This window comes from Calonectris borealis, chromosome 2 (genome assembly GCF_964195595.1).
Source record: "Calonectris borealis chromosome 2, bCalBor7.hap1.2, whole genome shotgun sequence".
In the NCBI taxonomy this organism is placed as follows: Eukaryota; Metazoa; Chordata; class Aves; order Procellariiformes; family Procellariidae; genus Calonectris; species Calonectris borealis.
Window position 1 is genome coordinate 20928009 of NC_134313.1, and position 60948 is coordinate 20988956.

Sequence of the window (60948 nt, forward strand, 5' to 3'; positions counted from 1 at the left end):
CCTTATATTGAAGGATTCATGCATAAATGTCAAATATTCTTGCTTTGTCTGTTACATTTCAAATATGCTGCCCTGTGCTAATGAGAGTGAAAAAGGGGACAAGCTTTCTCCTTTCCCCAGTTGATCTGAGCTGGGTGCAAAAATGAGGCTCTGAAAAGTCTATCTGGTTCCAGCTGGATCCTACGGAGCCTGTGAAGGACTAGTTCCTCTTAGGCAGATTAGAGGAATGTAAATTATTCTTGTCATGACAGTGACAAGCACTCAAAGCCCCTACCATTGGCAGAAGTTGTGGAGGGCAACACAAGAGCATGTAACAGAGAATAGAGGGATTCTCTTCGGGGGGAAAAAATAATCCACACAAGAGACTGTAATAACTAGATGTACACAAGAGTGGACTTCACCGGGAAAGTATAAAGAATCACGTCCCATGAGTTATTAAAAAGTGGACTGGGCAAAGTAATGCAAAATATGCTGTATTGGACAATCTTTTATTAGGAGCAGGAAGGACACAGTGAACTATCAAGTCATTTTTCTTATTATGCATGTCTTTTATTGCTTTTGAAAATAACCTGGCTTGCCAGACAGATCTTTGCTGTGGGACAGAAGAGCCTCACATTTATAATAATAGTCCACAAAGAATGAGTCAATGGGGAATCCTTTGTAAAATGCATCTTTGACAACACTTTGCAGGTTGAAACGTGTTGCTTTTTATTTTATCTTTCATAAGCAAGTACAAATCCAAACTGCAACTTTTAATGGCAGGCAGGTTGTGCATAACTGAAGCAGTTTCTTGTAAATACGTGAACATATTTAAACAAATGATCTAAGGCAGACTTACCACAGTGAATGACAAAAATGAAAATCAATATAATCCTGCGTTAAACTGGTGTGTGCTCTTGCAATATACGCCTACTGGACTTAGTTTAAAAGTGTTTTGAAATATTTCTTTCTCTAATATTTATTTAAATGGAAACTTTCCCAACTGTTGATGGCAGATATCATATGCTTGTGGTGATAACAAAAATGGCAAATTTTCTGTTCCTGTGGAATGTCTCGTTTTAGCTGTTTCAAAGAAACACCATATTGTAAAGCTGAACTGGAAGCCTGTCAGTGACACAAAAATATGGAAGAAATTTAATTGTTTCCATAATTCCTTATTTGAGTTAAATAAATCTACTCAGACATGTAACGCCTAAAAACCTGAAAAAGCTGCAGATGTTATAAAGTTAAAGAGTTTGTGGTGCTCTTCATAGCAAATGTTATTAAATGTGAACTGATAGGGTTTATGCAAACATACAAGATACAAAATAGTAGGATCGTTTAATTTAACTCTGATAACAGCTTCCAAATATCACCTGTAAATATTTAAGCAGGGACAAAAGGTACTGTCTTTTACAGATCTATATACAGCATTTCATTAAAAACAAAACCAATAACCTGGACATTCAATTATAATATAATGCTGGCAATGACTGCTGCTCCATCCAATATTTTCTTACAATGTCTGTTACTTTCTCCCATTTTGTGATTGCCCTGAATTTCTCCTCTTATCAAAACCAGGCCTGAATCAGTTTGGTTTATTTCCTTCTTCAGACCAAGGAAGAAAAGGTAGTATAATTCCCACTAAATCTTGGAATACACTTTCTTTTGTACTAGCAAGTATTTTCTTTTTCTAAAAATACAACACTTATCCATTGTTAAAGCTTGTTGTAAAATAGAAACTGAACTGGCGACACTGAGTAAAACCACATATCCAAACCAATTCCTTTACATCTGCTTTTATTTCTTGAACTTCTTCAACCTTGCTCAGATTTCAGCTCCATGTACCAAGCGAGCAAGAATTTTGCAAGGGATAAAACTATCAGCCTGCAGGAATAGGAAGAGTTCATCGGGAAGGCTCCAAAGGTACTGCTGAGAGGTCAACACGGACATGATGAGGTTCTTCCCAAGTGTGCTGTCATGCAAGGCATCCTAGCACAATGTGTACATGAAGCCACAGTGTTAAGACAGTTACAGTGTACTAATGACAGATAGTTTACTTTCACAGTTACTATTTGACTAGTATTGCTAACTAGTAACTAGTCTATTAGTAATAGTGTCACAGTATCACAGCGAGATGGAGAATGTTACAGACTTAATGTCTGGATGAACTTTTCTGATGTGTCTGAGGAAAGAGGTATCTTTAGAAAGGAGGTAAAATTGAACAAAAGTGTGATGCAATAACCTGAACCCATCAGAAAGATGGGTACCAACTTCAGAGCTGACCGTGACTGGCCTTCATACACAAGGCTGGCTGGAGAAAGGCAGCTGAACGATAGCTCCGAGTTTGTCACAAGCACAGCAGTCCCATGACATTGAACAAGAGAAGAGGGGTGACCATGCCTGGCACAAAGTGCAGATTAGACCATGAAGCAGTGGGAAGATTTAGACCCGAGACAGAATTCCTCCTTAAACCAGCAATGCATGTTCTCATCACACTTGATGTATCTGGACATAAAACCTTTATCCATCTCATAGAAAACCAGAAAATTATTTTTCAGAGCAACTGCATTTCAGATATTAACTTTAGAGTCTCACTTTTCTGCTTTGTTCTCCTCTAGTAAATTAAACAGAGATGTAGAAGAACCAAGGAGAGAAATATGAGCAGTTGAAAAAGAAAAGTGCTGTCATGATTGTACAATAGGTTGCTGGCATTTACAAAATTCAATATTTTCCATATGAAGATCATCACTTAATATTAATGCTGAAGCCGCATGGAGGATAGGGCCCCTCTTCCAATAAATAATTTACAGATACAAGGACAAGTACAATCCCTGCCCTGAGGAGCTTGGAAATAATATCCTGCTTGTGTAAGTTGAAATAGAAAGGTGTTTATTTTTACTACAGTAAGTGCTTAACAAGCAATAACTAAACCAAAACTATTATTTCACAAGGATTTAGAATAATATTTTAATTATCCTAATGTTTATAGAATTGAAAAAGCAGGAACTTTTAGCTACTAATAACGACAGTCTCAAATACTTTTATTTTTTCTTTGGAAAATCCATAGACTAGTATGACGATATGCACTTGTAAAAAAGAAAGCAGTTGGACAGACAAGCTCTTCCATTACAGGATTTGGCCTAGAGGAGTGTAAACAAACTAGCATTCTCTTCAGGGCAATTTACACCTATCGGCCTCAGAAATTTATATTGTTGAGAAACTTTGGGAGTTTTACTACGCCAAGACAGAAAACACTGCAAGTTATTTACGAGACCAGCAAAGAAACAGTAACCACATAAAAGAGTATATAATACTTTGCTCAGGTTATGTAGGAATACAGAATATAAAAAGTAACAAGGAAAAAGAGTAAGACCCGGGAAATAAAAGTGTTGTGGGAACTCACATACTCTTTTCAGCTAATTCTTATCAACATGAATGCTGAGAAGCATCCATCCTTCATTGTCAGTCCACTTAGGCTACATTTGGCTCTTGAGAAATGTTACCGCATTGTCTGCTTATCTCATTCACAGGGTATCTGTGATATTCACAGAATATCCGTGAACGAGGACCTACGGGTTGTGAAGTTACTACCCGCTCTATAACACAGACCAAGATGAATAGAGTGCATCAAGGAAGATATTCATGATAAGTGCACATACGTGAAAAAAAAAAGGAGTGCTATTTGGATAATGCTGCAATATGGACAGCACAAAATAGCTCATGTCAGACAAGTATGAAGCGGAGACAGGACCGGCCCCACACGTGCCACGCAGGGAGCTGCTGGGCTCCCCAGAAGCGGTCCCCGGGCTCTTTTCCTTGCTACACTCCTCTGCCGCCGCGAGCAGTACCAGAGTCTCACGTGCATGGGATCTGCTCCAGTGCCTGTCAACCAGGGCCTTTACAGGATCACCCATCCCATGGAGAGGCTCCAGCACAGACAGTATAAAAGAGCTAAAAGAAAAAGAGGAAAAGACCCAGAAGAGAAAGGAGTACAGAAAGGAGAGGAAATCACTGCTTTAATCTACACCACATGTACAACACGGCTGAGCTACAAGCTCTAGGGAGCCGTAACTCTGAATGTCCTGACTTTTGTGTGTTTAAAATCTCAACTGTAGCATTACAACATGGGTTTTTTTGCATTTAATTTAATTTTTTTCTTTGGGGAAAAAGAAAGTATGCTTTACCCTACAGTCAAAGAGACCACATGACAGACAGTCAAATAAATATCATCCACACATTTATTTGCATGATTAAGCCATCAGACAGTCAAGTAACTGGAATGAAGTGCATTTATTTGAATAACCTCCAAGGTATTTTGGGGCACATAAATAAAATGGGGACAGCAAGCCATAGCCCTTAATTTTCTCATTGTTTAAAATAGTGCAACTCTAGAGTAACTCCTCTGAAACAAATGTAAAATCAATGTAAGAACAAATTGATACACATCTGAAAACCTCTCCGCTTTCCCCATCCTCACCGTACACAAAAAAGCTGCTGATTTTAATTCTTTGTGAAGTACAAGATACATTACAAATATGTGTCTAGACAAAGTTCAGTGCCTCAGTGGTCAACCAGATATCTAACACAAGATGGTATAGTGCCCATACATTCTTGCTCTGTAAGGAGATCAGGAAGCTAAAACAATTTCCAAAGAGATAAAAAAGAAACGTGGACAAGTTTCTCAGAACTCCAAGATATTCTTCTTCAAAAGCATGTAACATCTGCATTGTGAGCTGTGGTTTCTACATCAACAGAAGACCAAGAGGACAGAATTGGTAGAGCAGAACACTCAGTGTAGAAGATCTGACATCCACAGTACACACATTTTAAGGGTTTTTTTGCTTTTATCTTGTTTTTCTTTAGAAAATTCTGGCCTGACTCTAGACTGGTCCCATAGACTAAATGCCCTATTGTGGCTGGAGTGCATTAGGTACGCACCGGGAGTCTATACTCCAATTTAGTTTCTTCCAAAGGAACCTAGCCCATATGCTCCAAAACTACCCCACATTGAGAAGCAAAGCACAGTCAGTAGGCACAATCAGGAGTTTTGTTTCAAAAGTGCACTCCTAATTTGCACTAAAATGTTAACATAGGCACGCACTGTGAAGGAGAGGAAAGATGACTTAAGCTGATGAACTACGCCTTCTACATTTTTCTCAAAGTAAAAGAATAAACCTTAGAAAAAGCACCCAGTTCTCACTTCTCCCATGGTGTGGACAGATTAATGCACCTACAGCTGGGAAAGCTTCAAGACATAATTGTGGAAATGCTTCCAAGGAAGCGCATATGAATTCAGACATTACTTATAGTCCTTTATGACTCAGACGCTGGTATGATGCTTAGTCATGAGTCCTGTGCTTAGGGAGTGATGACAGAAAACGTTTTAGTATCCAGAAGCATCCAAATACCAAATGGATCTTATTTTTACCATCTGAAACAATAGTTTCATTCAACAATGGTGAGAAAATTGAACTGAGTTTTGTTTTAAATCAATAGTGAAGGCAATTCAGTACAATATTACAAATCACAAAAGTGGAAAAAGTGTGAAAATGACCCAAAGTCAGGATTATAAGCAAAGAGATGTTATAAAAAAGTTATATCAAGCTAAGGAAATTGTTCTTTAACTTTCTTGTGCTGCCTTAAGCCATGCAGTATTTTCCTTATGGGCAGGCTCACAATCAAGGCCATGAAAACAGCAAAGGTCATAACTTCCAGACCTGGTGAAATCTGGTTATTTATAGTGGAAGCACCAACCACTCCAGAAATCTGCCCCAGAGCTGGGTATTCTGCTTGTATCATGCAATACCCCAGTACGACATCGTATCTTCCAGCAAATGAACTACATCACATGGGGACATGTCTATACTGTGCTTGACAAACTCCCAGGTAGTAGTCACCTGGCTACCTTACTCTCCAGCTTTCCTTTGGAGAAAATCAGCTAGCTCCCTTCAAATCAAAACACAAGGGCAGCTCTGTGGATAGTTCACTAGCAACCGTTCCCAAAAGACAGCACGGGCTAGCCTGCACCGTGTTTGGGTCCTGCTTAATGTAGTCCTCCAACACTATTGCAAATAACCCCACATTCCTCTCTGTCATATCCCAGAGCCATATGCAGCATATACCTTAAGATTCATATAATGAAATCACCACTCTAGCAGACTGAAGTACAACCCACGCATTACACTTTGATTGGAAAAACACATAAAAAATAGCGACTTGCAGGGCCACCATGTGACGGTCAGAAAGGTCAAACACTATGGACGTGACCAGTCTGTTTCAGAGTGCAGTAGCCCTGAAAAACATGGACGTGACCATCCCACACCAGACAGTCTATGGGCCAGGCATCGCGGACCACGGCAGACACATCTAACAGCACAAATGTACTAAGAGCATGCTAGCTTCTTTACAGGAAACTCCTGGATACCTGAGAAGTTATCTGAGGAGAGCTAGACGGATTAAGGCCCTTCTTGGATCTGTAATCTCAGTGGAGGAAAGTGAAAGCTGTTTGATGATTATGTCACCAGGCGCAGCAGTGCGAAGGACAGACAGCTGAGCCACTTCCAGAAAAGTTAGCACAGCTTCCTAGAGAAGCAATAGATGACTGTCAGTGGACCACTTACGTAGCCCCTTGAACCTGAGCTACTATAGAGAGGAACTCCTGTAGAGGTCTCCTATAGAGAAGTCTCCTATGGAGAGGAACATCAGCCATACGGTGATGCGCCGAAGTCTAGCAAGCTAAGCTACATGGCAGGGCAGTGATTCTGGTGCCAGATAGCTATAAATTGTTGCTTCTGGCACCAGGGTACCAGCCGGGCAGCCTGTGAACACAGGGTGAGGAATACCGCTTTCCCACTGCAGGCGGGAAGCGTGCGTCCACCAGGTTCACTGGCACTTTTGGGTGACAACATGTTAGATGTTTCAACTCTGACAGAACAAATGGTTTAATAAAGAGATTTATTCAAATATTTATGTCTGTATTGCCACTGAGGACTGAGATTATAATTAAAAATAAAAGTTAAATCCTGAAATGAGTGGGACTTTTGCCTGAGTAAGGATGACTCCAAGCTACACTACCATGCACTTTTACAGATGAAAACAGCAGCTGCTGTGAAAATAAGAGTGTTCTTTGGCAAGAAATGAAATTAAGCCATGTTGGAAATATTTAAAGCAATACATATTACCGTAATAACAAACCTTAATTACTCTATCACATTACCAGGAGGGATTTCGTTAACTCCCTCTGAAACAAATCATATCAGTCATCCAATAAAAGTTTTAATGATCCATCTAAAATGAAAGTGAACCAAGCCATAACTTCTCCAGATTCCTCGTAACTACTCACAGAATATGATCTGGTAGTTACCCCTGAACTGTAAGCTTAACATATAGGTTGCTACTTCGAAAGTGTCTGAAATTCAGTAGACATCTATTCCAGTGCAGTTTTAAAAACCCCTTTGCAGCTTCTTGCTGAAGAAGCAAAAATTCAGTTGCCAAGAAGAAAAGTCAAGGGAGGGCCAAATGCAAAGAGAACAAGAAAAACCTTTTTGGCAAAAACTTTAAAAATCAACATTGTTGTTCACGACACAATTAAGGCTTTACCTAGCCAGTACTTACATTTGCTTAACTTCACTAGTGTGAACTTGCAATCAGTTAAGCAGATTCCCTGTGGCAAGCTTTACTCAGCGGGGCACTGACTTGAGTCTCTCTCCTTTAGTATCAATTTTCATGAAATGTGTAAGACCTTAATAGTTCTGAGACCTCCAATCCTCAGTCAAATTTGGTTGAAATTGGCTACCAGGTTCAGAAATTACTAGAGGACTGTTAGACAAGCAGCTGGATAGATGGAGGAACAGAAGAGCAGTATAATCAAGTAATTTGTCTGTCCTTATAAAAACAGTTTAAAAGGGGCACATTGAAAGTAGGCCGTGAATCAAGGAAAAAGTTCCTACTGATGTTCCTATTTGATTTTCAAGTCTTCCAAAGCAGGTGGTCAATGTCATCCCTTGAAACCCTTCAAACATCACTTGACAAAGCATCTGTGAATATATGATAATAAACTACCCTGTAGTCAACCATTTCTATAGTGAATAATTATTTTCAGTAGAATTGGTAGACTATGTACAGAGATGGTTCCTTGTAATCTCTCTCTTCATGTGAACAAATATACACAGAAGCTTATAAAGACATGAAACAGTTTCTAAATGAAAATCTCCTTCAGTAAATCTTCTTAAGATATGAAAAAAACATCACTATATCAGAATGGAAACCCATAAGGCTTAAAAAGGACACTAGAGGTGTTAGACCAAAAATTTGTCCCTGTTGGGCTGTTTACTAAACCACCATTTCAAAGAAGTACAATGAAAATAATTGGTTTTACTTAACATTTGTATCTGAATGACTCATCCTCAAAGTCAACCTGAGTGTCTGGTTCTGTGTCCTTTGTCATTAATCATTCTGAGCAAAAACAATCTTAACTATCTCCTCAAAGCACATATGGATAGCTTTATTGAAAAGAATACACCCTGGCAGTTAATAAAAATCTCTTTACTTGTACAGCTATCTGCCAGTGTTCACTGTGTGTACATTTACAAAAAAAGAATACCCTTTACTCAGTCTCTCTGTCAATATAAAGCAAACTAATTTCCTTATGAAGAACCCAGTTCAAATCAGTATCTCCTCCGCATCTTTATTGTTAAACATAATCTTTACTGAAATTCCTCATCTAACATTTGGAGTTGTGTTTCATTTTATTTCACAGACCTAACTACAGCAGTCTTCAACTCCTCCGAGCCCCACAGCGTGCACGGACATATGGTGATGAGATTTGGTAATGTGAATGCAACATTCATTACAGGGTCACTGGCTGGGAGGTGGTGTTAAGATTCTGGGATCACAAAAGCAAAAAGTATGATCATGTAGTTTATTGCAAAAAGACTCAAAAACATTCACTAGTATGTACACCCACAGAGCCATAATACATGCGGGTTATATTAAACAAATATTCCCTCGCTTTAAAAAAAAAGGCAAAAACCTCTTGAATGCCATATTCATACATCAGTTCTTATTTTCACTAAATTTTATTTTTATATTCAGCTTTTTATTAACAGCAAGGGCAAAGACAGAAAGCAGGGAATAATATGGCACACACAAAAGGAAATCCCAGCTGACTGCTCGCTGGTAAGCAAGAGGGAACATTTGCACTTTAAGAAAATTTTTAGATGACTATACAATGCTGTGGAGTTTCTATGTACTCACCTTAGTAGTAGCTACAGGTAATACTGCTTTCCTTAAATTAATGGAGTAGCTGAAAGATCACGTTTAAAAGTCTAAAATTGCTCTTAAATTCTTATCTAAGTTAGCAGATAAAAAAGTTTATCTTTTGAAATGTGAACATCCAATCGAGGTCCTACAGAAGTCAATGGGCACTGCACATTTTCAGCATCTTTAAAAAGAATTGGAAACTTTTAATTATAAGCCAAGCATAGGCCCGCAAAGCGAAAGTCTAATCCTTCTCAAGTCAGCGGTAACCCCCTGCCTTCAAACCTTCCCATCGATTGCAACATGGTCAAGATTTCACTGGTAGATTTTAAAAGAGGCTTCACAAGTTACTGGAGCCATATCCTTCTGGGTTGAGCGAGCTCTCGACTCTGAAAGTCGGTTCGATTTCAAAGCTTGACAGAAAGCTGTGTGAAAACACAGAACTGTCACTGAGAAGAGGACGGAGGAGCTCTACCCAAGCAACTCCATCCCCCCGTACCAGCATGCTTCTCCCATGGCTGCCTGCGTGGGCCAGGCGCCAGGGCCAACGTGCTTTTGTACAGACTGCAAGTAATTTCCTTCTCTCCTGGCAGCACCTCGTAAGAGCTAGCAACTGATGAGTGGACGACAGAAGGAATCCTGCTCGTGAACCATGCCAGACTTCTGACAACAATGTTTAACCACCCCTGTAAAGAAAAGTTTAGGGGATATGGAGACTTAGTTACAGTACATTGCAATGAATCTTCCCATCCAGGTTGCCTGCAGGACCATTAAAAAGAATTTTTTTTTCAGTGCAGCTGATGAAAATTCACCAAAGTTTCCAGTTTTGCTGTGTACGTTTGGTAAACTGTTTTATGGGACTTGCAGCCTAAGACCCCATTGAACTGCTTACTTTTGCCAACTTTTCTCTTAGGGACAACTCATAACATCATCACAGATTTTTCTCTTTCCGATCACAGTCCTGCACAGATGTACCGACACCAGAAACTTTCAAAATAATTAAGATCTGCAGCCCCAAGCCACAGGGGACACAGGGATGACAGCAAAATAACTGGAAAGATTAATGATGCCTCCTTGGAACAATACAATGTAAAATGAAATGTAGATTGAAACAAAGGGGAAAATGAGGTAATTTTACTTGCAAAGTGAATTGAAAGCTGCCATTTCAGCCAGCTATCCTGCATGCTGCCTTTGTCTTTAGTTACCCAGTAATGGTTAAAACAATTTTTACTGCATTCTCTGCACTGCAGTGAATTAAATTACTCAACCTATTTATTTACAGAAGTTTTACCATTGTGTCATGAACAATTCTAAGCGTAAGCTGCTAAGAACTAGCTCCTTCAGTTTAAAGGCGAAATTCTTACTGATGTCCAGAAAGATCTGAAGGACTAACGAATGGGGGCAACTGATCAGTCATTTGACTTTTTGTCCTACTGAAACAATTACCAAAGCTACAGTGAAAGCCGCTTTAACACAAATAAGCCTGCAGTGGAATTTTTCTCCTCCTGGCTCAATGGTAACATCAGAAAAAGCATGTCTAAAAATCTCTCTCTTTTGAGAGAAGTTAGACTTAAGCTGTCAAACTCAGAATGCTGTGGCACATTAACCTGGGTTTCAGAGCGGGCCACTACTTCTCAAGTCCAGGTCCCGAGGCCTTGTTGGAATTCAGTCATTTTGTGTTCTTTCACTGCTAAAAACCACCATGGTGATAGTGCCAACAACCTTGATAATGGCCAAGGTGATTAGAGCACTTAAAACTCAGAGAGGATGGGCAAGATGAAACCTGATCCGGGATTACTCGCCTTACATTTCTGCATGTAAGCTGCATCTAAGTTGTACTTGAAGCACATAAGAGCTATTTTGCAATTTGCCCTAAGTTCAAAATCACATTCCCACAATCACTGAGGAGAGGGCAGGTATTAATGCTGCTTTGGAAAAGGTTAACCTATGCCAGGATATACACTAGCCTGAAAATAAGAAATATGCCACCTCTAAACAGCTCTAAACAAGCAAAGAGCTTCCAAAATTGGAGAGAAAATGAATCTTCAAGATGCTCCTTTCTACTTTTCCATTTTGGGTAGACTCTGTAGATGCCTGCTCTAAGCCCTGGGCTAAAGGGCTAGTCTCCTCTAGGAGATGAGATGTTCATAAGATGCAATGTTTTACAGGGTGTTAGATATACTGCATTATTTCTGAGCTCTGAAAGGCTTTGTGAAATACTGGCAAATGCTTCCTATGCAAAAATTTCTGCTTTTCTACAAGGAGAACTTTGGATTTCTAAATCAACAGTTTGGATTGTTGAAAGAAATCTGTATTCGTCATACTACATTTCTATGTAGTATGTTTGCTTTCAAATGCAAAATCATATATAAGGAACATAAAAGCAAAAGATGATCAATCAGTCACATATAAGATGAAAAATTCTTGCAAAAGTTTGGTCATAGAGTTATACCTTCTGTCACAATCAGAGTTGTTTACACATATATGCAGTTGGCACAAAAAATATAAAATAATAGTGAGTAAAAAAGTACTTGGAGGAATAATTTTTTGTGTGCTCTCTTCTCTCAACCTGTGAGACAATTCCCAATTTTAATCTTAAATTAACATACCCTGAAGTTAGTTATTCCTCTTTTGCAACACTGTTATAAAGATCTGCAGAAACACAAGGATTCTCCTTGGTATAATTTTTTCGTCAATGAAAACTATCACACTTGAGCTCATGGATTTAAGTGCACATTAATCAGTCTTGTTCACACTTGTTCGGCGAGTAGTTCCATTACAATGAATGAACCAGCTACTGCATCAGCCATGTCTTGATCCAGAACCTAAAAATGTCTCCCTCTTAATCTCAGTATAACTAATGTAAATAGAAAAATATACTGTGCTATGAGCAGTGAAATCTGAAATACAAACACATTGAACAGTATTCCAAGCTAATTTGAACTCTGTATGATTAAAAACTGGAAAAGTGAATTTCATTTTAGTGAACTGAGGTGGCATGTTGTGTTTATAAGGCAGCATGTTGAATCAGCCCTTACTTCCAAACCTTCAGTTTTAGGAATGGCCCAGGCAGTATTTAATTACAGTTCTGTTAGCAGATCTTAAAAGTATACTAAATTATAACGGGATGGAATAGCTAGTAATATGCATGCAAATATGAAGACACCTTGTAAGACAGCCTATTGGTGTTTTGCAGTTTGCAAACTAAGGTGTATTGTAAATTCTGGAACCCTGCTATCTGCAAAATGTTCTGCTTTGGGCCGTTTCATATGAGCTTCTGGTATCAAGACAGCCAGCCAGTCATCTTAGTGGCTCATTTATGAAAAACAGCTATTCCCTCTATTTATGTCAACATTGTGTAAATCAGCTTGAACATTTTCATTAAGGGATATCATTAAATTTTGTACCTACATACACAGTTGAATGTTTGAAAATCTACATCCTGTTATCCTCAGGCAGGGCAGAGCAACACATAGATGAAAAGAACTTTTAACATCTATGACAGCAATAGCTAGAGCCAGTCAGTTTTTATTTGAGCTCAGAGTATACAGCTATTGAAGATGTTTTCAGTATTTGCAGTAACAGCTGTGATTCCTACAGATATTTTGCCAATGGGAGGACAAGCATTTTCCTCTGAGTAACTAATCATGCCTCCAAGGGGCTCCGTTAGCAACATAGGCATGCTTTTAAGGGAATAGAGAACGCCATTTTTGCTACAATCTTGACCTAAGCCCAAAAGAGCAAGGCCCTTAGGGTCGTCATTTCAAGCAGCACTACCCACACCTTTCCCCTCAGTCATGTGTTAGATCTTTACTTCACCACTATGGGAAAAGAAGTATGAACAAGTTCATTTCTGCTTTTACATTTCTCATTATTTCAGCAGTTCCTAAAGTCTGGTACACATAAAGGTCTTGTTAGAGACTGATTATAGGCTGGTTGCCAGAAAGATCCAAGCAAGATATTTTAAGCTTCATCAACCATATGGATGTGCCTTGTCTTTTTAGAGGATGTATTTTTCCCTGAGGATTTCCAGCATTTTAAAGTTCTACTATATTAAGTAGAATTTATAATAATTTCAGACAAATTTAGGATGACTGTGGGACTCACCACAGAAGTTCACAAAACTGACAGTAATTGTCCAAAAGTGCTAAGTTCTTTGATGTTAAATTTCTTTAACTTGTGTGATTATATTTTCAACTGTAGATACATTAGATAGCAATTATTAATAACACAGAGTTTAAGGCTTGTTGCACACTTGATTAGCTGCAATCAAATTTTCTTGAAAAAGCTGGTTTTGTCTTTGTGTCTCATGGCTGAACGATAACACCAACAGCCCCTTCCCACCCCGCAACACACACACTCATGTTTTGCAACCGCATCTTCAAGTTCTCCGTATCTACTTGTATTTGTTTTCCGTTGGACAAGAGACATAATGCTCTACATCTTGCAGCTTGATACCTGACGGGCTGGCTAACATGTCAATGTTGATCTACTTGGCTGCCAGGAAATCCAGCTGAAAATCAAGCCTCTCATCCTTTGGCAGATGAACAAATAGGTTCAGGGTCTGTCTTCAGTCCCTGAACTACTGCGGAAGATTTTCCCTTCTGGGATCTCTACCCTACTTTTAAACTTGACTGAATTGGCCTGCAGGTTAAACAACTGTTACAAAGGGACTAACAGAGGTACCTGTGGCATGACTGCAGAAGCCTTACTCCCTTAGTGAACTGGGTTAAAAACTAACTTGCACCTGATCTCAGAAATTACTACACATGAAGTCATGGCTGTTGAATGCAAGAATAACTATTCATCTGAGCAGCAAAACTAAGGTTTTACCAGATCACGCTCACAGGCGGCAAAAGGAGGTGGCTCTAAGTTTTAACAATCCACCTATCTCACAATTTCAACTATTTCAAATCCTCTAAAGCCAGTGAAGCCCACCGCAAAGGGCTCCACAATGGGATGTCAGTTCAAAGCTCCAGCAAGGAATAATCTTACACATTTGAAAATCCTCCTTCAAGTCCTTCCTATCCATACCTGAAGAAGAAAGGGATGAATACAGTAAGATGTTTAGCCCTTGCACAGTGTTACTGAAATGTGTAAATTTGGAATATCTCCTAAAACAGAACATTGTCCTGAAAATGTTCTAAATTTTAGGTAGAAAAATGGAAAGTTAAAAAACGATAATAATGCATACCACATAATGATAAGCAGCCCTTAAAACAAAGCCCCCAAAGCCTCTAGAGAAAAATATATATTAAGTTTATGATGACACTCACCAAGCCTAACTCTTCAAAATGTGTGAGCTTAGGAATGTCAAAAAGTGGAAGATACCAGTGCTACAGAATCTATAACATTATCTCCCAATAATCTGCAATAGAAACAGCAGTTTCTTGTAATGCCAATGCTGTGCTCATTTGTGTGCCTGTAAGGTATGTGCACAGTAACCATGAGTGCCACAAAAACGTTAGGAAAAACCCACAGTTTCTATTATTTCACAGCAACTTCAGAGCACACAAACAGCACAGGATCAGTCCCACTGTCTTTACGTTCTTTAGCAATGTCATCATTAACAGTATCTTCAAAGGAGATGCTGGCCTACCCAATGCCATTTTAGTCCCTGAAAAGTCTCCCTATGACTTCCAAGAGAGCTGGGCAGATTTTTATATGAATTGTATTTCCCTTGTAGACTGATTTGGATTTTATGCCCAAGTTAAATATTACCAAAATCCCTAAGAGACACAAAATTTCCTAGAATCTACATTCTGCCCTGCCTTTATTCCCCCAAAGCAATCCTGAATAGAGGCGTACAAATGTAACGAACTAGTTTTTGGCAAGTTTTGCCCACCAGTTAGATGTTTATTATCTTTTTTTTTAAAGTAAACCAAGTATGCTCAATCAAAACTGAAGCTTGGAAACATTGCTAGGAAGCTAGCTACTAAAAGATCTACTACAGAAACACCACCAAAAAAAGGAATACATATCAAGTGGGAGAGAGCAAATGTCCCGTTAATTTCCACAATTAATATGGACAGGTCAAAACCAACACTGTAGCATGTAAGTAATAACTGCTGATTTATTGCACATCGCAAGCTTTTCTTGGAGGAACACAGAGGCCAAAATTTGCAGGCCAGTTATATTTTTATTGAACTATCGGCAAGACATAGGGATAACTCACTAGGGCCTCAGCGTAGTCTCACCCGATGAGCAATACGTGATGCAGCACATGCCCTTCAGGAATGGCCGTACATGTGCACAGCCTCCCCCATTCCGCCCACCGCTGCATTTGGCATCAAGACAAAACAGAGGGTGTTGGCAAAGGCAGAAGTAGTTCAAGAGGAAACCACAGCCTCCTGAAAGAGCAGAGATAGCAGCCCCTAGAACCAAGTGCATAGGCACAGGCCATCCACAGCAGTAAATATATGGTATAGAGCACACATGCATTCAGCAGATGCAAACCTCCTCCCACGCATGAATGTGAAAACCTTCCAAATCCTTTCCCCACTTGTTCCGTTTTGTTCAGGGAGCTCATCCTTCTCTTAGGAGACAAAACTTCAACCTAAAGCTCTACCTATGTATGATCACAAAGAAGTTACTGTTAATATCCGAATGCATAAAAAACCCCCTAGTTTAATTACAGGAAGAAAACTGTGAGCATCATTTGCTCTCTCTTATGTAACTGCACATGCATAAAGTATCTTTAATCTACACGATGACAGCTATGACCATTACATTTTATTTGAAGTGTATGCCACTGCTCTTAGATTTAGATGTGCTCACAGTATTTGAAATGTAATGTAAATATATTATTGCTGTAGTCGTGCTGTGCTTCCTGACCAAATTGCCTTAAAATGTGATGCATACATTGAGAAGACTTCCCCCCCTCCTCCAAGGATATATTAAATATCTTGGGAACACACTGCCCCAAGCAATGGTTATTTTCGATATCTATATAAAAGAGTATGTCCCAGAGTTTTCACTATCCTCTGGATTTGTTCCCAGAATAATTTCAGGAAATTTCTAGGCCTTTCTGTATAAGTAAGCTTTTCTAAAATACTCTTTGGGAATAGACTCTAGAAGCAGATGGATCACAAACATTGGAGCCCAGCAGGAAACAGGTTATTAGCAAAGTCAGCATTTACACACTTGCACTTCTTTAGGACTTTTCTTTTTTTAAAAAAGTGATGAGTTATTGGTCTTCTGAACAGTTTCTTAGTTATATCTGTGGCATCCAACTATATTTGTCCGATATCTTCATCCTGCTTACCTTCATGATGTTTCCTGAATTTGTGCTAGTGAAATAATGCACTGCCTCGTTGGATTAAATAAAGAATTAAATTTCACATCACTTTCTTGTCCATGTGAGAACACCAAAATGATTCTTGAACAAAAATGTGTCTCTTGTCCCTTTTTGAAGGAACAGCCCTTAGAGATGTAGTGAGTGGGCTATTCCAGAAAATAAAGTGGCAAAAGAGAAAGAAGTCAGTGATGAATCTCAAGGCCTATTAATTCCAGTTCCCTTAGGAATTGTACCAACTGTGTTTTGCTTGACATTACAAAAGATAGATAGGTGTGAATTATGCTCTACTGGAGGTGAATATGGAAGCACATTAAAAAGCAGTACCATTTCAAATAGATTTCCCAGTTCCTGCCCTTTGAATCAGGTTTTCTTCTATCCCACATATAATATTTATCAAAACTTTTCAACACTGGAAGGGATGAAATATATTCACAGGAAAATTGACTGGCCAATTTTTCGGGAATAAGTCTTTTGAGTCTTAAATATTTCTAAAAGGCTGTAACAAGAAGTGATTTTTAAAGTATTTCGTATTAACATAAAGTACTTATTTACTGCATTGGACTTCAACATATTAACTACAGTAATTTCATATTTACATTTGACATGACTATGGATCAAAATTTACATGAAAACACTTGCTTAAACATAATTGCACTTGCAAGCATTCTCTCCCACTAATATTTAAACTTTTATCTCGAAGTATTCCGAGACAAACCATTGATGTACAGCTAAACGACTTGGCAGTCAGGAAAAGCAGTATTTCAGCAATTCTTCAACTTATTGTTGTCTCAGCACAAAAAAGCCCATACTCACTTTATGAAAAATATTACATCATCTCTAGGGTGTATGAAACAAATTGCTTTTAATGCAGCAGTTTGGGCTTATATTAAAGGCATGCAGAGATTAATTTCTCTCTTTTTGAAGGTAAAATGAGTTAACTCTGCCAACACTTAGAGGAAAAGTTCTGATGCTCTTAAGTACTCCACAAAAACACCCCAAAGTTATCTTTTAGTGACAATGTAGGTATCACGTGAAACACTACACACTTAATATTTAAAAATTATTTAATAGATTATTTTTGCAAGCTTTCAGGTATAAGCAAGACATTTCATTTCTAATTTCATTCTAAATAGGTCCTTTTAATAAACTAACATTATTTTCAGGCTACAATCAACCAGTTTGATCTGATATTAGAAGCAAAGTGTCAATAAATACATGCATTTTTATACTGTTTTGCAAATGAATATTGAATAGAATACTGCCACCTTTTGGCTATGATCTGGATTTAAAAATAAGACTTCTCCGTAAAACTTCTAAAAACATTTGACACATAATGATTACTCTAAAGAATTCAACAGGCTGTCAACAGGCTAATGTTATGCTTATCATTAACATATTGTTGACGTAAGAATAAAATTTTTCACACTTAACTGCATAGTATTATCCTATTATTTCGAGCAAGCACTTTCACAAGGGCTTTTGTCTTTAGCAGAAAAGAAGCAGGCATAGCTTTGACATCAAGCAATGGAATTACTACTTTACAGTCATGGCAATTCCTCTACTGCTTAGAGTAAAATAATAATACTTTTGTGTAACTCATACACTCAACTTCATAAATATTGATTCACTAACTGATTCTCAGAAAATTCTTACTGGAGAATTGTTGAGTCTAATATTAACATATAAGCATTTTAAAACACAGGTGAAAGGCATATAAGTCTTTCAGCAACCTCCAAAAGAAGGGCTCTAAAGTCTCTTACTGTGAACAAATGATGCCACTAGAAAAGGCAGTGCAGAAGAATACAGGGCCTGGGATTTGGGGTTAATCCCTAGCAAGTGTTCCAAGTCATTGCAGAGAGATCCTCCCAACTGTGAGCTAATCAGGTTTCAATTTAATTCATTTATGCTGAATAAATTAAAAAAGAGGATTTGATCCATCTTTGGGGAAGAGTTTGCTGATTAAAAAGTTCAGGAAAACAAGCACTGCCTTTTTTATTTCAGTATTTGTTTTATGAATTGGGGTGACTGGCTATCAAGCTATGTGGAAGGACTATCACTTATCTAAGGACTACTTTAAATCAGACCCTATAAGTCCAAAACAAGTTTACTGTGAATTCAGCTATCTAAAGTCTCCGGTTTTGCATTGTCAGAAAATAACTAGTAACTTCATGAAAAATATAAAGAAAACCCTAAATTCCCCTAATTTAAAAGAAGAAAGGTTCTCACCCAACTCCCTGTAAAATGCTAATGCCATAGTTAAGTCGAATATGATTTTCAATTGTAAGCATTTTCATACAATCATGCTTTAAAGAACATGTAAAAAGCAATAACCACAACTCATTTTGCTACTGTAAAGGCAGGGTTCTTCTATCAGCCTTTTTCCTAGTACTGCAAACACTTTATATGGAAACTTTATTAAACCATATCAGAGTTAAGTAGGGGGAATTCACTAGACTGGATGCTTAATTTCCATCTACAAGTATAACTATTCGATATATATACTGACAAGGACATTTTCAAATTGCAAGACATCATTCACATTTAGAGAAGAACAAATATCAGGATTCATACACTTTTAGCCACCAATACACTAGTTTCCTCTCTTAAACCAATCCTATTTAAAATGTCTGCATTTTTCTGAGTATTGGCTATTGGCACAGGGAGTTTTTACACACAGACCATCCTAATTTTCTGACTAAAACTGTGCAGGCTCAGCTTGAAACTATTTATACAGAAAAATAGTTCTTCATAATTAAGCAAGTGTATAAACAATTTCATTTTAGATCCTTTTTTCCCCGTCTGTCCCATTCAAAACTATTTTTACCAAAATAATCTGAAAAGGACTAGTACTATTTACAAACTACTTGTATCTTGGAAACAAAATTTTAAGCAGCATTTAACTTTGACAAATAGCCTTCACTAACCTTTACAAATTTGCCTGTAGGGACAAAATGACAAATGACTCTCACAATGGGGCTTATTAGACTCCTAACATGGCCCTTCAGGAAATACTATTTCAGATTATATCAGGAATTCCATTTTTCAGGGCCTAATAACTCAGCTTGAAAAAAAAAACCAACCAAAAAAAGGAAAACAAAAAACTCACACATTTTCCCTGTGGGATGAAACTTAACATCATGAACGAACGTTGCTTCAACAACTGAAAACGTACGATAGTTTCATAACATTCTGTACCTGTATGTAGCTCGTGATGCCTGTATTTCTGAAACACAATATTGTAAAAGATTAGCACAGGCAACTGAAAAGTTTTCAGTGTTTTGGGAGGGAAAAGGAAAATTGGACCTCTAATATTTCTTGTGATTTAGCATGGTGGGGAAAATGCTGTACTGCTGCAGGCAGTAATGTTATCTATTTTGCTAATGCTCTGGTCCAAATCCTGTATCTGTTTCTGATCCTCTAAAATCCACTGAAATCAACTGATCCTCCCCACTGCCTTCAACAGGTTTGGATCAAACTCCCTAAGATTGTATCAGGCCACAGGAGACTAGTCTACAAGGATATGATACCTGACATTTAGAAATACCAGCCTTGTTAGGCAAGGAGAGGATAATTATTGAGATCCAAGACATCACATTCTATTGACTGAAAACGCTAATATAAATTGTGCAGATCAATATTGTATTATGCATACAACAGTAAGAAAGGAAAGACAGCTTTCCCTTCATTTTCCTTGCTGAGGCTGCATTTAGAATGGGGATTCTAAGCCAGTTCGTACTGGGAGAGGCAATTACAGCATCTTAGTCAGTAGCTAATCTCCCTTTATTGTTAGAGGAGAGAGAAGCCCACAGCCACAGGGTGAATTTGATAACTTGACAGGAGTGCCTGTACCATTCCTCCTTCCACTGCTTGTTCCTAAAGCAGCCAGCTGGGTCTTCGTTTATTACAGTATCTGCTACAAAGCCTGAGTTAAGTGGTGGACTCAGTAGATGGATGTTAATAACAAGTTAGTATCTTCACTTCCAATACTCCTTTAGTAATAATTTCTCCTCGCTACAGGCTGCATCTTCCCTTTTTCCAATCCACTTCTTTAACTTCCTTGTTATAAAATCTTTCAAGGTGCTCTTAAAACTAAATTCACTGAGAGTCCAAACTGTCCAGGCCATACAGTACAATCGATTAACAGCGAGAATAGAAGAGTTGGAAAATGTGAGAATACCTGGCTCTCAAAAACCTTAGCACAGAACTGGTTACACATTTATAAGGGGTGTCTCGAAAACAAAAAAAAATCAAACCCAAAACAAACTTTGCCTGCTCACTGCTGTCTATATCCTACACCCTTCAGGAGTGCAAAAGTACCTCCTAACCACATGTGCTCTGTTTCAACTGCATTCAGTTCATTTCACACTTTGTAAGGCAGCAATCTCTCTACTGTTGCATCTTCCTGCCTCTTTGGATGTGTCTAGACTGCTCTGCAAGCTCTATGGTGTCTCTCAGTCCCAGTCTCCCAAATATCCAGACCCTGCCTGTACACTTGGATTTCCTACCCAAGGAAAAAGGTGCATTTACACCTCCTTCTGATATGGAAAAAAGATGTTGGGATGCACAGGGAGCACAAAGCTCTTCATGAGCATAGAGAATTTGTTTCCTTTTCTATCCAAGAGCTACTTACTGTATTTTTTCTGCCTTACCTATCTGTAATACTTCAACTCATGTCTTGTTATGTGACTTGTTCCAGCAAATGTTTTAGTTGCTGTTTCTCTTACCCATTTTTATCCCTATTTGGATCTGCTGTACCATCTCCCACATTGTACCCCACAAAAATTGTCCTCAGCTTATTTCTTTGAGCTGCCTTTGCATAATTTATTATCTCCATATGATCTTCTAGTAATATTCTTACACAACTTTATCTCATGTATCAATCATCCATTCTACATATTGTCCCACAATTATCACAATGAATGTAGGCTACTGCAGCTGTGGAAGAACAATGCCTTCAAAGACAGCTCTCGAACAAAAGAAGAGAAATGAACATCTTCACCACAACCCCCGCCCCCGTGAGAAATTCTGCTTTCCACTATGTTAGACTCATTACTGACTGGAGGCCCCGACAACAATTAAGTACTGCAAGAGACCAGACTGAGGTCAGATCTTTTCCTCTTTCCTTGGTTCTGCCACCAATCTATTGTGCTAGCTCTGAGTAAGTCTTTATCATCTCCCTGCTTCAATTTTCCTCCTCAACAAATGCGCCTAAAATGTTATCCCTCCTGGCGAAGTTAATTTGAGATGAGTACAGGGAGCACTGTAAGACTGGAATGTTTTTCTTGTAGTTAGCATGGTGACTCAGTCCACTTCCCATGGACAAAGCCCGAGAGCAGCGATGGTTTCTTTTTGTATTTGCAGGCATTTTTGGTGCACTACTGTTGTAGGAAAAAAAAAGAAAAAAGTTTAAACACTAGCAGGCAGCTGATAACTGGGTCTATACCTGTGTGAATGTCCGAAACTGAACTTTTGAACTCTCAGGAAGACTGCTGCTTCCTACCAGCAACCAGTACAGTCTGCCTATAAATTTTGATAAAACCGGGACGAAAGAATTGCACATCCCAACTCCTCCAATTAATACAGAGACAGAACCCCAGGTAGGAGGCTGATCATGCATTGTGTTTCTCCACACAGACTACTTGAGAAAACAAGAGGCTGGGGGCCTCAAAGAAGGGTTCTCTGAAAAGAAGACATGGCTTTGGAGAAGGTGGTGAAAATCCCAGCTGGAGGAAAGATCTTGGAGCTGAGGGGGTATGTGTGGAAACAACTGCCAGGGGGTGCTCAGGGACCTTGGTCTGTAACTCCTGAGGCCAGTAACTGCGAGCAGCGGCACACCACAGTCCCAACACGACTTTGTCCCCAGCGTTCCCAGACCAGCAGTGACCTCCCTGCTGGGAAGGGAAGCCAAGACCTACTGAACATAATGCTGGGGGAGGGAGCAAGTGCATGTGAGATAATCTTGTATAGGGTAAAAGCTCTAATCTTGTTGATTCTTGAATAAATCCAAGTACCCAGATCCACTATGGGCTGTTGGTTACTCTTGCCCTTGCCCTACTTACCCAAGCTAGTATCCTGTAGCAGAGTCCCATCTTTTCTGAACAAATGCTGTCTGTTTGACACTGATGCACAAGGCTATGGAATTAACAGACCAATTTGAATACAGCTTTCTTGTAGGATTTGCCATGGTGACTGTGACCATTATCACTCTGCAGCTGTACCTACATTACTTCTGAAGATAGGTACAATAAAGGCATCCAAAGGTGAAATATCCTGCTTGTATTTACACAGCATGCTCATATGATGTCTCCAGATTGTCTTTAAATCCACACTACGTACCCCAGAGGGCTCCCACAGCAAAGGCATCTAGCACTACCTGCAAGTATTCACCACTACCTTTTCCCAAGCTACTCACTTCTGCGAAGCTACTGCAAGCAGGCAGGACTAGGCTTGCCAGCCCCAGTCCTGTCCCATAACAGAACGGGGCAAGAGAATGGGTATGGAGCTGCATCTTCCATGTTACTGGGGCCAGACTAGACCCCAATTAACAGGGCAGGCTGACAGCAGAGTGCTTAACGAATGATCCTGAGAAATAACAAATTATTTCTTCAGTAAATGCAGGTAAACATGCAGCTGCCAGGGAACCATCTATTTAAAGAGCATCCCTGTTTTTAATTGTAAGCTTTTCCTAAGATACCTGAAACCAATGTCCAGACCATTTTCTCACAGCAACATTTATGGTTTGGATAGAGGAACATTCTCAACTTATTTGCCACACCTGCCTTGTCCACTTGCTCAGACGACAAGCCCAAGCCTCTCTTCTCTATAATTTTTGTCTTGCTGCAAAAGAATAATACCCCATCCTTCTGGGAAGTGAAATGAGATATTTAGCAACCCAGGCCAGGGTGCACAGTGGGCTGGTTTATGAATAAAAATTGTAGGTAGGAAAATAATGAGAAGTGGAGGAGATACAGATCCCTTCTGCTTGGTTCTGATTCTGAACTCTTTTCTGATGTGTTTAAGTTTTTGGCCAGGCCCACCACCTGATTACAAAGCTATGGATTTTGAACCTAAAAAAGATGGAACATGTATCAAACATTATACATCTCTTTTCCCTGTTTTTCCCCTTAAACTTTTGGGGCAGCTTACTTGAGCATTAATTTATTGTGGGATTGATCTGTCTGTCTATTTCTGCTCCAGGTAGTTGGGCTTTTAAGGTTGTGCAATGTTTATGTTAAGAGCTGTAGACCTCTGGATCAGAGCTGACTGGTTCCTAATGAACCTAGAGAGCAAGCAGGGCATGCACAGTGTTTAAATTTGGGTACTACTTTTGCTCAGGTATTTTAAAATCCTGTATTTAGAAGTTGAATTTAGGGTTGTGAATGTTACACATCTGCAGCACTTATTAGAGCAATATGGTATCCATAATGTGCTGAAAGGAAGATGACCAGTTTCATCAAAGTTGGATTTAAATAATGCAGTAACTAAATAAACTAATATACTACTAAATAAAGAAGTAACAAAACATTTACAATATAATAAAAGAAGAAAAAACAACAAAAATGAATTCATCGCAAGCTGGTAAACTTCTGCAGGCACTACCTAACGTACATGAACGTGACAAAAAATGATTTTACCCTCCCTTACTTGGAAAATGCTCAAAAAAAATCTTCCGTTTCAAGAAAGGCACCCACTTGCTATGTAATGCTTGCAGTTTGCAATCCTTACACTAAAGTCCTCATGAAACAAATATCCTCTCCATTTTCTATGTATTAAAAAGATTTTAAAAACATTTTAAAATATTAAAACTTAGAGGTAAACATCTTAAGCTAAAATAGTTTCAAGCCCTGTTTCCTGAACAACGAAGAGAGGAGCAAATTTTTAAAGCCACAGTCAGAAAATACATCTGAGACAAAAAAAAGACCATAAGGCAGGAACAGAGGTCCTCATGGCTACAACCAGGTTTATATCAAATTCAGATGGTTTTCAAATATTTTAAAAAGCTTGGCGATATAAATATCTGTATCACCTTCAACTGACATTTTCATGTACTACCATTCCACAAATGTTTAATTTTTCATAACTGAACCTAAACTGACCTAACGGTCAAGGAGAGAGAAAGAAGATACAGTAAGAGCTGTTTAGCTGTTCATCAGCATGTAGAGTTCTTTCCATGTATAAACTTACAAAATAACATTCACTACAAGGTGTTGTACACTGATTATATTGGAACGTTTTCATAATAAATTATTATGTTTCCCCAAATACTTCCTGGAGATATAACATTTTAAAATATTTCCCACTGGAAAAATTTCCTTTCTTTTCCCTCCCTTTTATTTCTTTCTTTTTTTTTTTTTTTTTTTTTACTAAATCAAAGGAGCAACAGTCTTCCTAATGAATTTCAAGTTACTTAACATATGATTTATTGTACCCCTTAACGTATAATGCTATTTTGAAAAATAACTTTGGAACATGCATACTTTGAAAAACCTCATTTGTTTCTCTGATCTCCAGTTCAAGTATACTTGAACTCCAATGTTTTTTCTGCAAATCTCTCTCCTGCGAACAACTTGGGATTGGAAAGCAAAGCTGGTTTCTTACATGCTCATCCATCATCACCACTAATAAAGATCTGAGATTAAATTATGCACTTCCTCACTGATTCCAATACTCTGGGATAAAAAGCTTTACTTACAATTTCCTTTGCCTTGTTTTGTATATTCAAAGTACACTATGTCATACTTACAGAGCCAAATTCATTTATTCCTAAGCAATCCAATTAAGCTCACTGAAGTCTTCTGTAATTCCCAGATCTAGTTCTGCCTTCTAACAGGCCTTTCAAATCTCTCTTGAAAGCATAGAATTGGACACGCTGGTAACACTGAAGATGCATTTGTTATTGTCAAATCAAATTATACTTTCTCCTACCTTTTCTTGTTACGTTGTCGAAAAAAATCAAAATTGTACCAGAGGGGTGGAAAGATAAGGACTATTTCTGTGTAAAAGGTTCCCCGCTCCATTCCTTTGATATACTGCATTCTCTAAATAAAGCAAAGCAATAGGCTAAAAACAGGCTCAAAGCCACAAGTCATATGGGTTTCCTTGCAATTATAATTTTTACCCTATCATGTGCCAGTATATTATGATACATGATGTATCCTTTAAGAGGATGTCAGTCAGCAGAGACATCTACGTGTATAAGAGATTAAACTCTTAAGCTTTTATTCTGACAGGTATCCTATATTTGTAAGCTATGAGAAAGGGAGTATTTTTCCTCACAAGTGGAATGTCCACATAAAAACCCTTTCTTTATGAAATAATTATCTCCTTCCTTCCTCTGTTCTTCATCACCTTTTTGGAAGGGGGGAAAAAAAAGTATTCCACTTACCTGTTCTGTTTTACAAAAACCTAAGCTTGGTTGAAACCTTGAAAGAGAATGTATTAGAACTGGCTGACTTCTATTCAAATGTTCACTTGATTCAAATTATCAGTGAACCTTGCAACACAATAGAGTTCCATAAATTATTTGGGTTTTTTATAAGAGAAATATTTCCAAAAAGACAGAAAATGTCACACTGAAAGTTGAGCATAGAGCCTAACACCACTCATTGGTAACGTACAATCAGGTAAGCATTGCTGCCCTCAACTTTTTAATATGGCCATCCTTTCCAGTGAGGAAAACCTGCTTATACAACATAGTCATCTTCTATTTTATGATGATTCAGCTGAATTATGAGATACACTTTATGTAAATTTGACTGCTATCCAGAAATAGTTGACAGCAGTGAATTCTTCTAGATGTCACATTCTTGATTTTAGGAATACTTTTATTTTAACAAGTGCAAAAATATTTATGGAATGCAGGAATTAAAATCTTTTTTCAGATACAAACAAAGCTAAAAGAAAAAAGACAGAAATACCATTTCTGAATTACAAATACCAAAATGAAAAAAATAAACAAGTTAGATAAGATTTGAATCATATAGTCTATCTTCTATGTCAAAGGATATGGAAGAAGTTAATAAGTTCAATTTCCCTTTGATAATGTGAGACAGAAAAATATTTTACTATGATTTCCTAGTGATTATTTAATTCTAACAATTCAAAGACTGTTGGATCCCACTCTTGCGTTAACAATAAGATAAATGACAACCAAATATGTAAATGAAATCCTTTGGACAAAAGTTCCTCACTATTCAAGAACTATGAAATCAAAAGAGCCAGTCCGAGCAAGATACATTCCTGTTGATTTTCTTAAGATATTTTTCTAGATAATTGCTGCCAAATGTCTTTTATTTCATGAACCAAAGTAGCAATCTTAAGCACATCGGTACTTAAGAATCTTAAGTACAGTGGACTGAATTTCCAGAAGGGAAGCGCTCCACTAGGTTAAAGTACTTCAGCTTCAAGTCTGGTCTATGTCAAAAATGAAATTTGGCCTAGAGGTTACTATGCCTCGTATAATTCCTCAGTCAGGTGTTTGTGTAAGAGTTCAAAATAAACTCAAATTTCCAGTTATTCAGTTAAGATTGGCTAAGACTGTTTTGCCATGAAAGCTTAAATGTATTCTAGAACAATTTTCACCAAGAGGGATATAACTATTTCACTAAATGATATGGCTAAAGCGGTTAGACATGCTTTTCTTTTCTCAGAACAGTAGTTGCCAGCGCAGAGTAAATTCCACTTTGGGAATTCACAACAAACAGTTGTCCTGACAGCTCCTCTTGGCACTGTATTGTTGCAACGGTCTTTCTGCTAAAAGGCTTTCCCCAGCTAGTTCTTTACACCTTTTCACTCATTACTGTACTTCTTTCTTGCAGATAGTCACCTATCAAACAGAATCGAGCACTGCACAATGCCTTGGATGCTTCAGCCTTTAGTACTGCTGAGGGCCTCCCACTGGCAACTCCGCAGCCTGTTTTCCACTGGCAGCTCTGTAACCTAACTGCCGTAAGGAGGAACAACCAACGGCGAGTTTGAAGAGGCCCTGGTGAAACCCATATGGTTACTACGGGAAAAGCATCATAGCGGGATAGCTTTCACCAATAGAGATGAGGTATCCCATCAGCAATACGTAGATATCTTTTAAAGCAAATGATATCTACAATTACTATGAAAAATATAAGGTTGTCTTGCAGATAAAAAGAGATTCTTTTCCACAGCTGATGTTCAGAGAAGAGCGTTACTATACACAAAACTACACATACCACAGATTTATATAAAAGTGTTAATAAATCAGGGTCACGTGAAGAACTGACTTCATTCATCCTGCATAAATACTTTTTTTTCATTACAGGACACCTTCTACCATTGTAATCACTGAGCTGCTCTGAAGACTTACCTCTAAAAACCAGCCTGTCACATCCTGAATTCTGTAGCCTTTACATCTTTCTGTTAAGGTAGGAAGAACATCACTAGCAGCCTGAAGAATCGCTTAATAAATGTACTACCTCCTTACTTCTCATTTCCATTTCCATTTAAAATAAACTAACCAACTGTAAAACTAATCTGTACTACTATATTAACTAACTATATTAACTCACTATTCAGCACAAACAGCAACTGTAGCTGCCATAGACATAGTCTGTACTTACATGATTCACTAAGCAAATGATTTATGCCTCTGCTCAGGGAAAGCTTCCTTGGGACAAAGGCTTGAGTCACGCTTTATATGAAGAGATGAGGCTTGACTCACTAGAATCAACTGTATGTCCTGACAAATATCAGCAGAAAACTTACAAACTATAAAAGCAAAAAGTACCTTTTATATCTTTCAATGTTCTAGTGAGTTAACATCATGGTGAACTTGCTATTTTCCTTACTTTGGCTACTAGAAATATCCAAGTTATCATCAACATTAGTCATTCCCCTGTTTCTGTTGCTAAACTCAACAATACATTTCCACACTTGCTTGGATTTCACTGTGTAAGCCATTGTCCACCAGCTCGCCGGCCTCCTTATTGCATCTCATCTGTCACGCCCTCACCACTAATGCTCAGAACCACGGCCAACACGGACCAACACTTAATAACTATTTCACTGGGTGCCAAAGACAGTTTAGGCCACCCTCCAGTTCCTCTTTACCAGATTAAATCAAGTCAAGCTCCCACACCGAGCACAGACTGGTGGGGCTGGACTCACACCTAAAAGCTGCTCTATAATGCTTTTAGAAGAAATTCACCACTTCAGAAATGAAGTTCTATTAAGCTGACTCCACCACAAGAGACAAACTCTCTCTGAGCACTTAGTAACGCACTATGCTGGCGCCTTCACCCAGCCCAAAGCACAGCTGGGGGCGCAAGCCGGGCCCTGCCTCATCCCCACAGGGCCCCGGCCCCGGCCCCGGCCCCGGCCGCACCACACCGCGCACCCGGCCAGGCCCTACAGCCGCCTCAAGCAAAGAAGCGGAAACCAGTCCAGGATTCAGCTCAGCCACTCCCTCCACACCGAGACAGCGAAAGCGTTAAGCTCCTTGCCGAAGCCCCGTTCGCGTCCCTCTGCCAGGCGGCCCACCGGACCACCCGCTCCCGCCGCTGCACACGGCTCCGCCCAACCCACTGCGCAGGCGCCCGCCGCCTACGCCCCCTCCGCCCGGGGCGGCGGGGGCCGCGCAGGCGCAGGCGCCGCGCAGGCGCACAGCCCATAAGAGCCGCGGCCGTCCGCTGCCTCCCCGCGCGGCGCGGGGCCCCGCCTCTCTTTTCTTTTCCGTCGCCAAGATGGCGGAGTACGACCTGACCACCAGGATCGCGCACTTCTTGGACCGGCACTTGGTCTTCCCGCTGCTGGAGTTCCTCTCCGTCAAGGAGGTACGTGGCTAGCCCGGAGGTGGGAGAGCTGGCCCTGCGGCTGGGGGTGCGGAAAAACGGCAGACGGTACTGCCAGTGCCTCTCGTGGGCCTGGGCGTGCCGTGGCCGTCGCCGTCTCCTTCCTCAGGCCCGGCCCGTGAGGCGACTCGGAGTTCGCTTTCTAAGGGAGGAGCTCGGGGCGGCTGCGCCGCATGGGGAGAGGGCGAGGCGTGTGGACCTTCCCCGGGAAAGAGAGTAGGGCCGAGAGGAGGCCTGGGGGAGCCGCTCCTCCCGCAGCGCAGCTCCCCGGGCTGCTCGCTTGCGAGGCAGAGGGGAACTCCTCTTCCCCCTTCCTCGGATTTGGCGTGGTTTCTTTCCCTTCCCCACATTCGGCGCACATTCGGGGGAGGGAGAAGCAAAAGCTCTCCCTCACAGCCGCGGTTCGTTTCCTGCCTACTTTCCGACGGCGTGAGACAGCGCTCGTTAGCCCTGCGCCTCGCCGGCGGCCGCTGCCGCTCCTGTCCTCAGCCGCGGAGCTGCAGGGCGATGTGTGGGCTTGCATCAGCGTAGGTAGTGTTGCTAATCAACTTTAATTTTAAACTGTTGTCATCAAGAATTTATATTTAAACCAAGTGTAAGTCACTTTTAGTGCTGTCCCTTGTTGGTCTTTTTATATCTATTTTTAATTTTATTACTACAGAGAACCTAGTAATGCTGGAGATCAGATTGATGAGAGTTTAGTCTAAAGTATCATCTAATCCATTTTAAAATGGAAACAAAATGTGTAAAATTACATAAGCTTTGACTTTAAAATAGATCCTGTTTTAGACTTCAGAAATGAACCAATTAAGCATGCATACATTGAGACCACTTGACCAAACCAGTTTTCATGTCTAGTGTATGGACTTTGCTTGATGTCTGTCATCTTGGGGGTATTTTTAGTATTTTGGCATTTGTACATCAGCTCAAGTTAATTAAACAGAGTTATTATTGTAGTGTTAATCTTGAACAACATGATGTTCAGAGCCGAATTAAACTTTTGCAGGTTCTGTATGTGAGATGTCCATAAATGTGGTGTGGTGAATTGTAATACAGCCTTCATGCAAATGTATGGCTAGTTTAGGCCCCCACCTACGTCTGGAAAAACTAACAGCACTTTACAACTCATAGCTAAATTATGGGATAGGAACTTTAAAAACCAATTTGACAAGTTTAAAAGAACACCATCCAATTACGCAAGGTAAACTAAATTTGCTCTTATACTATAGACCTAACAACATATTTTAGATTAATCTGTGCTACAATTAAATTATAAGTTTGATCTTGAGTATATCTTTTGAGGTCCTCTTTAAATTATTTGACTAGTCTGCACTGTTCAGCATGTTATTTTGTGGAAGAATATTCACTACTTTGAAAGAAAAATCTGACCAAGGTTGTTGTTGGGGTTTTTGTTTGTTTTATATATATACATGGTTTTTTATATATATATATTAAAAAAAAAAAAATTCTGAGATTTTTCACGTTGGATTTTTTTTCCCATGAATTGTTATAGGAATTACTATTCCTGCTAAAGGAATAGTAATCAAAAGTGGTATTTGTCTTCTAACTAGTTTTTGAAGTTCCTGCATTCATAAATAGCCTCTCTATATTTCCAGTCTGCAATTTCTGGCTATGTAGTAAGCACACTAAATAACAGAGCTGTGAGATATTGCAAAGCTATGAGATTTGATGTTTAAAACTATTTAATAGGACAAAAATCCATTATATAATATGAATTGGAAACTATTTAACGGTATTCAAGAAAATCTGTTAATAATTCCTATTTCAGATATACAATGAAAAAGAGCTACTCCAAGGAAAACTGGATCTCCTTAGTGATACCAACATGGTGGATTTTGCAATGGATGTGTACAAAAATCTTTATTCTGATGAAATTCCACATGGTAAGCTGCTCATTTAGAAGTAAAATTTGTTTTACAACCTTTGTATCTAAAGTAATAAATAGCTAGCGGTAATTTGCTTGTTGCGCTCAAAAACTAGAATATTTTTTAACTTTGGCCTTAGTGAAAGGATGTGCCATACTGAAACAAATGGAATCCTCTAATCCTGGGAAGTCTGGGTTTGTTGGTCTATCAGGAACTTAGTCTTTGAGTGACGTCTGAAGTATTTCAATGCTGATTTCGTCATTTCTAGCACTTTAAATGTATAGCCTAATAGAGTTGCACTTATTTTCATCTGTCAAATTAAACACTATTGCACAATGATTTGGGGTCAGTAAACTTTTTCTTCAAAGCATCCAGTATATTAAGGCTAGATTTCCATTGTAAGTAATCCATCTGTCCATGGTTGATTTTTAGACTTTGAGGAGATACAGGTGTTTTTGAAAATGCATGTTTTCCTCACTTCTGTCAACGTATAAATTGCTGTTTCTTTAGAAGAATTATCAATGGTAATTATTATCATAACGAATATGAAATTTAATCTCTTACTGCCTTCTCCACGATATTGGAAACTTCCCTGTTTATTTCTTAAATGTCTATCTTCTGAGGAGTGTTTGGGGCAGGGGAGAAAATTAGAATATCTTGCTTTCTGTAATTTCTATTCTTCATGGATTTTTTGGTGTTTTGTTTTGGTTTTTTCCCCCCTATTGTTGTTTCTTTTTTCTTTTTTTTTTTATTTTGGTGGCTTGTTTTTGTGGGTTTTTTTTCCTTCCTGATCCTAGTCTTTGAATATACACTTGCTTCCTATTTCTCCATCTTTTTTCATTTTGTGGAATTCCTCACCTTTTTCTAAACTAGTGGGACTGCAGTCTGTCTTGCCTGCAGCTTAGGAGGAAGAGACTTAGGTGCTTTTGCGTAGTCTGGTACATGATGCAACTGTTCTTCTGCCTCTGGGTCTTACTCTTTTCAGGCTCTTCAAACTGCAGAGTTGGCAGTTAGCCTCTTCGGAAATACATGAAGAGAACTGATAGACTTATGGATGTTGGATTCAACATTTTGACCAAATCTTTGATATGCTAGCATTAGATGTTGTTGTTTATGGGTGTATATGCAATGATGCATGGGACTGATAACAAATAATGAGAACCAGAGGTTTTCACGTTTGTAATCTAAGAAACAATTATAATGATAGCTTCACCTTTAAGTTACTTATCAGTTCTACTGATTAAAAAAGTCAGACCATCTCAGGGCTATAAAAATCTCAAAGCTGAATAGGTTTTCCTTTTTTTTTTTTTTTCCCTTGCTCCAGCCTTTCTAAACTGTTCAAGAAGAATATTGCTCTTATCAGTAGTAAATAAGTAGTAAAATGCTAAAGTAGTAAACAGCACAAGAAATAGCAATTCTAGCACACTTTCACAAAGTAACTAGTCTAATGTCTTTAATGTTCTGATTACAGTCACTTATTTAAGCAGGTTGCTAAGTGTATCATTTCATAAGGCCATAGCTGCAAGTAAGTTGAATGAATTTGGTCACTGGGAGAGCTTTGACTTGATATAGTCCAACAATTTCCACACTTGGAATGTTTTTCTTACACTCTTCAAACATCTCTAAGATTTTACGTCATCAGTTTGGCAGGATTTTTTTTTTATATGACGACTTACTGTTGTTTCATCTGTGGCTTTTATTCAACAGTATAACATAAGCAGAGGTAATACTTTCACATGGAGTCAGTTGTTCAGGGTGCTTGCTTGTACAGCTTTCTATGAAAAGGTCTTAACTTACTCTGAGATCTTTCTGGTATGTGTCATCTTCATGCATCAATGCTTATCAGAATGTATGTACAGACAGGCTCTTCTTATTTGTGGAATCGCTGGCTTCATTAGAATTTTATGCTGATTTTTTTTTTTTAAGACCTCACTGTTTTAAGTACTCAAAGCTAAGTTCACTTACACTATTATACTTAGAAATGTCCCTGCACAATTTATAGTTGCTTTTGTCTTGTCTTCCATGAGATCAACTTACAATTACACAGCCAGGAGATGTCACAGGAAAACATTTTCGTATTCTTAGTAAGTCAACTGAATGGTTTTTCTTTCATCTCTTTCCTCTTCCTCTTTTATAATGTCAAGATTCATCTGAAGTTGGAGATAATTTCTCCTTATTGGAACAATTTGTATCAGGCAAGTCATTTTTAGATTTAGGTTGGGTCACCCTTATGGTGTTAGCCACTTTGGACCTCCTTTACAAATACATATGTAGTCAAATCACAAAAGAATGTTTAATAGGTTCACCGTGGAATTGAATGTCCTGGTGTGTGGCTTACTCTCATGGTTTCCTGCATACTATTCTTTCTGGGATTTGGTCCTGGCTTTTCTGATCCCATGTGTTTCTTGGCTCATATAGCCAGTCTCAGGGTGCTACTGTTTTTTCTTTAGTGTTTTTTTTTAAGCATATAGGTTTTTCTGAATTTTATTTAAGTGTTCATTTTATTGCACTGGTAGCACTCGGTGAGGAAGTTTGGGTCTGTGTAAAAATAATCACCCTAAAGCTCTTAGTTCTATTTTGTAACAATTTTTCATAAAAGGTTTAATGTTCTAATTAAGCATGCATAGTGTTCCAAATCATAGTTTTGCAGATTGAGCTGCTTTAAATTCTTCCTGTCAATTTTCAGTTAAGTATTCTAAAAATGTGCTTTCAGAACCTGGTCAGTTAGGCAAAAATCAGTCTTACTGGTATCATAGTGCTGTTTACTTCTTTCCAAGTTTATTTGGAATAAGTGAACGTAGTTAAAAGGTTGTTTCTCCCTTAGTGGAAGCCTGAAGATAACCTTGTCTAATACAGACACTGTGCCAGCTATATCTGCTCTTTAGTGGCTTGATTAGTACTCCACACAGGAGGAAAGGAACCAAATGTTAGAAGCTTTTTATTGAGTTAATGAATTGTTAGATACCTCTAGTTTTGTGACTTGACTGAGAGGACAAGCAAGGTAGGAATTAGGAAGACATGTTCAAATGTGCTGTCAGCACTGTGTAATTACAGGTTAGTTTCTGTAAAAACTGAAGGCCTTACATTAAAATCTTTTTTGTTTGTGTGTTTAGCTTTGCGTGAGAAGAGAACAACTGTTGTTGCACAGCTGAAGCAGCTTCAAGCTGAAACTGAACCTATTGTCAAGATGTTCGAGGATCCAGAGACTACAAGGCAAATGCAGTCCACTAGGTAATTTCTAACATAATTTCTCAGGGTGGTTTGTTGGTACCTCTTAGGTGTTGATGATGGGAATGCCCTCCGTGTAGTGACTGCAAAGACACTTTTATTTCTAGCCAATATTTAAGTAGTGCTTGCAATCAGGTAGTTGAAATTGCTAGACAATTTACTCTTTTCAGTGCTTTTACCTGCTGTGCATAAGGCATCTCTGTTGTTCTTAATGTTCATGAATCAATGCGGGACAAATGACAGTCATCATGTAGTGCAGCCAAATCACAGCCAAGATTGGTTTTGGGGAGGTTGGGGGGCTTTTTTGGGGTCTCTTTTTTTTTGAGGAGGGTTGTTTGGGGTTTTTTTGAGGGGAAATACAGGCTGAAACAATTCAGTGTCTCTTTTCTAGGAGACTATCTGCCCTCTCTCCCTGTTCTACCTTCCACAGAGGATTATGGAGTGCCATCTTTCTTATTCGGAGAGGCCTGGTGGATAAGCATCCTTTCAGCCTCCTAGCACCTATCTCTTTCAGGAGTCCTGTCCTTCCCCCCCTTACCCACCCCCTGAACTGGCCAACTTGTTGGTGTTAGATAGTGCTCATAATAATCTTTTTAAGACCTATCCAATTTCTTCTCACTTTGCTTGTGGGAGTAATTGAAGTGGAATGAGTTTGTCTGCACATTATATCTAAGGACTATGAGATTTTTCTTATGGTTAAGCTTGAGTTGGGCTCTGTAGGGAAGAGTTCAACTGTAGTCATTGAGGAAGTAACTGTGCAACTTCAACAGAGGGGTGGGTAGGTATTTGTTTAGTGTAAATTACTGCTTGTTGCCTTTGCTTAGGAAGCATTGTTATTACTGTCGTAAATGTGTCTAAGCAACTCTGGAAAATTAATTAGATCCCTTCTTCAGCCTTACCTGCTCTAAGATTTCAAATAGAGCGTACCACATCAGATAGAGCACCTATGGCTCAACTTGAATTTGAAGGTGAAGCCTATACTTGGATTTATTGTTGGCAAGCTTTATGCATCTACTGATATGGAAGACTGTAATGTTGCTTCTGGAATTTTCTTAGGAAAACACTGAATGCACAAAATCTCTTTTTCTAGTCTGCAGAAATCTTCTTGATGAGGTGTACCTTTGTTTAGGAACAACCCCCCTGAAGAAAATGGGTCCCTGAAGGGGGGGAACTTGATTAGAATTTGCTCCTTGTTTCAAGTGCAGATTATTATCCTTTTTTCCTTTCCCTTCTTTGCCCAACTTGCTGAGAAACCTAATCAACCCTTTTGGCCTATGTTTTCTCCACTCTGCGCATTGTTTTCAGAATTTGCTATGGTCTAATTTAGAACTTGGGCAGTGCAGAAATGGTGAGGTGCAATATATTGGGTCTCAATGCGCACATGAAACAAGATGTCAGTAGAAATCATTAAATCTGTTAGCTTTCCAGCACTTCAGAAAAAGCTTCTATTTTCTATTCTGGTATCACCAGAATGTACTTAAGCTTCTGCTGTAAAAAGCATTCTTAGGATAAGTAAGCCGCCTTTGTATCTGATTTTAGCATGGATATTTATGTCAGATAATTATATTAAGAAAAGGAATTACATTTGCTTATGACTTGGGTGGTTACACAAAGCCAGGAGCCACTCGACAGCTTTTGGAAGTATGACTTTGGAAGTGAAAGGCCCAATTGCCATTAGTTAACTACCTTGAAGTTATTAACTGGGACTATCTTAATTTTAAAGAAAAGACTTCCTGATACTATCACAACTCTATTCAAATCTAATTGAACTTCTGCTCCATAGAGATCTTGTTCAATTCTTGCTTTGCCTTTAGCCAGTTTTAATAATATTTGGCCCAGGAAAAAAGTTACCGTGTTGCAATTCTAAGTACTAGCATTTCTTTGGAAATGTATTCTGTTACTTGACCTTTGATTCACAGAAGTTGGTCAGTAGTACTTATTCCAAATAGGAAACACCCTGTTCGGAAGCAAAAGATATGATAAAAAAATGCATGGAATATAACTTGCCTAATGCTATAAAATATTAGCCCTATTACTCATATGCAGCAGATCTTGTTTCAGAACTGGTACATAATTTTTGGTTTTAAAATGTCTGAAAACTTTGCAGCTCAGAAATACTGGTTTTGGTTATTGGCTTAACAGAAGTTCTAATCCAGATTGTTGGGGTTTTACAGTAATGGGGAGAATCAGGCTGAAAGGTGTCAATCTGATTAGATCTGAGTAGCGTGCTTTAGATAGTAGAGAGCAACTTTTGATTCTTTGACTCTTGTGAATTTCTGCTGGTGATTTGGAATCTGTACCGAATTTAGAGCTGCATGTTATCAGGGCTCTAGATGACGGCTTTTGATCCATGACAGTGCTGTTAGGAACATCAAAGTCTGAGAAATAGCAGAAGATGATGTGTAAAGGAGACTCTGCAAGTGGAAGTTCTTTCAAGAATAAGCCAAAACATTTCACTTTCTTTTTTCTATGCAGCTGTTGGAGGACATTGACTTTAAAATTATAGAGGAGTAGTCAGTATTCTTCATCCTTGAAGTATGTTCCACTGGAAGAAACCCCTGAGATTATTCCTGGGGATTGTCATTCTTGGCTACATTGGCAATATGCCATTTCCCTGTAGAATCTTATCGCATAAGTTCTAATTGAACAAACTCACGGCTTTGCAGTCAGTTGATTTCAGAGTAAAGGGGGAAATTTTCTCCTGCGTACACTTTTATTTTATCTTTGTCCCAAGAAGAATTTATAGCTTGATGCTCTCCTCTTCAGTTAAATCTTGGGTACATGTTCTATCAAATATGATAGTTCCATGAATTGTCCAAGTCGTCTTTACCACATGATTGATTGAAGTGTGAATGTACAGAAAAGGTGAAGTGGAGGGTAGCTACAGGTATAGAAGCATGCCCAGGGGTGTGGGGTGGTTGGAGAATAGAAAAGATGTCATTAATTCTTTCTCTGTTGTAGAAGGGCAGTCCATACAATCAAAGTGCCAAATTGAAAATGCATTTCTTTCATTTATGAATTCAACTATGTGTATGAATTGAACTGTGGTTCTCATTGCCAGATGATTGTAGCAGAGTTTGAATGGAATTCTTACTGCATTGAAAAGCTGATGTGTTAAAATTTCACTCTAAGAGCTGATCAAGATCCATTGCAGAGACTGGATAAAAAATTATTCACTAAGTTAACTATTGTTTTGAAATTAATGACCACAGGACTTTAGATACCTACATGAGACTTATTGGTGGTAGAAAATTTCATGCTTGCCTACTGGAGGCTTGCCTACTGGAGGCTTGATCTAGATAATACTGCTTGTCCTTTTATTATCCATGTTGAATAAAAAAAAAAAGCTTCAGAAATACTATCATGTGTGAATTAGATGTTTAGAACTTACTAAGTATGACTTTTTTTTATAGTTTTGCATTCTACAGGCATTTGCTGTGGTAGAGGTATTCTTGCTAAGCACTATGTCCCAGTGCTAACAGTGGGATAAGTTTCCTTTCTAATTCTATTTTACTTTATTGTTTGCCATTTTTTTCCTGTCTCCTGTTAAATTCAAACTGCTTGGCTAGAGTAATTGCTGTGGAATTAGAACATGAGAGTGGGAAGAGCTCTAAGTCAGAATTTAACTTCCATACTGAAAGCTAAGGATGACATCAAATTTAAAACAACGTCCCACCCTTTCTTAACTCTAGTTATTGTTGCAGGTGGCATTCTTTATTTAAAATTACAATAATTTTAAGATTTTGAAACTTCTTCATGGCACTTTAGGAATAGTTGGCTCACTATTTCTATAGTTGCTTTTGAACAACAAGCGGAGGAGTATTACTTCAAACTTATACTCGGTATTTTACTTTTAACAGCTAAAGATTGTGTTGCATGGTGACAATCTGTTTGTTTTCTAAAACAGCAGTTTTTATCTTTTTATTATAGGGACGGTCGGATGCTGTTTGACTATTTAGCTGAGAAGCATGGTGTAAGTGTTTTTAATTCTTGTATCTGTTTGAATTCAGTTGTAAATATCTCCACCCAGCCTCCCTCCCAGCCAATAGCTTTGAGCAATTACGGACTAGCATTTTGGCCTGTCTTATGTCAGTGTAGCTAACAGGCAGAATTCCTAATGCTAACGTATTTTATTTGAATGCCTTTGAACTTTTAATTTTTATGCAGACAAAAATAAAGCTAGAACTTAATGTTAGCTGCATCCTTGTAACTAAGATGTGCTTTACTTTGTAATACAGAATTTCACCTTTTTTCCAGTATTGGTATAATCTTTAATTCAGTGGCATGGATTAAGGGTATAATAGTTTTCTATTGTCTGCCCTGTGTACAATGTCTTTCAAAGAACCTAAATACTTCAAAGGTTACTTTACTTTTAAAATTGGCTTGTAACAGCATGTTTCTTTTTTCCTAGTGAAGAAAAGCTTTTTTTGTATTCCTTTTCAGTTTAGGCAGGAGTACCTAGATACACTCTACAGGTATGCAAAATTCCAGTACGAATGTGGTAATTATTCAGGAGCTGCAGAATATCTCTACTTCTTTAGAGTTCTGGTAAGTTTTGAGTGTGTATTGGGTTTGGGTTTTGTTTTGTGGTTTGTTTGTTTTTTTTTTCAATGAAATACTTAGACCAGTAAGTTGTCTGTATTAATTCTTAAAATATAATACTTTTGAGCTTTTTTGAGACAATTACTGTGCACCAAAGAAAAGTTGAAAATAATTGTAATAATCATCACTGACTTTTGTCCAGCAATTATGTTATTTTCGTGACGAATTCAGAACTGTCCTTTAAGTTTGTAGGTCTTGTGGTAACATTTAATTATGGAATACTTCTTCTTTCCTCACTGTAAATGTATCCTGGAAAAAATATAAAAAAAAACCAAAAAAAAATCCCAGCAAAATGAATACTTGTTTTTGTGTACAGATGTAATCAACAGTAGTGAAAAGCTTGCAGGTGGATTGAATGGAATTGGTGGTAACGGTGAACTGCCAGCTTCTTATCTGAACTCTCAGTTGTCTTCCCTTGAATTTTGTGATGGATTTAAGAGTATAAGTCATCTGCCTAGGAAGTGTAAACAGCTTAAATGAGAATTGTAGAACCAGATCCATTGTTTCTGAAGCAACTTTCTTCATGTTGTAATTCCTATCATTTGTTAATGGTGGGAGTGAATTTTCAGAATGAAGGTTCAGTGTCTTGTAAGAATCTCAACACAGTAAATTTATTGTTGGTGGTCAGTGAATGTGACACTTAACTAACAAATGGAAATTTAAGGTAACTGCTTGAACATTCAGATACTGTAGCTAGAACAGCTGCAGTATCTAAAGGCAGTTATTGTGAATAGCTAACTGTAATTACATGATTTGGAACCAGCACAGTGCACGTGAACCTCCTCATCTAAAAGTGTCTGCTAAATTGGCACCTTGGTTGGCTGGAAGTTAATGACTTCTAAACTGTGTATCTCTCATGGATATGTGGAGTGATTGCTGAAAATATTTAGTGGCCCATATGTGGAGGTTTATTTCTTGCTGTCTAATTTCTAGTCCCACCTAAAAATATCCTTAACTTTCTGAAATACTGCTAGAGTAAATAACAATAATTCCTGTAATTGACTGTAATTGAAGAAGCAAAATTGGGAAATGTATCTTTAATCACAATAGGGTTTAAAGTAGGAATGGGTTGAATTCTTAGTCTAAAAGTTGATGATAAAGTAATACTGATTTCAGTATTATAGGTACATTGCTTGTGCTGAGAGGGGAAATAGAAGTTATGTATGTAGGTTTGTGGGTAGCTGTCCTTAATTCTTCGTGCTTTAATTCTGGGCTTAGCATTACATTCTTATATGTCAAATAACTAATTTCAAAAAGTGAAGTACTGTTCTTGTGCTGGTAATGGCTTGGTATAGGACTTTTGTTACTAATTCTGATGGGAGAAGATTTGTTTAAAGTTCTGTGTGATGAAACATAACCTATGAAAGAACTATTGTAATGGATCTGAGAACAGAATTTGACACTGTGAGTGACCTAGTGTAATTCATTCCTGTATAAAACTAACACAGCTTGACCTTAGGACTACCCTTCCAGGAAATAGATTCAGTACTGCAAAGTTGCAGTTTTACTGGGCATTTCTGTAAGAAGTATGCTTTTTGGCACAGGATTAGCAGAGAGAACCTTGAGTACTAGCTTTTTTAAGGTAGTTACCTAGTCATGAGTTCTTTAGGAACCTGCTTTGTAATAACCTTGTTTTAGTAGTTTAGAAGCATTTTTATGTGGTGTTTTTAAAAGAAAAAAAAAAAAACAAACCTGGAACCAGTGTGTCATCTGGTGCTCAGCCATTTCTTTTTTTTTTTTAACTTAAACTGCAGCAGCATGGAGCTTTGTCTTACTTTGAGGATTTTCTAGTTTCTACTTCAGAAGCTTTACTGCTGTGTTTTTCTTCTGTCCCTAAATTGCTTTTTTTAAAAAAATACTTCATTTGGAAAGATAGGACCATGCAAATTTGGTATCTTGTAACTTAAAAATACTGCCAGAAAATATTTTTCTTATTTTTTAAAATAAATAATAATTAAGAAAAATACTAAGAGTATGACTTTGCTGTTGTTGAAAATAGGTTCCAGCAACAGACAGAAATGCTTTGAGTTCTCTGTGGGGAAAACTGGCATCTGAAATTCTGATGCAGAATTGGGATGCAGCCATGGAAGATCTCACAAGACTAAAGGAGACAATAGATAATAATGTAAGTAAAATCTTGGTCATGTTAGTAAGGTGAGAGGTTAGAAGTGTAGTATTCAAGTTTTTATCATGAATCACTTGCAGTTTTGTTTAGGAGTAGTTTACCACCTTTTCACTAGGTACTTTCTTAATAGTGGGAGAGTTGAAGGGTGCTTGTGAAGAAATAATGAAGCTTCCTTTTTCAAATTACTTGCTTACCTCTTATCACATTTGAAAATGTAGCTGGGAACTTCTAAGGTATTTCCAATAAACAAAATAACTAGTCTCAAGGATGAGTTTGAGGACAAGGTATCGTGTGAAATTGTTTGCTGCTTAAATTTCAGATAGTTGCACTATTCATTTTCTGTAAAGAATAAAATGCATGTAACTAACCTATACTCTTCACATGAAGATAACACCTTTGACACAAAATGCAAGACAGCTTGTTTTTGGAAATAGTTTTCAGCCAGTTCAGCTTCCTCATCAGCTCCTGAGTTCAGATGAGCACCAAGAACATGAAGGGAAAGAGTGGGCCTGCAGTACTAATTCAGAGCAACTGAAGTGATTGAGGACCTCTGTCTTTCTCTCTGCTCATGGGGCTTCAATGGCCATATCTGAAATGAGTTTTACTCTCCTGAACCAGAATCTTGAAAAGGTGTTTGGTGTTTTGGTTGGTTTTGGTTTTTGTTTGTTTGGGTTTTCCCCCCCCCAGAATTGTTCTTTATCTATGTGGCAGGTAACTAATGTTAACAAATTTTCTTCGCTAATTTTCTCACCTTTATGAACCTATATAGTTATAATAGACTATTAAATTTGACTTACTCATTAGACTCCAAGATTTTTTTAGGATAGTTAGTTGTCACACTCTTTGGAGTGATTATTACTTGCTATGTCAGTTCATTCTCAACACATTGCTTTGCAATCTGTTTGAAGTGCTGCTGAAATTTGGAGCTAATACAGATACTTTGAGCTGAATCCTTCTCTGTGCCTTATCAGCTGGTTTAAATGAAGATAATTATATTCTTATTTCTTGGCTGAAAGTGATTATGGTGTTTCATCATTGTCTGAGAGTGTATGGCAAAAAAGCTCTTGTGAGGCTTTAGAAAGGAAGAAAAACTGAAAAGCTAGAGAAGCCAAGTCATTCCTCAGTCACATCTGAAGAGGGAATACAAGAAAGAAAATTCTCAATTAAAAGGGGAAGTAATAACTTATGTTAGTATGGTGGTCTTTGGAGAACTAAAATCTATGCTCTTGCCATAACAGAATACAAATTTTGGCAAACAATTTGGAATATAATATTGGAAAATTTATCTTGGTTATAACTTTCAGCAGATTCATTTTTTTAACAGATGACAGATTAAAAAGCTGGAGGTCAAACTCAACTTGAGAGTGATAACAGCTAAAAAGAGCCAGTGGAAAATCACAAATTTTTTAACCATTACAGGTTTCCATGCATTAGTATTCATGCAAAGTTTCTATGTTTTATTTGTCTTTAACCAATGTTATATTTTATTTTAGTCTGTCAGCTCTCCACTGCAATCTCTTCAGCAAAGAACATGGCTCATCCACTGGTCTTTGTTCGTGTTTTTTAATCATCCTAAAGGGAGAGACAATATCATTGACCTTTTTCTCTATCAACCACAGTAAGTTGTGTTGTGCTATGTTGGAGTCTTTAAGTCAAAATGAAGGCAGATGATGAATATGCAAGCTTGTCGAACATTCTTCAGCCCAAAGCCTGAGGCTGTTTCAGAAGTTCTAATGATATTAACACTTTGAATATTTTTTGTTTTCAAGCCTTTTTTTGAATTTTTGTGTATAATCTGCTTTTCTTCATGGTTATACTTCCCCATAATTCACCATAGGAGAAGGGGTGGTGAAGTAGGAAGAACTGGCTCTCTTTTCTGGTGCTTGGGGGGGACGGAATAACTGGGTTTGCTAGATTACCAACTCCTTTTAGGGCTGTAGGGGAAGGTATTGTTCTATTTTGATTTTTCAAAACCTATTTAAGAAGGGTTCTTGAGGGAAACCTGAGAATAAAAATGAAAATTGAAACACGGTAGCCATTTGTGAGAGGACTGACTTCATATGTAGATCTAGAGTGTAAAACAGCTTAACACTGAGAAATTAATTGTAAGTTTTGCTCTCCTTGTGGTACTTGGTTGGAGGTAATGTATTACAATAGGAGAATAGTATTAAAGAAAAGCAGTTGAATGTTTTGCGTGATGATTCCAGTAGACTGGTAATTTGTATGGGCTTTTTTGCCTCCTTTTTGTTTCATAGTATATGTGTTGGTTTGTTTTTTAATTTTTTTAATTTTAATTATACTTCTCACTTGTAAATACGGGCTAATTTATTGGACAGTTGAACAAGAAAGTTGCAGGCACAGATGACAGTATGAAAAAGGACTTCCTGTGGTTCTGTGTGCCTGTGCAAACCCCCCTTGTGAAATAAGTGTAGCTGACAGCTGAGGCCAGTTTGACCTGAACTTAGCATATGGACTCTTCTTCTGCAGCGCTAGCCACTTTTCTTCTCTCCCTAGTACACTGCTGCCTTCTCTTCCCCATGCTTCCCTCCCTCCTTCTCCTGTCGCAAAAAAGATGATGACAAAGTTAACAAAAAGAAATCATCCTTTATATTTGAATAAATGGTCAGCCATAAGCCCTGGTATTGTATTGCATAAAAGGTACATAAGCTATTTATCGTGAATAGTGTTTTGATGCAAAATTGCATCATCTGAGCTTTATCTGTATTTTTCCTTTCTAGGTATCTCAATGCAATTCAGACAATGTGCCCACATATCCTTAGATATCTGACTACTGCAGTGATAACAAATAAGGATGTCCGAAAACGTAGGCAAGTACTGAAAGATCTAGTCAAAGTTATTCAGCAGGTAAGGACTGAAATACCTGATATTTTCTGTCCTTTTTTACTGAGACTTCATAATAACTTTCTTCTAATAATATGTCTGGTTTAGGACTTCTACTTATATTTTGGTGCTCACTCTCTCTCATTGAATTTTTCACTGTAGGTTAACAAGTACAATTTTGATGTAAAAAACCCAACCAAACAAACAAAAAAAACCAAACCCCTTTACCTATAAAGCTGAATTTTAAACCTAAATGATGAGACTGTAAATTAAGTTCTTTGGGGAAGGAAAAATAACTTTGATCCAGAAAAAAAAACTCTCTTAATAATTCCCTTAATCTGCTGATCTTACTGTATGCTAGAGCAGATATTGGCAGATACTGAGTTAGGTGTCTTAAAATGCGCATTAGAGGCATATCAAAGGATGTTTAATTATGTCTTAATTTACACAGATGTATATAGATCTAGTATTGTTCCTGTCTTTAGTTGAGAAAGTTCAGTAATTCCTGTAATGCCGAAATAAATTCAAGTATTTTGTATGTAGAAAGTAGCATTATTTGTGTTAGCTATGTTGTCTGTGTAAATCAAATGATCATTCAATTTGAAATATGAAGGATTTGGTGTTGGACTAGTCTTTGAAGTCAGAATTTAGGAAGACTATCTGTTCTACCATATTTTAAGAAATTTGGATGTTTGATACAGAACCAGCTCTAGTCTCTGACGTTTTCCTAACCCAAAGATTGCAGCACTAAATGCTGAAGGTGAAACTACACTTCTGGTTGTTTAAGCAGACTATCGGGGGGGGGGGGGCAGGGAAAGTACATTTATGCAGCTTTTATAAGAGGAATTTGAAAGTTTAACTTAATATTTTTTTTAAGGTGATATATGGACTTGTTTCCAGTATTAAATTTTCTTTGAAGAATACAAGAAATATTCAAGTGACCTTGTGGCCTTGGTTTCTAATATTGTTCCTAATTTTTTTGACAGGAGTCCTACACATACAGGGACCCTATCACAGAGTTTGTGGAATGCTTGTATGTTAATTTCGATTTCGATGGTGCACAGAAGAAGCTGAGAGAGTGTGAAACAGTAAGGTTTATAACAGAAGACTTTTCTTCCTCTAAGTGTAAAGATCTCTAAAATTCACAGTGGCCAACTAATTTGTTTGAAGTGGTGTTTGATTCCATTGGCAATGTTTTTTGATGAGCTTTTAATTCACGGGGGGGGGTGGGTTGGGGGGGGTGGTGTTTGGTGTTTTTGGTTTTTTTCACAACTCATTTTGTAACACCTAAACAAGACTTACCAGTAAGGATATAGCTTTAAAATTATATTTAAGCAGTTCTAGAACAAGAAGTGAATAGGTGATCATGCATTTGGCTGAGCTTCAGCTTTTCCATTAGTGTTGGAGAAGTGCTTGAGGAAAAGCTTGGATTTGCCTTTTGTTTTGAAAGATACTGCGTCCTGGAATTTTAGTGGTGAAAAGTAATGTGAAATAACATTAGGGTAGTTAAATACATATTCTTGGAAAATTCTTAGTTAATCTACTATGAACAGTCGAAGATACCTAACACTTGGGTTGACTACTGTAAAAGTTAGTATTTCTAATAGCTGAACATTAGTACCAATTCTTACAACCTCTGGCTTGACTCTTCTTTCATTAGTATTAGTTGCCTAATTGGGTAAATCAGAAGGCTTATAATCATGTTCACTGCATAGGGCTCGTGGTCCTATAATCTGAACTTTATAGGCACACTTGCACTACTAAGCAAGCTGGTTTGCAGGGTAAGGAGAATGCTGATCAAATTGCAGAGAGAGAAGCATCCTACATTATGAGGGGGGAGTTAAATTTTGTGTTGGAGGGATCATCAGTAGAATTATGATAGCAGTGGACCCTGTTCTCTTATTGAGACAGACATCAATGAACATGTTAGCATGCAATTTTAATTTAGCAGACTGCAGAACAATGAAAACTTCTGCTAAATCTGTAGCTTTTCTCCACATCTTGGAACATACCAAGAACTTTTTTAGATTAACTGTTCACTGATCTTGCTTATTGATGGTGCCTACCAGTAAATTACTACTTCCGTGTTTGTCCTCAGTGTTCCCTTTCTCCTTACACTTGCAGGTGCTTGTGAATGATTTCTTCTTAGTGGCATGCCTGGAGGACTTCATTGAGAATGCCCGTCTCTTTATATTTGAGACTTTCTGTCGCATCCATCAATGTATCAGCATTGGGTACGTTAACTTCTTAATATGGCAGTTCAGAAAAATCAGTCATGGATGACAGTTTGACAAACAGTGTAAACTTTAGTAGAAAAATACTCAGTCATCAGATAAAAATCACTAACTAAAATCTAATTGGATAGTTGTCTTTGTAGTTTTATAGCTCTAATGTGATATACTTAAATTGCAACAGTCATATTTTGAAGTTGAATTCTTATGGTTAGCTTTAAAACAACTCCTCTCTACCACCCTCAGCCCTCTCAAACGGTGCTTTCAAGCTAAAACTTTCTCATGATGTCAAGTTAGATTTCTACTGGATTTAATGGGAACTTTCATACCCAGTGCCACCGAAGTTCAGGTGTCTTAATTTGGAGTTCAACTCCACACATACTGATGAAGTGGTAAAATTAAGTAAATACAAATTGCAAATACAGCAGTTGCTTAAACTTATTTATATTTTGTAGATACAGATACCCCTGTCTGTTTTATAGGTGTGTTCTTTGAAAATTATTAGAATTGTATTGGTTTTTTTCATTAATTAAATGGAAAACAATAGATCTTATTCCCTGTGGCACAAAGTGAGTGATCTGGCTGTAAGAAAATGATGTTCTTATTAGTAAGGATGTCTGTCATTTACTCAGTTTGGTAAAAACAGACTTTTCAAATGGATCAGCTCTGATGCCTCTATTGTAAAAGCTAAGCAGGAAGATGTTGTTATGCATGCTTGAGATCCCTTTCCACTTGGCCTTTGCCCCTGTTCCCCGTATTTCCACATCCCTTAAATTAAAAAGGGAAAAAAGTGAAGTAAAAACTCTGAATGCTATAAAAATTTCAATGGTAGAGAACAGTGCAGAGATCCTTGAGACAGCAGAAACCAAGGCTGTTAAATCGATCAAGTTTGATGGAGTCTTGTTAGCAGCTTCTATCCAGAGCAAACGTGTACATCTGGTCCTCTGAGGAAACGATTTAACGCTGCTTGATTTCAAAAGAAAAAGACTTGAGAGAAAATTGTCTTAGTTTTGTAAGCTTATTGAAAGGATTGCTTTTTTTCATGGATAGGTATAGTTAGAGACAGGACAAAGATTCTTATTACTTTTAATCTCTGTTCACTGGGTAACACATCTGTCTTCAATGCATTTGGAAGTTTTTTTTATCCTTTCTATCAGCTTAAAATAATCAATGACTTCAATGTAAAAGGCAGGCAGTGAATTTGAGCATTTTAATCAGCTGTGGTGTATTGTGTGTTAAGCATAGTCATAATAGTAAATGGAACTAGATGCTGTGAACAAAACTTTCCATACTTAGTGTTCACTTTCATAAGGGGGTTAATACTTTATCTAAAATCACTTTAAGCAGAGTACTGCACACTTAGGGATAAAGGGGTTTTGAGTAAGTATTTGGAAGAAAAAACGTAAATATAGTTCTCTTAGGGATGAGTTTCTAGGGAATATAAAAGTGTCTTGCTATTTTCTATAAACTCTTTTTAGTACTGTGAATATTGCACATATTCAAGCACAAGTTTTCAATGAAACTAGATGTTTAAGCTTTTTTTTAAACTAAAGACTAAATGTCTAAGAAGTCTGCTTCTCTGATCTGGCTCCAATCAATGAGCAAAGAGTCTGGAGGGTGTATCTTAAGTATGCTTCAAGTCTCTCTGTCAAAAGATACTGATAAACTGTGGGTAACATATCAGTGATTCATTACAGCAAAAATAGCAAGCTTTATTTAACAAATCAAGGTTTATGGTAGGTGGTTGTCATTTATTTAATGCTTATTACTTATTTTACAGTTCATAATTTTTTTGTGCCATATGTGGTATTTCAACTTCAGGTGTAATAGAAGATACTGTAGTTGACTCTCCTTGTTATGTGCAAGTGATTCATAAATGTAGGTAGCAGTGTCTTTATTTTATATATGTTATAGTGTGTTCTGAGGCAAGAGTCAAGACATGTATTTCAAGACATGGATATTCGTACCATGTATCACTTCAGATAATTGCATGTGGAATCAATTGTCAGTTAAGAGTTTCTTTTCAGTAGGACATTGTGTTTTAAATGATGGACATAAGCCTTAAATTTCTGCACAAGCTGTAACAATCATTAGATTTGGGCTTATTAAGTGGGGTGTATAAGTATTTCTTAGTGCATTTCAGGCTTGCTTTTGAAGAAATTAGCCAGTTGAAATGCTTGTAATTAAACATTTGACTGAGGCATAGTTCTTGCATTTCTTTGTCCACAAGTGATTTTCACTGCTATTCCTGGAGTTGAAAACTAGTTGGTTGTACCACAGTGCTTGATAAGTACTGTTTAACTATTCAGAACAAATTTGAAAACAATTAGTGGGAAATCTGCTATTCCTGATGTTAAATGGAAAATGGATGGCTCATTTCAATTTTTTTTTAACTACTTACATCTGTTAGGCAGCTGACATTTTTCCAAAGGACGTAGTTGCTTTATCAGTTGTAACTTAAAATCATCCTGCAATTAGTTTACTGTTTGAAATATCATGTTTAATAGGGAGTAATAGATGAAATGAATTTAGAATGTGTTTTGGTTAGTTTGATATGCCTGTATTTAATTGAAGAGCTGAATATGCTTCATTCTTCTTTTCTATATATTTTTCTTCTGTGTGCAGTACAAGATAGTTTATGTATAAAGATGCGTGGAATTTGGTAGACTTGCCTTTTAAGCAAAGGAGAATTTAAATAACACTTGCCTTAGCATGACCCAAATAAGTGAATCTCCTAATAAAACAGAGGGACAGAAATAATCTAAAGAACTGTTTTTGAAACTACTGTTGGGTAACTACCCTTTGAAATCACCTGTAACTCGAAATGGTAGACAGTATTCTTTAAATATTAATAAAATTATTTCATTATAATTCACTAATTTTTACTGGGTTATAGTGGGGATCCTTATAAACAATGGTAATCTAGAATACAATTTTTCTTGCTTCCATCCCTTAGTATTAATGTGTTTAATATGTATTTGTAAATCTGAATGTATTACTATTACTTGAACAGGTAAACATGTATGGGGCTAAGCTGTAGTTTGTATTTCTTCAGAGTATTAGATACCTATTTTAACAATGCAATAGGAGAATAGTATTGTTTGTTACACAATTGTAATCAGGATAGATCTTCAGTGCATTTGCTCCGGAAGGATGGAGAAGGCTTTTTTGGCTGTGTGTTGCTTTACCAGGCAAGTATCTCCTCCATGTTACACATCCAGGCACTTTGGGTGGTGCTGGCTGCTTCAGTGTAGCTTGCAAGGAGACCCTAAAATGGAATCCAGTTGCCACAAGTGCTGGAATAAGGTCATCTTTTGCATCAAAGGTGTGATAAAGTTTTAGTTTTTTTAATATAGATATCTTTATTTCACTAAAAGATAGTTGTTACTTGATAACTTCGGTTATTTTATATTAAAATTTTAAATCCATGTAAATCTCAAAGCTGGAAATTGAGATAAAATAAGTTTTTAGATCCTTTTTACCCTGTCGTTTTCATTCTATGATGTGTAAGTTTTCCAAATGCATGTGCAGGAAAAAATACGTGTATAGAGGTGTGTTATTTCTGTCATGGAGCTGCATAATGCTATATGTTTGTTCATCTAAAATTTTTTTGATTTTAAAAAAGGCCACCTCTGAAGAAGCTGAGCTAGTAAAATTTAGACATAATAGGAAAAGGTAGAATTATCTGCTAGGTGATATAAAGCACTTCATAGTTTCTAGCTTGGAATGACTCCTCTAGAAGTCTGTGCTCTCTTCCTCTGCAAGTACACAGGGACTTCAGGTTAAGGAAAAAGCAAAATATAGGTAGGTTGGAAGGGACCTCTGGAAGTCATCTGGTTTAATCCTGTGCACCCAATTACAAGTCTGAGCAGGACCCACTGCAGTGTTCCATTATGCTACTTAAGGCCTTGTCTAGTTGATTCTTGACTGTCTCAAACGATGGAGGTTCCACACTTTAATCCCAAAGGTAGGTTGCTTAATCCCCAGCGTAGGGGCAGTAGCCATTCTTGTGGTCATCTGCAGGAGGAGTTATTTTATCTAAATCCTATTTGATGCTTCTAAAAGAGAAATATGAGAATTCCCCTGACACACCCCCACCCTCACCCCATGTTCTTTCAGTTTGAAATTTCTTTAGTTTCAAGTCAGGTGCTTAACATCACTGTTCAGAGGTAGTAAAGCAATTTGTAGCTTCTTCCTATTGAAATATGTGTCTTATTCTGCCTAGATGACTGAAAATTCCACAAAAAATTACATCCTGATACCTTCTATTCTCTTAAAGTTCTCTGCCTTAACTCTCTACAATTGCTAATTTAACCACAGATTAACAGTTCTAGTGGAACAGTAGCAACTGCGGTTGGATTTTACTTTCCCTTTCTTTGCCAAACTCCAGATACTTTGTTACCAATTTGTTGTGTCATTCCCCTGAAGTGAGTTCAGTGTAAGTCCAGTATTTTAAGTTACTTTGTGTTTTTTTTCTATTCACCTCACTACCTATTCGTCTGTGACAAAAAATGAAATTTACTTTTATAGTTGGGAGAAGGGCGAGAGATCAAGACATATAGAAGGGAAGACTGTATAAAGAAGAGTATATAGATAGTCTAGCCAGGTAGACGAGCTAATAATTGATAACTTACAAAGTATTTGCTTGATGCTAATAATCATCAAGACGAAAATCACTTTCTCAGGTGGAGAAAAATATGTTTAAGCAAGATCCTGTAAAATGCTGAGAAATTGACCTCTTGTGCAACTCAGCGTAGCCAGCTGGCTTTTTGGTCATGTCTGTAGCCCTTACCTCATGTTTGTTACCTTAGTCTGAAAGCTGATGGAAGAATGAGTGTTACAAATGTCCTGTGTGAGCCAACTGCCAGCAGGAAGCTAAAGGAGTTGGCTGGAAAGCCACAGGAAATGCCATCAGAAGGAATTATTCTTGGACAAGAGTGCTTGTTTCATTAAGAATTTTCCTTTCTCTGTCCTCCCCCACCATCCCTCCTTGAAATTGCAAGAAGTTTGAGCATAGTGTCTCTGTCACATCTTCTATACCAAACTCTGTCTCATGGCTCTTGTTCCTGAAACCTTAGAGTGAAGTTTATTGCTAAATACATTCCTGGACTAATTAGTTTAAACATTCTTGACTGCTGGCTGGATTTAAATAAGAATAAAAGCAATTCAATTGTTCTCTTTATAAAGATGGTTGCTATTTTGTGTTGTGGTGAGATTACTTAATTGACAATTACTACAATTGACATGAACAAATGTTCATGTAGGCAATGTTTAATAGGAATATGTAAAAATTGTGCAGGTCCAGATTTAAGTGCAAGATGATGTAATTCATTACAAGGAAGTATATACTTCAGGATGTGGAATTCCTTATTCACAATGTCCTGGTGTAAAGCAGTGGGGGTGGGAGATGTGCAGGAGTGCACGTATATAAGCTTTAAAGTCATTTCAGTCAAATGAAAGTATGCTTCCCAGATATGTGGTATTTATTGAATACAAGTCTTGGGCTGTGCCAAATTTTGTGTTGGTTTAACTCATATTCCCTAGTTGTGTTTACCAACATCAGAGGGTTTCTGTTTCACCTTTTGATAAGTCTGTTATCTTTTAGTATGTTGGCAGATAAACTAAATATGACTCCTGAAGAAGCAGAAAGATGGATTGTCAATCTAATTCGAAATGCACGATTAGATGCCAAATTGGATTCAAAGCTGGTAAGACTGTACAGACAGATCCAAGTGAATTTGAATTTTTCATTAAATTTCTTTTACTTTATTCAGGAACAGTGAGTTCTAATTTCTGCTGTTTGTTTTTCTTTGCCCATAAAGTGTAGTGGACTTCATTTATTCTGTTTTGATCCTGTATGTAAGATGATCTGTGAAAGCTCTGAAAGCAGAGCATTAAATTTAAAGGCTTATGCATTCTGAGTGATTGTTAAATTTGCTGTATCTTTGCTGTGTTTTAGGGCCATGTAGTCATGGGCAACAATGCAGTCTCACCTTATCAACAAGTGATTGAAAAGACCAAAAGCCTGTCTTTTCGTAGTCAAATGTTGGCTATGAACATTGAGAAGAAATTGAATCAGAGTGGTAGATCTGAGGTTGGTATAAGTTACATTTTTCTGAATTCCTGCTATCTTTTTTTATGACATAATAAGTATAATTCTTAACCTGTTACTTAATTCATCAGATGTACCTACTTCTAGTTCTGACACTAGGAATTAAATTGGAAAGGGTCTATTTTCTTATGGTGAGCATTAGACAGTGATTCTTGTTTTCTTCTCACCTCTCTCCTCATCACTAGGTTTTTTTTTTTGTTACGTAACTAAGTGTGTTTCTGTCATTTGATTCTCTACTTTCTTTAAAGGGTCTCCTTCACCACCTGAAAAGGGTGAACATAGATGCTTAAGACTGGAACATGAAGGAGGAGTTGTGCAAAACCCTAACTGCTAAACCCATTTCATGAAATAGTAGAGAATATAATTAGGTCAGCCAGAAGTTTAAGTAGAACCAGTGAAAATAAGAAAGTTGGCAAGATCGTCTGGTTTTGCCCCTGTCCACCTTACAATACGGGAAGCTTTGTGAGGGAGAAGAAGGTGGATGACTCTGAGGTCCACTAAGGACCCAGCCATACGTACTTAAAACAAACAAAAAAAAACCCCGCAAACCACACATTGAAAGAACTTAGAAAATATTAAAAGTTTTATTGGGCTTCCTCACTGCTTGGCTGTGGTGTATTAGTTTATTAAAGGGAAGTCATGTGAAACTTACGTGATACTATTTTCTTTAAAAAAATATAGCTGCCAAAATATTTTTATATTTATTTTGGAATCTTTCAGAACTTTTCCTTTTTGAAACTACTAGCTTGGAGGGCTCAGGCTGTACAACTTAATTACAGCATGTATTTCTGCTATATCAACACTTGCTTTAAACTTACAGGGTATCCTTCACTAATTAACAATACTTCCACTTCATAGACATGTATCAGTATTATAATTTTTTTAATAACTTCTCATAAATTTCAGTAACCAACAGATAATATAGTAATTTCTTTTCTACTAATCCTTATTTATTCATTTTTTTTAGGCACCTAACTGGGCTACTCAAGACTCTGGCTTCTATTGAGATACTTCTGCAGAGGGGGGAAAAAATCAGTTTTCACTTGACTAAAAAGCATAAATATGTAACTTTTTTGAGAAAAGGTAATTATGTGTTCCTTCTAACATTATTTGAATAAAATTGGCTAATTTTAACAGTCTGTGCCTCTCTCTAACTTAAATAGTTAGATACTTAATTATGTTGTATAATAAGGGGCTTTTTAGCATAATGATGTTCCAAAGCATTTTGGATCACAGTTTACAAAACTTAAAATGTCAATTCTGTTAGATTTGTTTGTACTGAAAGATGCTATTGCTCTTAGAGCTACCTGAGTTTGGAAGCAGGGAATTATAGTTATTTATTATTTATTGCAAATGTCACATTTAAAAAAATTAAAAGCGGATGGTATAAACAAATGGATCCCCACTGAACGTTTGGCCAAACCAAAATCTTTTTCTGCACTTCCATGTTTTCGTTTGTTTGTCACAGAAGAAGTTTGGTAGAGCGAAGGCATGTGTAGCCTACACCTTTTATGAAACCTAACATAATCTATATGCAGAATAATTTGGGTAGACCTGTGTGTACATGCTGCAGAATTTTTCCTGTTCTAAATCTCACTTTTAATCTTGCCCAGTGTTGGAAACTTTCTGATGTCGAGCTTTTTGTTTCAGGGGGCAGAAAGGTCTTTCAAAAGGTCTGACTAATGAGCTGTGTATGGTTTAAAGCTTTTATTTTGAAATCTGAAGTTCTTAAGGTTCATGATGCAAACATGAAGCAACAAAACCCTGTGTTGTTCAAGTATTGTGATGGGAAGGGTTTTTTTTTTTAAGCTTCTGGGTTTTTCAGCTAGTGTTTCACACTTCCCGGACTTTCCTTAGCACCTTCATGCTGCAGAATATATCATACCACCTCTAAGCCAGAAAATCAAAGATCCTTTTTAGGGCTCTGTGAAGTAGAGTGACTGATCAGTGACGTGAATGTGAATTTTGGAAAGGAAGAGACACTATCTCTGCATACAGTTTTGCATTTAAGGTTGAGGGGAAAATTTAATGACTCGCCTTCACCTTTAGAAAGGCAAAAGCCCAGCTAGAACTCAACCTGGCTACTGTTGTGAGAGACAACAAAAAATGCTTTTACAAGTATATTAATGACAAAAGGAGAGCCAAGGAGAATCTCCATCCTCTATTGGATGCGGGGGGGAACATTGCCACCAAGGACGAGGATAAGGCTGAGGTACTCAACGCCTTCTTTGCCTCAGTCTTTAGTAGTCAGAATGGTTATCCTCAGGGTACTCAGCCCCCTGAGCTGGAAGACAGGGACAGGGAGCAGAATAAACCCCCCATAATTCAAGAGGATGAAGTTCATGACCTGCTATGCCACCTGGATGTTCACAAGTCTATGGGACCAGATGGGATCCACCCGAGGGTACTGAGGGAGCTGGCGGAGGCGCTTGCCAAGCCGCTCTCCATCATTTACCAGCAGTCCTGGTTAACAGGGGAGGTCCCGGACGACTGGAGGCTTGCAAGTGTGACGCCCATCTACAAGAAGGGTTGGAAGGAGGATCCGGGGAACTACAGGCCGGTCAGCCTGACCTCAGTGCCGGGGAAGATCATGGAGCGGTTGGTTTTGAGGGTGCTCACGAGCCATGTGCGGGACAACCAGGGGATCAGGCCCAGTGTCCTGGTTTCGGCTGGGATAGGGTTAAATTTCTTCCTAGTGCTGTGTTTTGGATTTAGTATGAGGAGAATGTTGATAACACACTGATGTTTTCAGTTGTTGCTAAGTGCCCTCCTAGTCCAAGGACAGCTCCCGTGCCTACTGACTGAGCTAGGTACACAAGATGGGAGGGAACATAATCAGGACAGCCAGCCCAGCTGGCCAATGGGGTATTCCATACCATGTGACGTCATGCTCAGTATATGAAGGGTAGGCGTGATCCAGGAAGTACCGATTGCTACTTGGTTATCGGTCAGCGCGGGTGGTGAGCAATTGCATTGTGCATCACTCATTTTGTATATTCTATCATTATTTATTATCATTATTCTCCCCGTCCCACTGGGGGGGCGGGGGGAGTGAGTGAGCGGCTGCGTGGTATTTGGCTGCCTGCCAGGTTAAACCACGACACCCAGCCAGCACGGGTTCATGGAAGGCAGGTCCTGCTTGACCAACCTGATCTCCTTCTATGACCAGGTGACCCGCCTTGTGGATGAGGGAAAGGCTGTGGATGTGGTCTACCTGGACTTCAGTAAAGCCTTTGACACTGTCTCCCACGGCATTCTCCTAGAGAAGCTGGCGGCTCACGGCTCAGACAGGTGCACTCTTCGCTGGGTAAAAAACCGGCTGGACGGCCGAGCCCAGAGAGTTGTGGTCAACGGAGTTAAATCCAGTTGGCGGCCGGTCACGAGCGGTGTTCCCCAGGGCTCAGTACTGGGGCCCGTCCTGTTCAATATCTTTATCAATGATCTGGACGAGGGGATCGAGTTCTCCCTCAGTAAGTTTGCAGATGACACCAAGTTGTGAGGGAGTGTTGATCTGCTGGAGGGTAGGAAGGCTCTGCAGAGGGACCTGGACAGGCTGGATCGATGGGCCGAGGCCAACTGTATGAGGTTCAAGAAGGCCAAGTGCCGGGTCCTGCACTTCGGCCACAACAACCCCAGGCAACGCTACAGGCTTGGGGAAGAGTGGCTGGAAAGCTGCCCAGAGGAAAAGGACCTGGGGACACTGGTTGACAGTCGGCTGAACATGAGCCGGCAACGTGCCCAGGTGGCCAAGAAGGCCAACGGCATCCTGGCCTGTATCAGAAATAGTGTGGCCAGCAGGAGCAGGGAGGTGATCTCACTCGGCACTGGTGAGGCCGCACCTCGAATCCTGTGTTCAGTTTTGGGCCCCTCACTACAAGAAGGACATGGAGGTGCTGGAGCGTGTTCAGAGAAGGGCAACAAAGCTGGTGAAGGGCCTGGAGCACAAGTCTTATGAGGAGCGGCTGAGGGAACTGGGGTTGTTTAGTCTGGAGAAAAGGAGGCTGAGGGGAGACCTCATCGCTCTCTACAACTACCTGAAAGGAGGTTGTAGCGAGGTGGGTGTTGGTCTCTTCTCCCAAGTAACAAGCGATAGGACGAGAGGAAATGGCCTCAAGTTGCGCCAAGGGAGGTTTAGATTGGACATTAGGAGAAATTTCTTTACTGAAAGAGTGGTCAGGCCTTGGAAGAGGCTGCGCAGGGCAGTGGTTGAGTGACCATCCCTGGAGGTATTTAAAAGATGTGTAGATGAGGCGCTTAGGGACATGGTGTAGTGGGTATGGTGGTGTTGGGTTGATGGTTGGACTCGATGATCTTAGAGGTCTTTTCCAACCTTAATGATTCTATGGTTCTATGATTCTATTCCAACTGTGTACATTTTTTCCCTCCTCACTCCTGAAGTGTTGGAATTCATCTACATGTGGAAAGTTGTTTTAACTCACCAGCCCTCCTGCTTATTGTCTGCAATTACATGTTGTGTGGGAAACAGTCACAGGAACTGATTTGTGCATGAAGATGGCAGGTGTCTTTCTGTAGAAGTGATTTTCAAGGCAGGCTTTTATCTTTACTCTCCTGTGTCTATTCCCATACTACGTACTATACCAAATTAGGGGGGGAGCAGTCTATGTGCTGGAGGGCAGGTTGCAATTCAGGGGAACTGCAGCAAGCTGGAGGAACTGGCTGAAGGGAACATCTTGAAGTTCAGCAAAGCCAAGTGTCAAGTCCTGCATCTGGGATGGAATATCTTCATGTAGCAGTGCAAGCAGAGGTCATGAACTAAAAGGAAAGCAGCTTTCCAGAAAAGGACTTGGATATGGTGGACAGTAAGGTGAACACAAGTCAGCAGGTGCTCTTGTGGAAAGAGACATGCCCATAGCAGAACCATAGTGTCTTGTCTGGGCTTTATTAGCCACAAGTGGAACCAGCAGGCTTATGGAAATGATTATTTCCCTTGTAAGAACACTGCTGGAGTACTGTGACCAACTTTGGGCTTCCTAATAAAAGGCAGATACTGATCCTCTGGTGCAAGTCCGGTGGAGGGGTACCAAAATGATGAGGAGGCAAGAGCATGTGACACAAAAGGAGAAACTGAGAGAGCTGAGTAATGTTCAACCTTAAGAAGGCTAAGACTGCTGTCTTCAGTCCCTTCAATGGGAGGGTTCGCAGCAAGGCTGGCCTTGAAGGTGCATGTGGACAGGATGAGTGGCAATGGACGCAAATTGGAACATGGGGAAATTCCAATTAGATTTAAGGGAGAGTAAAAAAGATCTTTTCTTTTTTTTACCATGAAGATGATCAAACACTGGAACCAGTTATCCAGAGAGGTTATGGAATCTCCACCCTTAGAGCTGCTCAACTGATCTAGCTATAATAAACATTGTTTATTGTGCTTAATTATGTCTTTTCTCTTATGACAGTCAAAACTCTGCTGGCCTAGCAGATGGAATCTAAAAAGAGGTGGAAATAAGCAGTTAAAGGTAGATTGTTGCTTGCCTGTATACACCAATGCATAAAGCTGGCCTACAGCACAAGGATTCACTTTATTTATGTATAGGATTGGTTCCTGTGATGAGGATGGAGAGTCTGAATCAGGTTAGCAAGCTGCCTTTGGAGAGCAGAGTATCCTGAGGCTGAGCATGCTCTTTATGCCAAGTTTCTTATTGTTCCTCAAGTTTTCTCTCAAGAGATTGACTAAATTGCAAACTGTAGATTCATTCTATATCATTACAGCTCTGAAACACTCACTTTAGAAAAATCCAGACTCTGTAATAGCTATGTTCCCTGTTTGATAACTCAGTCACAAAAGTGCTGTTGTGTAATAATTAAAGAATTTTTAAATGAGATTAAAGAATTTTCAAATGAGATAAAATTGGAATGTTTTTTGTAAACAGCAGGGAAATGGCCCACATGCAGCTTTCCTTTTGACAGGAAGAATTTACTTAAATAGTCAGAGTTCTAAAATTATCTCATCTCAGGAGCACAATACTGTGTTATCATACCTTTCTGTTCTGTTTTTTCTGACCTTTCATCTGTCAGGTGTGCATGCACAGAAAAGGTGCATGCAGATTGTAGCACTACTTAAATTCTTGGTAGTTTCCCTCAGATACTGAGTGAAACATCAGTTATATGAACAGTTTTGAGGCTTGAGAATTTTTTCCCTGTGTAAACCTTAAAGGAAAACTTCAGTTCAGAATGATTACAGTACCTTCTGTAAATGTATTGTGTGTCAAAATATTTTTTGTCATCCCCACACTTGAATTCCTGCACCAACAAGCTACTGTACATCTCAAAGGGTCCCCCATTAAAGGGTTCAGTCCAGCTCACAAAAAAACAACACTTCACATTCACATGCAGTAAATGATTGTGACTCTTTTTTTTGGTCCTTTTTAGGAAGCTCAAAGGGCGAAGTTTATTCAGCTTGCTGTAGATATAAAACTAACACTTTTGTGGGTTGATTTTTAGTTTTTTGGAGGGGGGTCGTGGGTGAGGAGCATCTTGGGTTTGCACTAGCATTTAAATCCTGGTGCAGTGATCACTGAAACCACTGATTTAAATACACAGTCAGGTGGGTTTCAGAACAGGAGTTCGAAATGAGGATTCATACCATTTTCAGGAAGACGTTTGCTAGTCAGTTCACTAAAATAGAAATCATAAAAATGATGTAAAATTCAGAGCAAACTCTGTTTACTGGTGATATCTGAGGTACCTGCAAGTACGTTTTAAGTAATGTTTCTGAAATTCTGATTTCAGATTAAAGGGTTTTTTAAACAAATTATTTATTTGTATTACTTCTGTCAGTCATCTGACATTGTCTCTGCCTAGGAGAAGTTGTGAAAAAGTTCGTGTCATTCTTCAAAAAACAAAATGTGAAGATGGTTATACAGTTGGAGAGGAGTGCATGTTGGTGTGCATGTTGGAGAGGAGTGCATGTTGGAGAGTTCTGAAGCTCATCCGCTATTACATAGTTAGGGTAATGTTGCTAATATCATTCTCTTAAATTGCATAGATCTCACCTAGTTTTGATGGGTGAAAGGGGAATGCCTCATTAAAAATGTTGGCATCCTGTAGGCTACGAAGGGCTTTAGTTCCAGGTGACTCTCGGTGAAGTAAATCTGCTCTGTGCTTTCAGTGGCCAGTAAGAATTTAGTCCCCTAATTTTTTTCTATATGTGCCAGCACTGCTATTCAGAGAGGAAAGCTTTGTTGAACCTAGATATCAAAGTATGAGCCCTCTCATGGGATGCATGTGACAGTGCTGTAACAGCGCTTTGCCCTGCCCCTGTCGATACTCGCCGAACAGCTTTTCTGTATGGCTGAACATGTGCTCAGCAGAGCATGTCTTCCTCGCATGGTGAATCTAGGAGGTCTTCACAAAATGACTGAGTTATGATTGAATTACACAGGGAGGAGAGAGTAAAAGAGGGAAGGCAAAACATCATCTCAACCAAAGAACGAAGCTGGCCAGAGCATGAGTTTGCAATAGGTTGGCAGCAGATGAAACTTACTTCAAGCATGACAATTGCGAATTCCATCATAACTTTCCATTGACTAAGGTTTAGCAGTCTCATTAGTAGCAATATTTTATAAACATCCAAGAATAGTTGTTCTCCTCTTTAAATTACATGAAGATAAGATCTACTTTGTGCCTCTTGTTTTGCCTTTGCTTTTACAAAAATATTTGCAATAACTGCTAAAAGAAGCCCTTGGAAGGGGAAGAGGAAGATGGTTTTAAGACTTCCCTCTCCTTTTTTTTGGAAGGAAAGAAAGGTGGAAGATGGGGAAATCTTGTACTTCCCCTGCTACAAGGACTTTTTCTGAACGAAGTTAGTTTATTTTTTCAGTAAATTTGTTGAGCAGTTACAATGTTATATTGTCAAGTTTTCCTTTTGTAGAAAACAGATTGTAGTTTTTTCTTTAAACAAAGTGTAACATGTAAAGCTATAATTCTCTGCGGGTTAAAATGTTTTTTATTTAGAGAAGATATGTTGTCATGTTTGTCATTTTTTTTAATAAAATTTTTAATAGGTTCAATAAATGTCTTCTCAATTCCTATTGTAGAAATGCTATCAGAAATTAAGCCTGCAAAAACCATTCAAGGATTTTTAATTAAAAGAGGAGGGTAGTGGTAAGGGGAACAGTGCTGCTTCTGGTAATGGGCTCCTTTTATAGCATGTACAAGTGGAAGAATGGTGTGAGGAACTCCTAATCTTCCCTGCAATTAGCTGATAATTAAGTAGTAACCTTTAATATCCAAGAGGAAACCAAAATCAGATGCCTGTGAACTGTACATTAAAATAAAGGTTTAAACAAAATCCCACCAGCAGCTTGGAAAGGCAGACATACTACTCCCTACTCCAAGTTTTCACTGGGTTTTATGGCCTGAGACAGTGCTGTGCCAACAAAAAGCACTTGACTGCTGGAATTGTTGTGAGTCAGAACCAGGAATAAGCGAATGGAGGAGGTCAGTGGAAAGCACTGAGAGCAGAGTGTTGCTGAGAAGTGGACTTGGCTTTCCTTGATCCTTTTGTAGCTGTCAGCAGACACCTGGTGCATGTACTATCTTTGTAAA

At 38.4% G+C, this 60948-nt stretch overlaps 1 protein-coding gene across 2 annotated transcripts; it reads left to right on the top strand.

The window, feature by feature from the left end:
• Window positions 1–29136: 29136 nt before the first annotated feature.
• EIF3E (eukaryotic translation initiation factor 3 subunit E) lies at window positions 29137–53517 on the top strand. 2 transcript variants are annotated; one of them, XM_075141279.1, is made up of 13 exons: window positions 29137–29340; window positions 31148–31262; window positions 34358–34475; window positions 38403–38445; window positions 38916–39020; window positions 41074–41199; window positions 42693–42817; window positions 43938–44064; window positions 45027–45128; window positions 46165–46274; window positions 51877–51979; window positions 52231–52365; window positions 53351–53517. In XM_075141279.1, exons 1-13 carry the CDS (start codon window positions 29251–29253, stop codon window positions 53387–53389), a joined length of 1338 nt encoding a protein of 445 aa, XP_074997380.1. In that variant the 5' UTR covers window positions 29137–29250; the 3' UTR covers window positions 53390–53517. The 2 variants fall into 2 exon arrangements, with proteins under 2 accessions (XP_074997380.1, XP_074997379.1); XM_075141278.1 differs by lacking the exons at window positions 42693–42817; window positions 43938–44064 and having other exon boundaries at window positions 29162–29340.
• Window positions 53518–60948: the final 7431 nt, after the last annotated feature.

Bases quoted from the DNA above. Each gene is read 5' to 3' on its own strand.
- EIF3E (XM_075141279.1), top strand. From the start codon at position 29,251: ATGGCGGAGTACGACCTGACCACCAGGATCGCGCACTTCTTGGACCGG. The intron at 34,476-38,402 runs GTAATTTCTAAC...TTTTTATTATAG, and splicing joins AGGCAAATGCAGTCCACTAG to GGACGGTCGGATGCTGTTTG. The intron at 38,446-38,915 runs GTAAGTGTTTTT...ATTCCTTTTCAG, and splicing joins ATTTAGCTGAGAAGCATGGT to TTTAGGCAGGAGTACCTAGA.